This window comes from Cololabis saira, chromosome 18 (genome assembly GCF_033807715.1).
Source record: "Cololabis saira isolate AMF1-May2022 chromosome 18, fColSai1.1, whole genome shotgun sequence".
Classification (NCBI taxonomy): domain Eukaryota; kingdom Metazoa; phylum Chordata; class Actinopteri; order Beloniformes; family Belonidae; genus Cololabis; species Cololabis saira.
In genome coordinates this window covers 22354770-22426858 of record NC_084604.1, presented here as the reverse complement: position 1 = coordinate 22426858, position 72089 = coordinate 22354770, and the positions used below count along the sequence as shown (strand labels likewise).

Genomic DNA, 72089 nt, shown 5'->3' with positions numbered 1-72089 from the left:
CCTCCACCTGTGTTGGCAATACACCATTTTCTTGGTGATGCTGATCTGCATTCCAGATGCATCACTGTCGGCTAAATACAGCTCGAAAGAGCATTAGGCTACATTGGACAGGTCAGAAGAACAATTTCCAATCCCCATGTCTGATGCCATTCTTAATGTAGCTACATACCAAATACCTGTCCCTGGAAATCATCAGTGTGAGTGGAGACGAGGCGCAGCCATGACAAAATGAGACATCTGCAGTGAAAATGTCTAACTTAATATTGTGCATTCAAACCCATTTCTCATCCTGAGTGTAAAGTGGCCCCTAAACCCCATACTTGTCAAGCACGTCACACAGATTCCTTCTGGGAATCCACAAGGATTTATCAAGTCTACAAAACATGTGTACACTTGATTTGCAAACTTCCAGGCCCTTTGATCATTTTCCTACTTAGAAAGAGAGCTGGTGTATGTTTTTTTGGACCTAGGAGGGAACAAATTTAGATGGAAAGGTAGAGATGAAGACTGATTCTTGAAAGTTGACTGGGAAAAAAGTATATATGTTTGAGTTTCAATATTTAAAACATGGAATTATTTTAAAGTTGCAACCAGTATATTAATCACAGGGAGTTTAAGCTACAACCACCATAATTATTTGTGGGTATTAAGTTAACAAGATAAGAAACATTTTAGAGGCTAACAATGAACATAAACAGACTCTGTTGTATCCTGTCTGTTATTCTTTTCTTTTTTTATGTCGGCATAAATATCAATGGTTAGTGCCTTAATTGTCAAAAAGTTTTTTCCTGATATAAGTGCATTTAAATCTTGCAGCAGACAGATAATAACATACTTTATTAGGAGATGAAACCCTGATTTTACCAGAGGACTAAAACCACCGATGTGAAACATGAAAGGACAGGACAGACAAAGAGACTAACCAGTGATGGATACAGTGCAGCATAGTGACTATGTGATATGTTGTGATGCAAGTGAATGTGAGGTGGATTATTATGAAAAAGGGTAGACATGCTACAAGTGACAGAGAGGTACATATAAACGAAGTACATATAAGTACATATATCTTTCTTCATTATACTAAAATTAGTGTGTATGTATGTGTGTGTACACGGGTGCATGAATACACACATGTGTGTGTGTCTGCATATGTGTGTGGTGTACATGCATACAGACATGAACATATTAATGTGTGCCAATATGTATACAAATACAGTATATACTACTATTTCTACTCACTAATATTACTAATTAAAGATAAATAAATAAATCGAGGTCATACATACACATTTACACAGTGTATACATGTGAACATATATAAACATACTTATAGTTATTTACACACATGCATACGGTTTTAACGGATTGGTTATTAGTTGGTTTTAAAAATTGTGTAGTCAACCATAAATCCCCAGCTGTCCCCAGCAAACAAGTTTCAATTTTAATGATATTATCTTTCTTATTTTACCATCCATACAAATCTATGCGTAGATTTATGTATTTAAATCTATTTTATGTGGTTTACATCCAAACATCTATATATTTTTAATCTAAAAACATTAAATCGTAATTATAGCATTGTGACATGCTTCATTTACAAATATTAATGGCATTATTAGTGCATTAACATAAATATAAATACATACACCTACATAGTGCTGGGCGGTATACCGGTCCATACCGAATACCGGTGTTTATTTTTCTTATGATATGAATTTTTCATATACCGTAATACCGGTGAGTAGCGCACACAACGTTGGGAACGCCGCGCAGCGCTACTTTAGGCCGCGCCGCGCGGCGGAACGTAGCGCCGCTGGACAGTGTTTCCCCTACCACTGTATGGGCCGGCCAGGCCAACGAGACCCCCCGCCAGGCCTAAAAAAAAATAAAAAAATCAATGATCATTTACGTTTAGGAGCGCCTCTGCAGCGCTGTTCTGCAACAGGAGTCAACCTGCTTCGTTGCGCTATGGCGTAGGGTACGCGGTGACGTGCACCGTACGGCCGCTCGCTGCGTACCCTACGCCGTAGGCCCTGCGTTGGTGTAACGCGGAACCATAAATCAGCCTTAACGATGCGAGTACCGCTGCTGAGAGCGAGGACATATTATTATACATTATGGAATGTATAGAGTTTGTAGCTAGCCAACTATGGCGCCGGCCAAAAAAAGAAAAAATATCACGGGCGACAGACAACATGATATAAAGAAATCTTTCTGTCAGGTACGTGTGTTTGTGTTTGCATGTGACGCTGCAGGGAAGCATGAAGGAAAACACAGCCCGACCACACCATGCGTCCGCGGGGTCCTAGCGCCGGGCACACGTGAGGCCATGCAAACCTGTATTTATACTAGTGTGGACATTAATGTTTTTCTACAATATTTCCTCCTCATGACAGTAAAATAGGCCATTCTAAGCCAATTTACTGCAGCAATTCCTTTCCAAATCATTAGAAAATGTGGTTAACACCCAGTTGTGCATGAAATAAAAAATACCGTGATATACCGTGAAACCGATATAATTTTGAAAAATACCATGATATACATTTTTGGTCATACCGCCCAGCACTACACCTACACATGAATACACATACAAACATGCATAGACATATATTCAGATATATACATGTAAATTATGGATATTCTCTTCTTTTATATTTATATATGTTTTGCATCTGTAGCCTGTTATTTTTGTCTTGCTGTTCTGAAAGAGCTAAAGCCTTACATCTCTGCTCTGCAGACTTCACTTTTATATTTTGTCCCTTTGGTTTTTTTCTTTCCTTTTTTTCCCAAGGAAACTATTAATTAGATGGGCTAAGACTGAGTTTAGATTTTTTTTTATTTTATATTTTTGTGTCTTGCACATTCTGTATTTGTGTGTTTATCAGTGGGTCCGACAGTAGAGATCAAACAGCATCACTGATAAGCTGGCCCTGCTGAGCAGCCCAACCTTGTCAACTATACTGACAGCACCATCTAGCCTCACAGCCGCCGACATCCCAGGCTCAATTTTGTTTTACAATTCACCAGTCCTTTTTCCTTTTCCTTTTCCCTTTCCATCTCAGCTCTGTTTCTCAAGTGTCACCTTCTGTGCGTGCTCCAATGTTTCTCAATGCAGCTCAGCCTAATTTATACTATGTGTCAAATAAATTGTTATGTGTGGACTCAGATTGCCATTATAGTGAGCATAAATCTGCCATTCATCCAGAAATTATGTATATTTATGCGAAAGTTGCAGTCAGAATTGTTGCATTATAGTGTTAGTCTTATTTCTACCAATGTTATTATAACTATTCTACATTCACCGACAATGTTAGAGGATTCAGAAATATTTGCGATAAACACAAGTGAAACCAATGAATTTGGTTCTAAAATATTTTTGCATTATTTATTCTTACTGAGTAAAATACTAAAATACTAAAAGTTTTCTTGATCTTTGTGCCATTGTTTATTGCGATACTTTTGTCTGCTGAGAGAAGCGACAAAAGAGTTACAATCTGAGGGTCAAGGACATATCCTAGATGAAACAACATAGGGATCTCATTTCCAGCAGGGACCATAAAGAAATAAAATGGAAAAATAATTGAAGGTTTAGTATTACTGCAGGCAGGGCCGCCGCAAGGGGTGTGCGAACCGTGCGACCGCACGGGGCCTCGTACTCCAAGGGGCCTCGCGCTATGGGCCGTTTTTGAAAAAAAAAATAATAATAATTTTGAAAAAAAAATTAAAAAAAATAAAATCCTTTTTTTTTTCTTCCTTTTTTCCCTTATAAATATCAACAGTCACGTTCCATTACAGACCTATATGTGTACTAGTCTGTGCATATCAATAAATATATGTGCAATGATGCGCGTGTCTGTTGTTCAATACAACTGATCAGACCAAGCGCAGACACAAGCTGCTCTGATCCAGATGGGTGGAGTTGGAACAAACTGTCACACAATGTCGAGAGAACGAGACAGATTCAGGAAATTTCCATCAGGGGATGAAAAAAACTAAAGAAAATGGAAGAGTTTAATGCCTCTCTGAAAGGCTCGTTTGATAAATTTGTTAGAAAAATCACCGATCCGACCGGCTCTCAAGCAGCCGTGGGGCCCTGCGTCGAGGCAAGTCAAATGATGATGAGGCAGGGGAAGGTATCCAGTATTTTGCTAATTGGAGAGTTAAAATTGCGCATATAGACACCCGATCCGACCCGAAAAGGGCCCCCCGAAAAGGGCCCCCCCCGGCCGTTTCGCACAGGGCCTCGCAAATCTACCAGACGGCTCTGACTGCAGGTGTCTGTGAAGATGTTCTGTAAAACCCTTTACATACACAATTATAATTATACATGATTTTCATGATTATCTAACTCAAAAGTACCTAATCCCCGGTCCCTTTTGACTATTGTTTGCCTAATTTTGATGATGCATGGTAGTTCATCCACTCTTGCTCATGCTCACCATGACAGTCAGCTTCCTGTGAACCTTGTCTCAGGCCAAGCCCGTCTACAAACCTACAGCTCCACCACTCCGCCTGAAGATCTCTCAATCAGGACAGCCATGTCCTCTGAACTCAATAAACTCTGCCACTTCCAGTTTTCACTTCTGTCCTCTGCATTTTTGGTCCTTTAAACTCCTCAAACCATAACAGTAAATTTTTGCTAACCCCACTCGGGAAAGAAAATATTAAGCACGGGTCATCATTTATTAATTATACTGGTGAGATGGGAAGGCAACTCCCTAAAGCAGCCCTGAGAGTTAAAACTGAGGTTCATAAACTATTTTCAGTGCTGGAAGTACTGCAGCATGCGAAACATCCTGAGTAAAACCGGTGCTTCTCCTCTCTGGACTGGTGGTTGCAGAAACATGACCTCCTCAAGCAGACCACTGCAATGTGGGAAGTTATCCTTTAAGAGTCTATTTGCTGCTGAGTTATAGGATATGAACTTAATATATCAGTTTAAAAAGCTCGCCTGACAGTGATATGATGTGCGCTCAAAGCAGGTAAGCCTTTTTTCACTCCGGAAACATGATTATCCATACTTTCTGGGAAGTGGTTTGGCTGTGAGCTCACAGAGGTCTCTTCCGATTAACTTTAATCTTACAAGTTGAGAGAGTCGCTCAGTATGATGAGGATTACAGCAATACAGAACTTCAGAAAAACCCACAAATCCAGCCATTTTGGCAACTAACCAAAACGCTAACAATCAAGCAATGAAGACTTTTACGATGTAATTAAGAAGTTGTGTGCTTTCTAAAGTCAGATGTTAAAGCAAACAAGCATTGCTTGTTTCCCTGTTCCTGGTCAAGACCGGTTTCTACTCTCTGTTGATGAGATATAGACAAAATGGGGATCAGATGTGGTGTGAATCAGCATCAGGAAAACACAGAGCCAAATCGATGTGTGGGTAAGGGCCAGCCTGCATAGCCAAACACATTGGTCAGCCACGACCCGCCTGCCTTTTCTCTTATTTTCAGTGGCAACATGCTATATGAATGCAATCTCTGGTGCAACGCTGTGCCACTTCTGTTTGGTGTGCATGAATGAGCAAAGGTGGTCAATAGGAACATAATCAGGTCATCATCTTTGCAAAATCTCTGCGTGAAGACAGCTACCAGGAGACGCTGATGCCATGAGAGGCAGTTATAAGCTACTGAAAATGATTGAAACAGGCTTTGAAATGCTTGTCCCCACCGTAACAAAGATCAAATCTTTAGCCTCATTAATGTGTCTTTATGATGTCTATTAGATGAGAAATCATGAGGAGAATAAACAGCCAACTCCTTGGACATGTAGATCTTGGAAGTGCAGTTTGGAAAACATGCAGATTCATAAAGGGTTACCAAGATCGACCTTCACTAAAAAAATCCTTTTAAATTGAAAGATATAACAAACCTATCAGCGGTGGTGATCTGGAAAAAGGTGCATGCAGCATTAACAACAAACTATTTACCTCGCTGAATGATTGTGCTTGGTTACTGTGAGTTTTCTAAACCACTCGACTTTTGGAAAACAAAAAACCTACAAAATAAAACCTTGTTCAGGCTGACATTTTCAGCAGGCACTCCTAAACAGATCTTGTTTAAAAATGCATGGCAGCCTGCCTTTGTACTGGGCGGTGCAGGCCGACGCTGAATAGAGCATGAACAACCAAAGCGTACATATGTAGATGAAGGGTGGGGATGAATTAGCATTTCTAATGATTTGCATATTAAATGAATCAAGGTTGTATAGTTTAATTTAAAACCACTTCAGACATGAAACAAGTATTTCATCAGAATAAATATTTAAATAAATATCTAACTTTGATGGGCACGCTAGAAATTAATCAGAGCAGAAGAGGTAACACATTTTTTTCTGAGACAAGAAAATAAAAAGTCCCTTTTGTGCTCTACGAGCAGCTTTTAAATTACTTTTGTTAAATGGGCACCAAAATGTTAAGAACACAACATCCTGAAAATGCCATGAAAAAGAAATGAGATTCAGACATCAGAGTTACATAATCCCAAGACTCCCATTAAAAAGTCAGATAAACTGTAGAGCTAGCTGGAAGCTAGTGCTCATATTCATTATGCTTGTATAATTCCTCCCCAGCATGATTCAAAATTTTCATTTTTCACCTTTTTTGTACACCAAACACACATTCCTTTTATAAACATTCATACTTAATATATGGTTGCTATTTCTGCAGGCCGCGTGCACACGCGCAGGACTCTCTGTTCCCTGCAGTAGTTATGTGGAACTTGTGAGGGGGAAGCCCTGGTGTTCTGCAGCTAAAAGCTCCAACGTGCAATGAATAATGAATACAGATTCCCCATCCAGTCTATCCGCATATACTAGTTCAAAAGGCATCTTGCTAGTCCATGCATAAAGTAACAAGACCCACAACTCTATGCTAATGGCCCTCAACTCCAAGGGCTGGACCGAACTTACTGAGCCATGCAAACGTTCCAGGGATAAGGATGATGATAACGGTGGGGAGGATGTGAGCATGAACTGCTAGAACATTTGCAGTGGTCAAGGGAACAGTACTCTTGGGCACCAGTGGCACGCAGCAATCCCACGACAAGCCACACAACAATACAGTAAGCTGAAGAAGCTACTGGGAGCATAAATAGTTCCAAGCGAAGACTGAACATTTCATTGATGCTGAGTGGAGACAATGACCTCTCTGAGCACAGCAGGACTGAGATGCGAGGACTGGGTGAGATTGTCAGAGGATATCATTGCAGATACAGAGCTCAGGATTAATATACTCCACCATTAAAAGATTCTGACACATTTCTCCCTCTGTCTACTTGTATTTCAGGCATTTCTCCCCCACGTATCAAAAACTGTTTCTGAGGGACTGTGCATGCGTGTGTTTTTCTGTGCACGTGTTTGACTGTCTGAGTATGTGCACTCATTTAGTCATTTTCCTGATTAGACTGAAAACAAAAGAAGTGGTAATCAGTAAAGGAAGCAGCACTCTGCTTGTGAGCCCAACAAAGGGAGCATGTTTTTCACTGCAAAAGCAAGCAGTTCAGAGAGAAAAAAGAAAAGAGTCAGAGCGCCTTTGGGAAGAACGTGTTTGAGGTGTTTTCTCTTTTGTTTTTAATGTCTAGTTTTCTGACTTTACCCTAAATTCTCATTTGCTTCTGCATATTTTCTCGAGCACTTGACTCTAATCAGCTTATTAGCCTTATTATTATTATAATAATTTTATGAACCATATTTCCCCCCTCTGCTTGTTTATGCTGTACGTCTCTTCACATTTCAGTTCATCATAACACGGGTTCCTGTGTCACGGGAGCTTAATGGCTTTTGACTTGGAAAATTCCCACAATCTCACAGGAACCAGGGTGAAAAGAAGCGGCCCAACAGGCTTCAGATGGGCTCAGGGGAGTACACAGAAGTAGGTTGTTGCTCAGAATAATGTAATTTACTGGAATTAAATTGAAACTGTAAAAGACTTCCCATCCACTGAACTTTTCTGAAGCTAGACTCTTCGGTCTGACTGAAGGGCTGTTTAGGATTCCAGCTTTCTCACTTGGGCGGCAGAGCGTGAAGTACCTAAGTTAATTACAAAAGTGTTAAGTGCGGGTGGAGGGCTCAAGCCTCTCGCAATCTGACAGTCCACGAGCAGACAAAGGAGGAGGATTAACGCATCCTTGGCAGGACATCAGCCGCTTGGAAGAGCCAGTCAGACTTTTGAACCTGAATAGCAATGAGGCGACGTGATTCGTTAAAGGCTGTATTGGCAGGACGCGTGAGAAATGTCTGCATAGGATTTACACATGTGATACAATTTTTTCACACAGTCAGAAGCATCTTTGAATTGCCATGAGGACATGTTTATCCTGGAACTGTGATTTTGGTGGATTCTTCTGCTCATATAATGTACACAGACCTAATGCATCCCAGTGACAGAAAAGGAAGATGTAAAATGAAGGATTATATTCATTTGGATAAATATATTCAGATATAGCTGCGTGTAAGAAAATACAATACTTTTTTAAGACATCAAGTCCTCAATTCACAGCAATAGAGCTGTGAAATGCTTCTAAAAGTTTGTAGGACTGTAAAACTGAAATAGATTCCAAGGACACAATGAGCTAAATCCTTCATTATGTCTACCAGTTATCGGCTTTTCACCCCATTTCATTGACCAAACTTGCAACCCGTGAAATAAGCATATTGTTATCTGATCATTACAGAGCAGTCGTTGCTTTGACAGAAGAGATAAAGACACTGACCTCATTAAAGTGGGCCACCTCCTCACAGTTCTCTGCTACACGGCTGTAGAAGGGCAGACCTGGAGGAAAAGGAGGTTAAAAGACAGTTTGAGGAGGTATGAATGACCTGGGGGATTTCTCCATGATGATAAAGAGAAATATGTCACAGGGTTTTAGCTGCTTGGATTTAGACACAACTGGGTTTAGTCCCAAAAACCGAAAAAAGTAAATAAGAGTTCAATTTTCACAGAGTTAACATAGCAGGCTAAAGGGGGGAACTTCACAATGCAACTTCTAAATGCATTTTTAAATATGCAAATTATTTAATGAACAGAAATAGGAATGTTCCATAAAGATATGTTCAAAGTTGTGCTGATATGCAAGAGAAAACATCCTTTTACCACCCTACAAATCCGAACAGCCCCTGAAAATCTGTTCTTTTCAATAAATCTGACTATGAATGAAACAAAAACCAGGTTTGGTGCAGGTTCCTGCTTTAGAAGTGAGGGTTTCTGCCTCTGACTGCGTTTAAGCAGTCAGAGGCAGAAACCCTCTGACTGCTTAGAGACCAAATAAAAGAAAGAAATTGAGAAAACAGATTTTAGATTGGTAATGAAGTGTTATTGGCTTTCAGATGGTGACAATTATCATGGAACTTCCATAGCTGATTATGTGGATTAAAGCATTTTTCAGAGTGGTTGGAGGAGTGTCTGGAGTTATACGTATAAGTTAGAAAGATAAAGCAAGACTAAAAGGAAAGGTTTACAGGACGTCAGTATGACCAGCCCTTCTCACGGCTTGGAGACAACAGCACTGACTGAGAGACAGGAAGCAGAGCTGGAAGCGGGAGACATCAACATGTTAAGAATTCCTTTGGGAGTGACAAAGATGGATAGGATCAATAACAAGAACATCAAAGGAAGAGCCAAGTTTGGAGATCTTTGACACAAAATAAAAGAAGCTAGATTTAGGTGGTGTGGACACATAAAGTGAAGAGATAATGAATAAACTGCGTGACATATAAATTATCTGCAGTGGCAAATCTTAAAGGGAAAGCCCAAAAGAAGAGGAATATATGTTTTCAAAAGTTGCATATTTGCAGATAATGGCACCACGCAAAGCGTTCTACTAATTTTCCACATTTATGACCGGCCTCTAAGTAAACTAGTTTTGAAAAATGTTAGCAATGGCACAGTCTACAATTCATTCTACTTCTTAACCTTTGGTCAGGTTTTTGCTGTAGCTTGTCCAACAGTTTTGAGAAAACCCATGCAAAAGCTACTGTTTACTAAATCTTAAAGCTCACATGTAAATTAAGGAGAAATTTCAACTGATTTCCGCATTGCCAAGAAAGGGATAAGTGCAACAAATGAAAATAAACATTAGTTTTCAGCAAGTGCTCCTGCATTCTTCACCAACCTTTAATTGGTTACAAGGTTTTGGTCTTTATTGCCGCTTTTGCACTAGTATCACCTTAGCTCGGTTCTACCCGTTTTGCGTTTTTCCATTAGGGCTGAGACGGGTAGAGCCGCTCCAAGCCGATACTTTTTTCTGTAACCATTTCAGTGAGGTTCTATAGCGGGCTGAGCCGGGACTATTTCTGAGGTCACCACCCTCCACGCCTCTGATTGGTCGGGGGCGGGGCCGGCAAACATTTGAATCAGGAAGCGGGAGTCAGCGCGAGAGGACTCGCGGCTCGCGGCGATTTTATTATACAGCAAAAACGTCTGTTTGGTGATCCAACTCTGAGGTGCAGATGTTCATAAACCTGGTGACTGCCGAGAAAAAATTAAAAAAGCGATGTAGACGGGCAGTTTTTTTCTCAGCCGCTCCCGGCTCCAGCTGATTTCTCATCAGCACCGACACAAACAAAGGTGCTGCGCAATCGAGTACATCACAGCCGCTTCACCCAAACCCCCCCACTTCTCACCTGGCAGTGCGAAAACACACGTGTGGAGCCGTGTAAAGCCGCGCCGAGCCGAGTCGGGCCAAGTAAGTCCTAGTGCAAAAGTGCCATATCAGACAATCTTTGTTTTCTGTCCTTGATTATACTAAATTACAGTTCAAATTCAGGTTTATTTGTATCAGAAATACTTTTAGAATGAGTATGCAGCATACAAAATACACTCAAAATGAAAGAGCATTAAATTAAAATATGTTTTTGTTCTATCCACAATTCCTCATCTTGCAAAATGTATGGACAAAACATTGGAAACTTGTTTAATTTTTTACCATCCGGTGTAAATTCAATCCAAACTTGATGTTTTTGAAAAAGAAACAGAGACGTTTCGTAAACTGCAATAACTTTTGTAGAAAACCCATTACACACACGTGTGTAGAGATACATCAGTGCATTGGGTCATCAGTGCATTGGGTCATCAGTGCATTGGGTCAGATTCAACACATTTTCAAAAAAGGCTTGATAGGACTCATGTTCACATGTTAAAGCACTGGCGGAGTTTGATAGGCTCCTCGCCTGGCCTGCATCTGTTTCCCTGAGCCTGCTTTCTCCAGACTGTAGATGTGTGCATCCCTTCCCTCAGTCATTGCAGAGGCAGGAATCACATACACACATGCAGGACATACTGTATCACCCAATAGCGTGCATTGCTGCACACAAAATCTGGGAAAGTGTTTAGTTTCTTTTTTTAGAATACATGGATTGGTGGGCATAGTTCTGTAAAAACATATATTAGACTGTGTTCTTGTTTCCTTCATCTTCCAGGATTTGTGTATGGACTTCTATTTTTTTCTTTCATTTCTATTTACTTTCTTTTAAATAACTTCTCGTTTTATTTTGGAGAGTGTAATTTTGATCTTGTTTAAAGTTTAGGACTTCCCACAGTATTGGGCCATTTTTAAAACTGAGTACTTCATACTGTACACACAGTGAGTATACGGTATCTACTGCATATTGGTACGTGCTCGTCTTTGGTACATAGTACCACCATAAACACGGTTGGGCTGTGGCATAACCAGAAGCTGGCCATATGACTGTGTGAGGTATTTGCACTCTGGAAATCTTTCAGAAATGAGGACACCGTCTGGGTATTCTTGCATATTGCAGATTGTGCAGTTGTGCAGGATGTGGCTCCTGCATGCTATGATTAAGAAACTATCCATAGTATCCGTAGTATATACATATAAATAGCCTTATTTATCTCTGTTTTGTGCCAGATCATTGTCTAAAACATCTTCTTCAGCATCTTCTTTTTCCTTTTTCCCCTTCTGTTGCATTGAAATCACACAAACTTTAATCAGTATTTTAAAGCTTTTACATTGTGTTGCAATACCCTTCATTCTTGTAAATATTTTTGTGTGATACCATTTGATGTCATTAATTTATACATTTGATTCAAAGCTGTATCAGGCAATATATTAATATATCAAATATGTTCAATATTGGTGATTAGGCTCCTGGTTTGAATGCCAGCAGAGTTTGCATGTTCTCTCTGTGTTTGTGTGAGTTTTATTTGAACCCTCCCACTTCCTCCCACAGTCTAAAAACCCGTATGTCTGGTTAATGAGTGGTTCTAAATCGCCCACAAAGGTGATTGTTTGGCTTTCTTTTAGACGTATGTTAGAATGTTTTGTTTTTATGAGTAATGATTTATCTATTTACTATATATCTTTAATGTACGTACGAGGTAAGTTTTTATGCAATGTGCTGAGTTTTGTTGTGTCTGCATATTAACGATAAAATTATCTTTAATTTTGCATCAAATCTTTTTTCTTCAGTGTAAATTCCTGTTCGATGTTTCTCCCAACTTTGAGTTGTTGGATTTTTTACATTTATTTCTTTATTTTACAGTGGGACTTTGTATTTGTTAAATACAGTTTTTATGCACCTGCCTTCCACTTGCTAGTATCTGGGTCCTTGCTTTACACCCTACGCATGTTTCTGAAAACAAACAGTATTTATGGAACATTTAAAAAAAAAAAGGAGCATATGTTTGAAATTCTGTGTCATCCATTCTCATCAGATCCATATTAGGAAAATTACAAGGAAATTAGCTCACTCATATTCTCAGTTGTTGCAGTCCAAGTGTTTTTGTTTTTTTTTGGCAGCTCAGGTTCATCCAGATGTTTCTTGTGACCTTTAAAAGTGCCATTCTCCACTGAACTTCTGAAATGAAGGACTAAACTGCTCACAGAATAATAAACACCAACCCTGAATTCACACCGAAAGCGTCATGAGCGTCACGAGCGGCCGGCTGCCATTCAATTTCAACGATCGCTTGCTACAAAGGGCGCCAGGAGCGTCGGTAGCAGCCAGCGACGCAATGTCAGCGACCAGAGCATCAATTTGAAGTTGAGAGAATCTCAACTTTAGGCAAATGAGCAGCGGCGATGCCAAAGTAGCTTCCAATCACAGACTGAGATTCCCAAAGCAAGAAGCCTCAATGCACATTGTACTTAAGTGCACACACAAACATACACCCATTCACATGCATACATTAGCATAGCTGTGCACACACAAACTTATTTTTATCATGAATTAATCTATTTAATCTAGCAAACTAACATTTTAGGTGATTTGACTGCCCTTTTTATCTGAACTCTGCTCATGTGAAAAACATAACTGATAGTTGAGGAGCTGTATGGTCTGAACAATTTTATTTTATGTACATCAATGCAACGCAAAATCGTTAAAAACTGTGCTTATATCTCCCAGAATATGCCTATTAGGGTACAGAAGCCAAATACACAATAAAACAAGCGGACAATTCTCTGTAATCATGGCAGGGACTACAACGGCTGCCAGGACGATACTGAAACTGTGGAAAACACCCAAACCCCCTGAACTGAAAGAGTGGATAAACATCATGATAAAGACGGCTGCGTATGAACTCATGCTCAACAGGTTGAACAATACAGACAAGACCAAGGCACCAGACTGGGACTCGTTCTGGGCTCACATCGCATTACCTGATGAGTCTACAGTATGAATACCTCCCTCCGATTGTACCATATCCAGCACTATAATCCAGTGTATGGATCTGTTCTCCAGCTATGGATCCATCAATATCCTCTCTTTACGAACAGTAATGCTCACTCTGCATCTTTAGTTTATTTTGGTTTTGCTCTGACACTGATATGACATGTAATGTATATAATAAGAAATGTATCACAATGTGAAGTTTTGTACTGTCAAACACCAAAGAATAAGAAATAAAAACTTGAATTACAAAAAAAAAAAACTGTGCTTATTAATCACAAGATAAAATAATATGACCAAATTCGGTTCTACCCAATGTATCTGTCAGTGGCTGGTGCTCAACGCAGACAAGATTACCGGGGACCAACCTTGTTAAGGAGAGCTTCAAACTCACTTTTATCTATGTGGAAATAACACCGAAACCAAGCATCGTCAAAATGGAGCTCCTATATCAGACGTTGAAATTTCCGGTGGAGTTGCAGGTTTCGCAGCACTTTGTTGACCCAGATGGACCGACGGCCTTGCCCTTCCTCAGCAAATGCACTGCTGAAATATAAAGAAGGCTTCTCAAAGTGCAATCCATTGTGAAAGAGGAAACCCGAAGATTTGCACTATACATACACATATATATATATATATATATATATATATATATATATATATATATATATATATATATACTGCAAGCGTCTGCTAGCGATGCTAGCGACGGCAAGCGGCACGATGCAAGCGACCTCAGTGACCACAGATTTTAAAACTTTCGGTGTGAATCCACGGTAACTCTACCTCATATATGCATTCCATCTTCTTCTCTTATCCAGGGTTGGATCGCGGGGGCAGTAGCTTATGCAGTGAATGGCAGACTTCCCTTTCCTGGGTCACCTCATCAAGCTCATCTGGGAGCATACCAACACGTTCCCATGACAACTGAGAGACATAATTCTTCCAGAGTATCCTGGGGTCTCCTGGGGTCTCCTGGGGTCTCCTCGCAGTGGACCATGCCAAGAAAACCTCACCAGGGAGTTGTCCTGAATGCACCCTAACCAGATACCCAAACCAATTTATCTGGCTCCTCTCAATGCCGAGGAGCAGCAGCTCTTCTCTGAGTCTCCCTAGATGACTGAACTTCTCATCCTATCTCTAAGGGAGACCCCGGAAAACTAATTTCAGCCGTATATTTCCGCAATGTAACTCTTTTGGTCACTACCCACAGTTTGTGGGTAGTGGGAACGTAGACTCTTCTCCCTCTTCAGTACGGTGGACGGATGCAGCGTCTCTATTACCGCGGACGGTGCGCCAATCTGCCTGTCAATCTCCCACTCCATTCTTCCCTGAATCATGAATAAGGACTTAAGTTACTTGAACTCCTCCACTTGGGGCAGGATTTGAGCCCCAACACAATGAGAGCACTCCACCTTACTATGGCCTCGGATTTGAAGGAGCTGATTCTCATCTCAACCGCTTCACATTCGGTTGGGAACTGCTCCTGTGAGAGCTGGGGATCTTGATCTGAAGAAGCCAACAGAAACACATGGACTGCAAAAAAGCAGAGACCAAATTTTGAACTCAAAGGATTAGACCCTCTCCACTCTCCGGCCGCCCCCAGAAATTCTGTCCATAAAAGTCATGAAAAGAATCGATGACAAAGGGCAAGCCCCACTTAGAGCTGGCAATCTGGACCAAGCAGAGACCGGACAGCCCGTATAATGGAATCTATCTCAATTAACTAAAGCTCAAACTACAGTTTGATTGTTTAAACATATTAAAATCTACATATGAGAAAACATAAGTAAAATGTACATTTCAAGTATATCTTGCTTATATTCCTTTTATGTCGTTTTCCTGTTTTATTACAGGTCTCTAGGTGTACCGTATGGCTTTCTCCCAAAGAGAGTTGAGATAGACTGCTGCAGACCCCCCTGGCCCTGAATACGGATAAGATAATGGATGTATGGATGGATGGATGGATAGATAAAGGTTTCATGCATGAATTGTTAACTAAAGTTTGGGCACATCTCTTACAATGAAATAATAATTAATTACTTAAAGACCTAAAATAACAGGTAAAAAGAACAGCTGTGAAGCCCCAAGAGATTGGAGGGAAATGCAGACAATTAAAGCACAGTTGTATGAGTCACTGTGAAGCAGAACAGAATGACAAATACTGCAGCAAACTTTAAAGACTGTGTGTCTGAATTTGAGTTGTTCTTTTTTTTTTCTTTACAGATGAAAAAGTTGAAAATGTATTCTCATTAAACAATAATGTGTTGCAGAAATTGTCATGTGACCATACCTGACCTGACTTGCTGATGCGTGCGACAGCTTGTGCTCACCTGGTTGTTCTGCAAGATGAATGAATGATTCCAGCCTCCGGTGTGTATTCTGCTTTGTTGCATGTGTTTGCTTTATGTATCTGGGGCTTTATGCAAGTCAGTGTGAACACATTAACTCTATGTAAACAAGAGCAAGCCAATAAAGTTAATAAAGCCCTTGTCAGTTTGATTTAAATAATAATAACTAAGTAGGAACACAAGGATTCTGCTTGACTAATTACACTTTTGACATTATGAGCTGAAAGTAATTTTTGTCACTCATGAAGCCAACAACTTCTGAGTGTCTGAAATGGAAAATGATGCCAACAAACATGGAATAGTAGGAGAAAAAAAAAAGCAAAATGATGCCAACATACATGGAATCAGTTTTGACTCTACAAATGTAAATATCTTTGTCACATCACTCCTACCCTCCAGCCTTATGAAACCCACATCCTTTTTAAAGCAATTCTTAGCTAAGTCACCATCGTTTCAGTGTCGGGGAGAAAAAGAGACAACATTCTTCCTACATTATTGATAGCAGTGGCAGTGCTGTCGTGTTCGTGTTGTCAACCAACTAGAGCTGTGGGTTTAGAAATGTTTTTTTTTTTTTTTTTAAGTACATCACACGAGGCTTATGCAAGGTGCTTCAGACAAAAAAAAACAACACATTTTCCTATCAGCTTGGCTTTTATCCTTGATGAAATAATGACAAATAAAGAGGCAGAAAGAAGCACCAGAAAGTAAAACCTTCCCAAGAAGAAATTAACTCAACAGTTAATATTTTTTATTTTAAGCAGATGAATAGAAAAGTAAGAAGAGGCAGAGGAGGATGGAGAACACCGTCGATCACCAACACCAGCACAAATGACAAGAGCATAGAGATGCTCCAGCTTTCTTTAGTTTTACATGTATTATTAAGGAGAAATAACTAAAACTCTTTAAATAATTTGTTTAACTCGCCATGCTATCATTCTCAATCATTCTCCCTGCAGGCTTGTGTCTCATCTTTGTTCCTCAGCACCTTGATTACATTTTTTGCCTTAGCCTATGCCTTTATTCATTTAGGATTGAACTTTAATGGTTTCCATCCAAAGTAAGTGCTGGAAAGTGAAATGAAACACAAGTTCTGTAAGCTCAACACAGAGAGAAAGAAATTATGTTTGCAAAGCTCTGTTTCAGACTACTTTTATAACTATGAAACTGTTCATGCAGGAAAGTAAACGTTTGGATGTGAAAATGGGGTTTTATTTTTAAGTAGTGAAGCACAAGAATTGAGTTAAGGCTTATTTACTTTTTCTTTATACTGAGTGTAGCACATTATCTGAGCTTGTAGTCCTGCAGGTAAAGAAAGAGCTGCAAGAACCATGCCGTGCTTTGATAAAACCAAGAGCTGCAGATAACAGCGAGAATTCATCAAAGCCTGTAAATGAATTAATTTTCGGCACTTCATCTTTAAAGCAACCATGCTTCATTGATTATCCCTGCTTTCAAAAAATAACGGACCAGTTTATATAACATTTTTATTGTATATCCATTTCACTGAGAGGAGCATTCGTCTTCAGAAAATGGAATTTGGAGTTTGTGGCAGATTAGTCGGTTGGGCAAATTATGATCATTCTTGCATGCACTCTATCAGCAGTGTAGCACGTGTGCCTTCTACTTCATGCAGAAAAGGGTCGTTGTGCAAAATTTAAGACATGCTTTTTCTGGCTTTACATAATGGCGCACTAAATTGAGTGAATTGTGAATGCATTGCTCATTAAATACGTGTGATTCTTTTAAACAATTGCCTACCTGAATGAAAACATGTCTTTTGTTTTAGGTGCTAATGTTGTATCCTTGAAATGTTGACCACTATATTTGAACACCAAAAGAGAGCTTGATAGAGATGCAAACCCCTCTTAATATGTCCCTTTATCTTTTACTGTTAAACATAACCCGTCCACTCAGCTTTACACATACTGCCAAGTAAAGTGAGAAATATGTTGAATTTAAACAAGTCTACTTAAAACATGGTAAAATCTTAGAATGGCAGGGCACAACCCAGAACAAGGATGGTTTCAGTGTAGATGGTGAAAGTATGTGAATCACCCAGCTTTTGGTCTAAACCAAAGAAATAAGAATAAAATCAATGAAACAAGACTGGGTTAATTAAATTCAGTTCATTTCATCTTATTTATATAGTACCAAATCGTGACAAATGTTATCTCAAGGCGCTTCAATAATACAGTTAAACGCATTTCAAATTAGTCCAATTAATACAAAACCAATAAAATATCAATAACTATACCGCCCATTGTTATTGTTTTGCTAAGAAAACCAACAAGTTCATCAAAACGTTTATTCTATCCCCCACTCCTGAGCAAGCACCAGGTGATTGTGGAAAGAAAAACCTGTTTAACAGGAAGAAACCTCTGGCAGAACCAGACTCAGGAAGGGCGACCAATGCCTCAAGCAGCTGTAAAAACAATAAAATGTTTTTAATTTTCTGTTCACAAGAATCATCTGCTGCAAAAAAATAAACAAAAACAGTTGTATAATGGCCTACAGTATGAGTTTATAAAGAAAAGGATTATGGAATAATAATTAAGAGATTGTGTCCAACTAATCAGGGTTATGCAAAATCACCTATCAATGGAGGTGATGTGGCCTTAAACGGAGTGCCAGGTAAGGGTGTAACAGTACATTCATACCGAACCGTTTCGGTACAGGGCTCTCGGTACGGTGCAGACGTACACCGATCCGAATACGGTCCAATGTTTAGCAGTAGCTGATTAACAGGCTTGTTTTGCGCGCAGAGCATACTTCAAATCCGAGTTCCCACACAGACATCTTAACTGGCGGAGTGGAAGTTTGTAGTCAGCACCCCCACGTGAGTTTTTTTCGTATCCGCTAGCAGACGTCTTTGTTGATGCAAACAAGAAGCCGGAGCCTGAAGACCCTCCCGTATCTTTATGGTCTCGTGTTTGGGAATACTTCGGTTTCCCGGTGAAAAACTACAACGGTCAAAGACAAGTAGATAAGGCGAGACCAGTGTGCCAACATTATTCAACAGCAAAACTTGAACAAGCAAACCTCATAATGCATTTGAAACGGCACCACGCGAAGGTGAATATCGCTGCAGCGAGGAAAGAAAACAGGCACCGGATCAACGCAGGTACCTTTGGCATCTAAACAGGCTTTTTCCAGTAATTCAGATCGGGCTGAAGCCATAACTAATGCCATTGTTGTTTTTATAGCGACCATACTGAAAACACAGGTTTTAAACACACGTTTTATATTTTGTTTTATTTGGGAATATTATATCTATTGGAGGGCTTGGTAATAGATTTAAGCAGTATTCTATTTTTTAAGAGACTAAGGTACTCAGAATAACTGTAAAATTTGAAAGGAAAACGAAACATGACTTATTAGACAGTAATAAATAGCAGTGACGCTCAATCAGAGTTCACACCTTATGTGATGCGGAATGACCTCAAGGGGATCATTCATGTCCTAATGTGACTGAGGTAGAGAGCACACTCATTTGACGTTATTACTGCCAATTTTGTTAGCAATTTGTTTAACGGGTAATTAAATCCCATAGTTTATGATGAACGTGTTAAATAAAGACACAACAGTGTCAATAGCGCGTTATCGGCTTAAGCACATTACACTCGTCAGGTTTCGGGCTTTGATCAGCCCGTGTTTTTCACTTAAATTCCAAAACACAATAACAACTCTCACCAGCATCGTGGGTAAGGGAGGGCTTGGTTTTCCTGGCAAACTTCTTCCTCTCCAGACAGGAAGTTTTTAGAGTTGAAAGCACTCAGGAAACTCAGGGGAAAAAAGAACACGAAAAACTCGAAGAAGTGGGCGATACAGACAGACAGACACACACACACACACACACACACACACACACACACACACACACACACACACACACACACACACACACACACACACACACACACTAAATAGATACCAGTTCTATTATAGGAAAGCAACAGAAACAATTAATGGAGGTATTAACTTATATCTAATTGGGAAAAGAAATATAGAGGACATGTGGATACGGGTGGAGAAGGAATGGATGTCAGAATGGCAATGTCTCCCATTGGAAAAGACCTCTTGAAATGCTGCAAAGTGATTGCTAATAAATTTCATAAAATTCCATGGTAACTCATTGTACGTTAATAGTTAACCGCTACACTTGCTCCGGTTTCTGTGAGCCTCTTCTCTTTATTATTTCATCTTCAAATAGTTTCACTATAATAATGCTTAATAAAACTTCACGAAACACGAAAGATCATCAACCACTGAGACAAAGCATTTTCAAGATAAATGGGAAAAGTATTTATGAGAATGTGTGTACATGTGAAAGAGAGAATAATGAAGAGTGACCCAAAACAATAATCAAAACTCCTTACTAAAATGTTTTCATGTCAACTTAAAAAGTAAGTGATAACATGTCGGCGTTGTGGGCACTTGTGTCTGCTGCCTTTGTGTGGTAAAATCCACTCATGGATGATGTAACTTTGTATCCTGCAACCCCTCAAACATTTAGAGCTGGTGCTGTCAGCTGGGCTATTTTTACAAACAGAATAATTTTATTAGTTGAGTGTTCACAACACCATGAAGCCCATTGCTCGGCAAAAATGGATAACATAGGGAGCAGCAGATGAAAGGATCAAACACAGGTCTTTCCCCTGGAAGGCTGGAATTTCTATACCGTGAGACAAGTTTAATTTGGACTTAAACAGATCCCTGTTGATCCTTTTGCTATTTCAGTTTAGCAAGATTTTGGCAACAAAACCAATTAGGTTTCAGAAAATATCATGGCTGATGTAGACCTTTTGAAAAGATGCATGGCTTTGCATGGCTGCACTTTGCGGTCATGTAAATAGTAAGCTTGTTAACATCAGTGGGGGTAGAGATGCAAAAAATATGGTCCATTTAACATCAACCTCGCCTGTGTGATGCACACCTGACCATAGAGAGCTTACTAGCATACAATGGATGCAAACAGCCATTTTTATCACTGGGTGCATGATTGCATAATTTCATCTGTAATCATGCTCAATTTTGATGGCGACAGAGAAACATTACTGTCAACATTGCTGAGTATTAAGAAGGTGTCAAAGATTTAAGCTGCCTCAAAAGTGTCTGCAACCCTTCGCAGTAGGGTTTAATAAGTTATTAACATGTGTTACATGTTATCTCATTATCACATTGCAAAAAGCATACAGCTTTTTTAGAATTATAAGAATTGGTGAATGTCTCATTCTGTCTGTGGTGCAGATGTTGTGTGTGTAGACTTTTTCAAATGTTTTTCTTTAAACATTTGTGATTAAATATGATAAAAGCTTAGCTGGGATTATGGCAGAACAATAGAAAATGCATTTTCTGCCTAAGTCAAGGATCTCCCTGTGTCACTGACTCAAGTGTAACAAGATTTTACACATTGACTGTATTGTTACACCTTTATCAATGTTCAGCATGAATGTATGTTTTCAAAAGCTGCATGAAAAACAGTGAAATAACTTAATCCTGATTTTAACCAGGTCTAAAGACAAAACACTTTCATTACCCTCATGCATGTAAGGACTTGAGGAATACTTGCACTCACACACATGCACGACATTGCATGAGTTATTTAAAATTATAAAGACATTAACTGCAGCTACTGTGCAGCTGTACCATGGAAGAAGCGCATCTAATTTCTGACTTGAATTACACACTTTATGTAATACCGAGACCTTGGTGAAATCACTGCAGCACAGGCTTCAACAATGAAAGCCATACAGTGTGTCCATACACACGAGCCCTCCCACAGAGCAGAGGAGAGAGGAAGAAGGTGGAGGTGCCTCCGGTAACAGCTTCCACAATTAGGATGATGACAGTGGGATTCAAAATCACTGAACACCTGCGGGATCACTGATCGCTGTCCAAAGTGCTGAAACATGTATGCCGTTCTTTTCTTGTATCTGTCTCCCAATATCTCTCACACACACACACAATGAAGCATGAATGTATCCGCTGGAAATGTGTTTCATACCCCTTCTTTGAAGTTCAAAGCAGACCAAAATCTATGACAAGCACACTGTCTGTGTAAAGGGGGGGATACCAAAGAGACAGTAAAACCCTTAAAGACAAAGATGATCCCCTGAACCAAATTCAATGGCACCAACATACATTGGCTTACATAAATTAAAATGATTTAAATTAAGTGGAAATTAACAATGACACATAATCCAATTGTCATTTCATTTCCAGGAAGATATATAGAAGATTTTTTTTATTCTCTTATTCTTATTCTTATTCTATTCTTAAGAAGAATCCATGTCCTGCAGACTGGATGACATACTGCTGCCAGTACAGCACATTTAATGTCTTGTACTGGCAGCAGTATGAATGAGGTGTATTTGTGTGCCACTTAACATGATGTTTGAAGTTTAAAACACTTTAAATTTAATATAATTAAGAAGACTTTGTATATGTAACGTCACAAAAAAGATGACAATTCATAAGGGCTTGCAGTTTAGCTGAAAATAAGTGTCGATATCATTCTTACAGACTTATAATTCGGATTTTGCGTGACTGGATTTCCAGCTTCTTTTATTTGGAGGACATTAGACCAGTTTTGTTTGTCGGACGAAAAGCGCATTGGTGCGACCGATCCAAACTTTTTTTTGTGCAGGAAGAACAGCTCATTACGCCTCATCACATTGTGTCCAGCCAGGCCACATCACTCCGTCAACACACACACACGCTGCAGGTAAAGACTTCCTACCTCTGAATGTAACTTTGGCGATCTTATCACCTTTCCCCCGAAGGTGAGCCACCGTCTTCAGGTGAACCACTAGAGCCATCATTAGTCCTCTCGGGTCGGAGGGGGGGGAGTAATTCTACTCCACGCAGATCAAACTTGAAGCGGTTTGGTGCAATCAGTGCTTTGTTTAGGTGAGCCTCTGCTTGGAACTGGATTCCTTATATCCCCAAAGCGTTTTCCTTGTGGGCAGCATTGATAATTGAAATGAGTTATCTGAAGACGGAGGGGAAAAAAAAAACCTGAATTAATTATTGACTCCTGTTAACATTTCCTCCTACTCCGTGTTCAGCGGCTGCTGTGTCGCTCAACCTCGAACTGTCTCTCGTTTTTACTCCGCTCGCTCTGCAGGAAGGTGGGGGTCGGGCTTCAGATACAGCTAGAGAATGCTGGATGCTCTAATTGCAAAGGATGAGTCCAAACCACCTTCCATCCCCCCAAAACACAAATATACACTTATCCACGCTTGTTTTTCTGCTTTGTGAGTACATTTAGTAATATTCTTTATTGTGACTGGCTTCCAAAATGGCCAGATACACTACATTCAGAAGATTACCTCTCATTTCTTTAATATCAAAGACTGTACCATGTCATTTTTTTTCTCAGTAGGATACAATAAGGAGTTATAATCTTTTACTGACCCTCTCCCCACCACCTTCCCACTGTTTGCTTTAATAAAACCAACGAAGATATATTTTACCCTGACCTTAAATTATACAGTACAAGGATTACATCTTATTCCTTAAGTAAGTAAAGTACCGTTGCCAGGCAACTCTACCTAGTTTGGCTGTAAGTGAGTTTGTTGAATACCAGGGGTCACATGAACATTGCCTTTGTCCATTTTATGGGCCGCTTTGGGCTCGCTCTAAGATGACGACTGAACATCATAGAGTATACGATACTTATGTGCCAAAGGGACGATGAGGCAGATTAATGTACCGATAAGAAGCTGAAGAATAAGCAAATTATTCATAAGATGCTGAAATAAACATGGAAGACCAACTCTGCATGAGCGAGATACATTTTTATTTGTTTTTGTAGTATACCTGTACCCTGCACCCTGAATTTAAGATGCAGTAGTTTCTGGAGAAATATTATTTCTGTGTAGATCAAAGATGCAAGAACCCCCTGTGGCACCTCGGCCGTGTTTTTTACCCTCAAAATTCTTGAAGTATGTAGGGCAGGGCAGCTGCAGTTTACACTTAATGGAGACCAAAGAAGCAGGAAAATGATGTTCACAAAGGCAGTGAACGATCATCATTCCATTATCATTCACAGCTGAGCTGCTCATGAGCAAGACACCCAATTCAGCAGCTGCTCACCATTGTTCTGGGGTTGTGTTCACCTTGTCTAGTCTGTTCATGGCTTACATGTGGGTTGGATAGAGTAATCGAATCATGCCGGCAAATAATGAACTTCTTTTGTACTTCAGCATCCAAGCAGACAGAGTGACATACTTTGGATATCACTAAGGTTGAGTGTCCTACACAGAACAGGACAAAACTAAAACAACAAACTCAGACGGCAAATAAAGGTACGAGAGTTCCAGAAATGAATATATTGTTTAATAATCTGGCAAAACTGTTACAATATATAAAGTGTATCTATAGTTCGTTAAAATTAGAGATTAATTAATAATTTTAAAAGAGCGTATGAGAATGAGCTTACCCTCCATGCTTAACATTTTGTGTAATTTCTGTATTTTTGCTCAACTGTAAAAAAAAAAAAAAACGATATAAATGTGCTTTCTCCCTAAACACTATGCACAAAACCCCAGGAGAAATGTATGACAAACAGCAGGGCCAAAGAATTGGTCTACTACTTCATCATCTCTGCAAGAAGAAGCAACAAATACCTTAAGGAGAAGCATCCCAGACAAACCAACATTTTAATTGTATTGTAAAAAAAAAGAAAAGGAGAAAAATAATGCCTTCCTTACAAGGTTAGATGTAAACCAGTGAGAAACAAACAACCAGAAGCGACTAAACAAAAGATGGGAAAGAAACTGGAGCACTCAGTTTTCCTTAACACCTATTTGTATTTATCCTTCTGGACAGCGAGTCTCTCTTGATAGAGTAAATCAGTGACATGGATTATTGTATCAGTCTTTAGTGTCCTCACTTGAGCGAATCAGCAGAATCTGTCATACACAACCTGAGGGATGAGTTTAACAAGATACAGCACCTCATATTCAATATGCCAAGCTGGCTGAAGAGCACCGGAGGAGCAATCTAACCCTTTCTCTCTGGCTGTCAGTGTAAGTGTGTGTGCGCGTATGTGTGTGAATTGGTGTCAGAGTTAGTGCACTTTTGCTGGTTTGCACAGCGAGACAACCATCTGCTTCAACAACAGTTTTCAGTTTAAAAAAGCTTTATTGTGCTGACTACCACACTATTTCAGCGTGCTGCACCAATGTGTGAGTGTGTGAGCGTGAGTGTCTGTACAGTGGCTATGAACAAAAACATTATCATCATAATTACTAAAAAGGTTTCGAGAAATGAGAATTCCTTCCATGTTACTTCATACGTTGGTTTCTTTCCAACAGCAGTAAAACAATTATATGCATCATATAGCACCATAACTCTATGTACACATTTATTTCCTTTGGGATTTTTTTTCCTGAATTTTAAAACTACTATTATTATAATGATCATCATTTTAGGTATTTTTATATGACTTAGCGGCTGACCAGCAATTTGAAATTGAAGAGTGAAAACTATACATTTGTAGTTCAGAATTAGACACGGCTGCTATTGGCATCAACAAAGAAAACAGTTACAGTACCGGTAGTTCATTTTATGGTTTATCACAGTTTTATCTTATTTTATTGGTTTAAGACACACATAACACACACAATTCAATTCAGTTTTACTTCCATAGCGTCTATTACAATACAAGTTGTCTCTAGGCCCCTTCCAGAGACCCAGACCATGACCTCCCAAGAAATTATTACATAAACAATAGCATATAAAAACTCCCCAACCTTAAGCCAAACAGTGGCAAGGAAATGCTCTAGCAGGACGTGGCTCATAAGGGGGGACCCTCCTGCCAAAGGCCAGAGGGGGTAGAACAGGAAAAAGGAGATAGGAAAGGGATGATGCAGAACATAGAGAGGAGGGACGCAGACACACTGTAAAAGGTACAAAAGACAAGATATTAGTATCAACTATCCATGAGCAGGAGAACTGAGAGTTCTATGTTATTAATGATACATGAGTGTATTAACCGGTGTAGAAAGCAGACGCTGAGATGCTCACAGGGTGGGACTACAGGTCAGCATGCTGCTCTGGAAGCTCTGGCCTGCAAACATGTGAAGAAGAGAAAAAGAGGGGGCAGACCAGCACAGCAAACTATACAAAGGAGCGTAATTATGCTAATGAGATACTTCTAATTAATAATTGTGGATTGAGCTTAAGAAAGGAAATAGAGGAAGAGGATAGAAGAAGGGTGATGGGCACCGCTCAGTGGATCATGTTGGTGCCCCCCTGCAGCGTAGGTCTATAGCAGCATATCTATGACGAAGCTATGTTTAAGACCAGCTGCTCTAGTCTTGTCCTGTAGCTGTAGCTATGACTCCTGGCCCTAACACACTAACGTTTATGGTACACTAACTAGAGGTTTACTAAACACTAGAGGTTTACTAAACACTAACTATAGGCTTTACTAAACAGAAACGTTTTAAGTTTGGTTTTAAAGGTGGAGGTGGTGCCAGCCTCTTTAACCCAGATTGGAAGTTGGTTCCATAGTAACGTTGCCTGATAGCAGAAGGCCCGCACTCCAAATCTACATTTGGATACTCTGGAACTACAAGTAAACCTGTACTCTGAGAATTAATTGGATTGTAAATATTACAGGGAGACAAAGGAGGGAGGCTAATGCAGGAGAGACGTGGTCTCTCGCATTGATTCCTGTCAGCACTCCCTGCATTTTGGATCAGCTGGAGCCTATTCAGAGAATTACTTGGACATCCTGCTAATATTACATTACAGTATTCTTGCCTGGAAGATACGAACGCGTGAATTAGTCTTTCAGCATCACTCCGGGAGAGTTCAGGCTATAGGAGCATTCATGCTTTTCTAATTAATATACTTGACCATGACATACAATGTGACTAAAGTACAAGTATCACCGTCTGTGGCTGCAAATAGTAGATAGTCTTGAACTCAAATTTACCTTCTCCATATTTTTCTTTGATCAAAACGGTTGACTGTTAGACTTTCTTTGGAGACAGTTTGCGTTTGTTTATGGTGAAAGAGTTCAATTTTCACAAATGAAAACGTACAACAACAACAGTTCTTCAGCAAACCCATTTTTTAAAAACACAGGTCCCTACGGATCTGATTATTACATCGAGTCAGGAGACTTTTGGAAAAGTGGCCTGTTGTAAGAAACAGAAATCAGAAGAACTTGTAGCAGTAAAAATAATGACAAATGAAGATATCAAAGCAGGGAAAAAAGAAGCTGAGGAGCTACAAAAAGTCAGACAGTTTGAGCCTGACAATAACACGGAACATTTCATGTACAGTATATAGCCATTTCTGTTCAGTCTAAGAAATGTTGCATTTAAGTATTTTTGATTTCATGAGAAACAAATATTTGTCTCCTGCACATTTGTGAAATTCCAGCCATTGCTCAGCAGATGCTGCTAGCTCTGACAGCCCTGAAAGCATAATTCTGGTTCACGCTGACATCCAACCAGACAACAAATCTTGTAAACCATCAGTCACAGCTTTTTGAGGTGAAACTGATAGACATTGGTCTTTGTACAGAGGCACCCCAATTTGTGGAAGAAAGGGATTTTGTTTGTAGGGCTCCAGAAGTCCTACTGCACCGTCTTGCCTTGGATGAAGGAGTTGATATGTGGATCCTCGGCCGTGTCCTGGCATTCATGTACTTTGGACATCCCTTGTATCTGATAGCCAGTGAATACAAGGCCATGAGAAAGATTTTTCAACTGAATGGTAAACTGGATAATCATTTTCTGGATGTTGCATTCAATACTGATGTCTTTTTTAATCTGGTCCTTTGAAAAATACTCAGTAGAAGGAGGAAAGGAGTTAATTTATTCCCATTTTATTTCTCTGGATGACCTGCTGATGCTGCAGCCATGAAAATTGTTTCCTTCTGATTGTCAAGACACGAAAGCATTGTTAGCAGTAAATCCTGGAAAACGGATTACACCAACTGCAGCTGTAGGACAGGATTTCAGAACTATGTGATCTTAGTAAAGATAATTATGACTGTGTGCCACTTTGTTGAGGGGAAATGTATTTCTAATGAACGTGAAGATGAAAACACCAGAACGTTTTGAAGCTACGGCTGTTGTGATCACAAACAAACAACAGCAGCCAGCCTGAGCTGTAAAACCACCAATGACATGATTAATAGGAAAGAACATCAGCAAGAAGAGTTGTAAAAAAAAAAAAAAAAAAAGACCAGCCAAGCACCTTTAGAAGAAAACTGACTATGAAGTCATTACCTGTGAAAAGTCATTTACTGTGAAGAGGAAATAACATCAACACTGACACATTTTGACAAAAGACCAGCAGGGGGAACCAGTGATGCAGCAGCTCACTATTTCACTGTAGTTGAAGTTAAACCCTTCAAGAAAGGTTTTAAGAGGATTTGTAAATACTTCTCTTGGCAGGTCAAGTCCCTGACAGAAAAAAAGTCAAGGTGGTACAATGGTGTGGTGGTCAGCATCGTCATCTCTCAGCAGGAGGAATCCCAGCTCCGTTTTATCCTGGTCTACACTATTGGTGGATTCTAAATTCTTTGTTCAAGTTCAAGTTCAAGTTTATTTGAGATACATCATTGCATAACAATATGAATAATGATGTTTCTTACACTTTGACACAAGAGGACCGCTCTATTGAGAAAAAAAATAAAAATAAATATCAACTGTAAGACCATGCTAAAAAAGTTCATTTTACTTCTGATAAAGCTTGTACGCTCTCGGGAGGAACGACATCTGGTGCCTTTTTGTGTGACTCATAGGTTGTGTGAGTGTCCTCCCATTGCGTAGTGTGTAGCGACTTGTATTTGCAGACAGGCTGTGGATCAATGGGCTGGTCCCTTCTTTCAGTAGCCGATGGAATTCCCTTAAGGAGGCCTCCTCTCTCCTCACCTCCAGAGTGGGGAAGGAGTTAGTCGGTATCCCTATGATGCGGCAGCACCTTCTCTGCAGACATTCCAGTTCCTGGATCAAGTGCTTTGGGAGGCCGGCCCAGACAGGTGAGGCATATTCCAGCACTGGTCTGATGAAGGTCGTATATACCTGGGTCAACACATCTGGGGGGAGCTGTGCTCGTTTGGCCACACTCAGATAATGAACCCTAGGCTGAGCCTTCTTCAACATGAACTGGACTTGTGCGTCCCATTTCAGGTCAGAAGACAGCTGTATTCCAAGGAGCTTGAATGTGTCCACCCTCTCTACATCCTGGTTGTTCAAAACGATAGGAGGGGGTACCGGACGGTTATGAGGATCCCTGAGGCTAATAACCCTGTCCTTAGTCTTCACAGCATTGGCCGCAAGACAGTAGGTCTGATCCCAGGCTGTAGTGTTCACTGAGAGTCAAATCATCTGCATATTTTATTTGCTCGACACTAGTTGGTACAAATGATCAAGAGAGTTCATGCAGAGAACAAACAGGAGAGGGGATAAAACCCTTTGTGGGACACCAGCTAAAACTGCCTGCGGCTTAGAAAGATGGTTTCCCCATTTGACTGTCTGCTTTCTATCCTCCAGATAGCTGCTCACTGTTAGCCAGATGTTCTTCGATACTCCAAGTAGTGAGTGAAATGGTAAATGGTAAATGGCTTACACTTATATAGCGCTTTCCAGCTGTACTCCTACAGCCCCAAAGCACTTTACACTGTAGACATTCACCCACGCACGCACACACACACTGCCATACACAACGGCGCTGGCCTGACAACCGGGAGCAACCAGGGGATTCAGTGTCTTGCCCAAGGACACTTTGGTGGACACAGGCGGAACTAGGGTTCGAACCACTGGCCTTCAGGTTCATGGGCGAACGCTCTACCAACTGAGCCACCTTCCCCACAGTGGGAAAGAGATGATCATGGTTGATTGTGTCAAAAGCACGAGTGAAGTCAATGTATGTGACATGCACGTCAAATTTAGATTTTGCGTCGACAACATCATGCCAGCTTTGCAAAATATGCAATAAGGCTGACACAGTAGATCTATTCTTCATAAACCCATGCTGTGAATTAAGTATAGCCTTTTCAGTTTCCTGCAGAAGTTGGTCCTTCAGGATTCCCTCGAACACTTTGCCAACACAGCTCAGAATAGAGATCTGTCGATAGTCCTGTGGGAGCCGTGGTTTACTGCACTTGGGAACTGCACAGACTAAGGAGTCTTTCCACTGGGTAGGGAAATGTCCTTCTTTCAGACAAGCATTAAACAGATGAGTCAGCACTGGGGCAAGCTCTTCATTAAAGGTTTTAAGAATCCAGGCAGGAATGCCATCCTTCCCAGCTGCCTTTTTTCCCATCAACTTTGCGAAGAAGCGTCTTCACCTGCCCAATGCTGTAAGTGACATTAGTTGTTATATTGGGTAGGTCACTGCCATCATCGTTCAGCAGGGGGGGAGGTGTTGTATTTTCCCACACAGAGGAGAAGTGGAGACTCAGAGTTTCACATTCCTCTTCAGTCTTTATGTGTTCAACCTGGGGTTCTGCAGCTCCCATCAACTTTTTGATGGACTTGAACCAGTTGCCACTGTCATTGTCCCTGAGATGAGAGACTTCGTCCTCATAGTACCTCTTCTTTGCATTCTTGATCAGATAGGATACTTTGGAGCGTAGCCTGTTGAACTCAGTTCTGTCCTCATATTTGAAGGCTCTCTGTCTGTCAACTATAAGCTGCTTTATTTGGGGTGTCATCCATGGTTTATCCACTGATGTAATTTTACTCCTTTTAATAGGCAGCACTGTATTAAGGATAGGGTTGAAAATATCATAGAAGTTGTCCACCTTTTTTTGAGCCAGAGGAGCTTCATAGACTGCACTGTAATCAGTTGTGTTCAAGTGAAGGCCTAGCAGCCTCTTGCTTTCTACTGTGCAGCGCCTACGAAAAACTGGGCTTACTGGTACATGCGGCCATTGTCCAGATGTCAGGAGTATAGTTTGGTGGTCAGAACCACACACTGGGGGTAAATGAACTGAGTCTGAGTACAGGCCTTTGATGTTAGTAATGATGGAGTCAAGTTGATTGGAGCCTCTTGTTGGTTTGGACACTATTTGTTTCAGATTGAACTGGGAACATAGTGGGCCAAGTTTCAAGGTGTTTGTGTCCCCTAGGATCACAATGCCTGGGAGACTGTATTTATTCTGAATAGTGCCTAAACAGTTCTTGAGATACTCCAGAACCTGAGCATCAGATTGAGCCTCTGTAGCACGGCGTGTGCCACGGGCCCGACCGACAGGATGGAGAGACACGGAGCTTAGTGCAGAACCCTTTTTATTTAGCCGTTTCACCAACACACAGTGCACAAGCACCTCACGCCAGCAGCAGCTCCTCCGACCCCTTTGCTGCTGTCCAGCTCTGCCTTATAAGGCAGGCAGGGTGGAGTGCGGCAGCCACTCAGGTGGATGGGACACAGGTGCGCGTGTCCCATCAACCTCTCCACCCTGCCACACACCCCCAACGCAAATCTCGAGCCGGGGTCCGTCCGGCCGAGCCTACTCCCCCCCCCGCCCCCTCGGAGCGGGAGAGGAAGCCCGGAAATCCCCGGGCCTTCCTGGTCGGGGGGTCGTCCCTGGCGTCGGCCTGACCTGCGTGGAAGACGCTCTCGGGGCCGGGCCCATGGTGGCCTCGGGCCAAACGGTGCATCCAGGACCACCCCCTCCTTCGTGACGCGGCCCCGTGCCAGCTGCTGGTCCGACTCCAGGTCCGCCTCTTCCACCACACACTGCTCTGGCCGCTGGTCCGGCCCCGTCTCCGCGGGACCCGCCGTCGCTTTTTATTTAGCCGTTTCACCAACACACAGTGCACAAGCACCTCACGCCAGCAGCAGCTCCTCCGACCCCTTTGCTGCTGTCCAGCTCTGCCTTATAAGGCAGGCAGGGTGGAGAGCGGCAGCCACTCAGGGGGATGGGACACAGATGCGCGTGTCCCATCAACCTCTCCACCCTGCCACAGCCTCCTTGGAAGATTTTGGAGGATTATAAAGAACAGCAGTCACTAAACAATTAATGCCACGTGGCAGCCGGGCTGGCCTCATCCACATCCATAGACATTCAAAGTGATCATCCTCAAGGTCCAGTAGCCGTTGGTGTTAAATATTGTGCTTTATATACATGGCTACACCTCCAGCATGAGTAACCCTGTCATTTCTGTGCAGACTATACCCCTGAAGACTGACTATTGAGTCTGGGACAGTCTCCTTTAACCAGGGTTCAGTCACAGCTACAATTGAAACTTCATTAACTTGAGTCACAGTCTGCAGTTCGTCAACTTTATGTTTAAGCGATCTAATGTTAAACAATAGGTAGTTAGGAAGCACATTCTTTGCTGATTTAACAGCACTAGTGCTGTACACCTCCATCGTTCGGTCAGGGTAGACCTGGAGACATTTAATCAAATACATTTCAATCAGTTTTGCGAAAGTTTTAGCGGATATGTATATTTTCAAAATATAATTTCCATAATGACCTACAAAAGTTTAAAAATATTTAAAAAATGTGTGTTTATGTGTTTTGCATGTTAAGACAATCAAGATTTGTGGAAAAAAACTGCCATTATAATGATAATATGGTAAATGTGATGCATTTATTGTCAGCGTGAACAATTTAAAAAAAATGCAGAAATGCATCAAGCTTTGGTGACACAGAAAAGGAAAAATTAAAGACAAGATAAGGATAAGTGATTCTTGACATAGTCTTGTGGGAGTTGTAGTATTCCCTATGATTGTCAAGCAGTCTCTTCATTTATTGATTACATTTCGTAATTTTTTCAGTAATGACAGTAGTCATCCATGAGACAAAGTGGTGATTTATTACTTTACTTTAGCCAACAGAGGGAGATGTTGGACAAGAGTAAAAAAAAAGAAAAAGGAAAAATAAAGAAAGGAACGTTCATTTATTGTATCATGCAGACCGAGTATCCTCTGCTTGTGAAACAGTGTGAAAACATCCAGTTTGTCAAGTGGCTGCAGGTCTAGTGGGACATCTGCAGTTACAACAAGAGGTCAGTGGGTTCTCCTGCAGAACCCGGAGGGTGTCTGAAGTCACATGAAAAAAAAACTGCCTGAGAAATTCAGGGAGAAAAACCTTTGATTTTGGAGTTATTGCCAGCTGGAGGACTACAGGCAACAGCTTTTTTGAATTGTACTGTTTAGTTAATTATATCGAATAAAAAATGAATGCACTTCGGCTGTTATACAGACATGTTATTATTTTTTATCGGTGACATCTCATTCAATAGAGACTAAACTATCTCTCTATGTATATGTCCTGCACATAGGCTACAACACTTACAGTGTCTACAGTAAACAGCGCTCGTTAAAACGTGGTTTGTAGCACCATCTCGTGGTGAAACTACTTTTCTCGACTCAATTTATTCTCGTTTTTGTTCTTTGATACCCGATTCAGTGATGGTGTCATGGAAAGATTTCATGAAGTGGAAAAATAGCTGGGGTAGTGGTGGCTGACAAAAGAAAAACATTATTAGAATTATATATATATATATATATATATATATATATATATATATATATATATATATATATATATATATATATATATATATATATATATATATATATATATATACGTGGACTGTGTAAAAAAAAAAGAAAGAAAAAAAGAAAAAAAAACCCTTCCTTCCTCGTGATCAAATCTGCAGATGTTATCAGAATCTGGCTCTGATCGCTGTGTCTTTGCAGTTTTCACTTCTCCACCTGCCACAGACTGACATTTCTGAGTAAAATAAGTGCTTTCCTGAGGAGGCACACATTTTACCCAACACTTCTTTTAAATTTTATTGAAGAATAAAGGACATATTTTACCAGCTGTCCGGGCGTTAAAGAGTTATATGGGACCTATCCATACTTTTTTTTTATTTTTTATTTTTTATCCCCGATTTTTTTCCCATTATATCACCCAGTGCTCCTACCTAAGTGACAGTCCTGGGCATGGGCATTGCCTATCCATACTTGAATATGCAATATATATATATATATATATATATATATATATATATATATATATATATATATATATATATATATATATATATATATATATATATATATATATATGCTTGTCATAGATAAACATGATTCACTAACATATTTTCAGCATAAAATGCGATATAAAATCACCTCCTTTAAATCACGAGCCGCTTCGTGGATTTAAGTCGTGAGAGGGTAATTGATATAACAAAGCGGCTGTGAGGATGAACAGCATGATTCCCATCTGCGGAGAGGAGGGAGGGCCGGTGCGTCCCAGCCCTCTGCATCCAGCTGTTGCGCCGCTCCGCTGCAGCAGTGCGCCACATTCACTATGGCTTTAGGCGCAAGCGGGACGCTCTTGGCGCTATTCGTGACGTTTTGCGCACCAGAATGTGGATGGACAGGTAAACAAATATTTGATTATTCCGCAGCAGGTGCAGGTTTTTTGACCCAGGTGTTAGCCAGTCTGCCGGCAGCCTGCTTTTATTACTGAAAGAGTTCGTTCGGTTTATGATTTGAACCAGGGCATCACTGCAGTCTGTGCATGTGCATGCAAAAAAGAACTACTGATAGAGCAAATATCAACTATTTCGTCTTCTTTTTTAAATTACACACAGACTAGTGTGATAGTGTGTGTTGGGAATTATGTCAGTCTCAAACTGTTAATATCTGTAGTTAATTAGACGATTTAATGTGGAGTGTGCTGTTCCATTCATTTGAAGATGGAACGCCCATGTTGATTGATTTATGGGCTTTGACTTCATTTTCATAGTTGGCACTTTATTAGAGAAAATATGATGCAAGATTGAGCTGTTCTCACACATATGCTGGAGTAACTGTAATCCTCTACAAGGGTTACAGGATAATGACAAATTACAGCATAGAAATAATGTGGGGGTAGAAAAAGAAAAGTTTTTTGGGGGTGGTTTTTGCCAGACTGGTGATTAATCTAGCTGAAAGTGATGATAAATGACCTGTCTGGGAAGTTCATTAGGAAGCAGTGGCTTTGGTCTCTCAGACTTTATTGTTTCTTCTACTTATCTGTCACCCCCAGCCTCAGCATTGCCCATATTATTCTGGAGCAGGACAACATTTGATTACCAAACAGATGATTGATTTGAATCATAAGGATATGATAAGTAAGACTGAAAGAGTCTCACCAGCAAATCCTCCATATCAGGAAAGGGATTTTTCTGATTTATTTGCAGCACATTTTTGACAAATGACTGGAGAGCACATCAGCACACATGTTTTCATAGTTCCCGAAGTGCTGATTGTAAAATCCTTTTTTAGTGAATGTATCACACACAGAGATTAAAAATAGCCACACAAAAAAAGCCATAAAGTTTGATCAAACTCAAGGATTCTTGGAAAGAAGGAGTCAAATCCTTTTGGTTTAGTTTAATGGCCACAGCCAGACTCTCCTTTCTCCCCCTTCTTTATATCAAGCATGGTTATTGTGCTGGTTAATCTCTAAATTTCTATTTTCCTCCATCTCAACTGTGAGCAATTAGTGCATGAGGTCATGCTTTCACTGAATATGGTCAGCTGCTCTTTGCTGTGGCCTTTTCCCCAAGTTGTTTTCTTTTCTGTTTGGGAAGTTTTTTCAGACCTCTCACATACTTTTTCTACTTCTGTACATTCACACCTGGAAATGTACTGCTGCTGACCCCTAAACGGCATAATGAAGCGGTTAGGAATTAAGCACGCTAGTCTCGAGCATTTTGAAGGCGATTGTTAAATGTGAGAGGAGTGGTTCTCATTAACTTTCTCCATTCACATGTCATCACTTGTTATTCCAAAAGTCGTTGCAACAGTAGATGAAAGTGGGCACTTGGGAATATGTGGACATGTTGGTGGGAAGGCTACCAGTGGAGGGAATAGAAGCATAGTGTGCTTGAGTAGTAAATAATGTCAGCTTCTTCTATACAAGCTCAGTCTGTCAGCTCCAGGAAAGATTGTGGAGGGTAAGCAGGAGCGAGAGTGAGGGGAAAGAGGGAATCATGTCCTTGCAGGCCAGTGGAATTTAATTTCTCTGTTCTGGTTTCTGTGCTGGTTTTCTGCAGATGGCATGGCATAGCTCAATCAAAGGTTATAGAAAGAAGAATTACTGTCATTCAGGGAGCAGCCAGGGCAAAAATGTCAGCAGTCCTAATATTTTCCACTGCATCAGGTATGTTTGATCATGGGCATACTTTCACCCTGAAACCCCACCCACCTGCAGCTTGGCTGCCTATCAAAATTGCCAACAAAAGCATTGGTGTTTCTCGTTATGATGTCATCTCTGGGCACCAGTCCAGTAGTTCCAACAAGCACCATCTGGACTATGCACACACCTGTCACCGCACAGAAGAGGTCAACATACTTTAAATGTTGCAAGTAATAAGTAAGTAATAGAATAAACTAACACCGTAAGGTGTCAACCTACATCACTATATGAATATCAAAGTAATTCAAAAGGGCTTCTGTGAAAATAAAAATAAAAATAAAAGACTAGGGACTGCCAACACTGAAATTAAAAGCATGTTTTAGACTATGATTTTACTGTCAAGCTTCTGTTTGTAGATGTCATAAATATATTGTATAAATAAACATCTAATCCTCCAAAGCTAAACAGTTACTCATCTTAGGTTGAAGATTTCTCAGACACGATTTAATGTGAATTTATGCTTATTTCTGAATGATGAATTGCCACCATGAAAACGTATGATTTGTTGTTTGACGTGAGGAGTATTGAAATTGATAGAGGGGAAAAAATATGGATTAAATTATAAATTATCGCAGATGTGGTTCTCCTTTTTTTTTTTAAGAGTAAATGCCAAAGAAAAAAAAGTAATTGTTTGCATTGTTGGTGGCACATTTTTAAATGTGAAGTTGTAAAACTGATATCAAAATCTCTAATTAAAATGTTAAAATATATTTGAAGGTGCGCGACTGAGTTACGTTGTCTCTGTCGCATCATTGTTGCAAATTTCTCTGCAAAGAGCAGGTCAAGGCTGCAGGCAGGTCAGTTCAGAGTGCGGTTTTGCATTGCCTTGTTGGAAAATGCTTCCACATCCATAGAAAAAGGTGTCACGTGAAAGGTAATGTAGGCTACTGTAAAATCATATTTCTATGCATTAATGCTGGCATCACAGAAACATAGATGGCCTTCGGACATATTGGTGATAACAGGCTGGACGGTTTTCCTTTTCATATTTGGTTTGGTACACATGGTGCGCATTTCTTCCATAAAATACCTGAAGTACGTATTTGTCTGACTATCCAACACTCCTGCTGTGTGATGGTCCATCTTGGATGCTTGTGAACTCAGAGACGGTGGCATCGCTTCTGGACAAAGTTAAGAGAGCAGGTTTTTTTGCATAGACTTATAATTAAGTGGCATTTGTTAATGGAAGTGAAACTTGGCTAGAGCTTGACAAATAGTAATTCCAACAGTAATTCCTTGTCCATGTCCATGTCCATGTCCTCTATTGATGAATAATGGTCCTGCCGATGGGGGTGGAGATCACGGGTGTCCAGCTTAGACTTGTCCCCTTGCCCTTCACCCAACAAATCATTTAGCAATATTTTCCACTGGAGAGGGTGAAATACTCAAATCTGTTCTCATCCTTCTTTGAGTAACAGGGTTTTCGAGGATTTTTCTGATGGATTTTTAATAAACCTGGAATTCCACTGCCCATTGTTGCACCAGTTTGAAACTACATCATCATCAATATCATTGCACATGCAGGATTATATGTGCTTGAGCTCTGAGCTGAGACTCTTTTTCCTCTGATTTAATATTAATGTTCATAAAGATGCATTCAGTCATACAGCTCTGTTTTTTTCAGATATTAACCACACCCATCTACCTCCCCAGTGATTTCAATCTATGAATACAGAGAAAAGATAAAAGATACAGATACAGTTGTGTCAACAAACCCGAGTCTCTCAACGTACTTATGACTGAAATACTCTTAAAAAGAGGTATTTTATTTTTGTGGAATGCTGACCTTAACCATGCCCCTGATGAGTTTCAGAATTAATGACCATGCTGTTCATTTAAATAACCGAAAGAAATGTTTTGACTTAATTTGGATTCTGGCCAACAGTTTGTATTTTTTGCCCCATTTTCAGATATTTGTTATATATCTGATATATGTTTAATAATCATATTATAATTACACAAAACAGGAGCTTCTCGGAATCAGTGTCCCGTTTGCTGTGGATAAAAAACAGAGGGTGCTGTCAACACATGATGGTTTAAATGAAAACAGCATGTTCTGTTGATTATCTATAGTTGTGTGGACAGTGTCTCCAGTGAAAGAAACTGCTGATTTTTGTTAAGCAAGTTTTGGGTTTTATAAAATTGTGTTTTGACAGTTGCATGGGCTTCAGCCACAGAGACCCTGAATAGGAGCATACAGATACAGAAATGTAACTGAATTTTATCCACACAAAGATCACTTTGAACTTTTACTCCTCAAAGACTGAAAAATATCTCTGAAACTGCAGAGAGAAATCTCTGTCACTTGCATCTGGATTCTCCTTGAAAAATAACCTTAGTGAGTCACGGAGTGCATGCTTTATTTGTTGTCATGGCAGTAGATGACTTTAGTCTTTAAACATCTGCTGTTATGTATAAGTTGGATCATTTTTCTCAAAAAAAAAAGAAAAGAAGATGCACACGCTGATTCACAAGAGACCCCTCTTTACTGATGGAAGTTTGTTGAGGAAGACAGTTATTGGGAGATGATAGTAAACTCTTTAAGGAAGTGTCATGAACTGTCAGTGTCAGTGAATTTGTGGTGAATTGAGAGGATTTTTCTTGTAAAACTGAGTACATTGCAGGTGCATGAACACAAATATTTTACAAAGCACTTTTACAGCTGAAATTGGACCCCAGGGCTTGCCATTTGGATCAAACCAAGCCTGCACATGCATGAGTGCAATCGCCTATCTGTCACTTAGGTAACTGGGTGTGCATTCGTCTTCTGACTTTCTTACTGACACTCTTAATTTTATTAAAAAATAATGGCTGTGACATAATGACCCTAAGGCCCTCATTCTTCACATACTTAATTCTTTCCACTTTCAAACCGGATCCCTCTCTATTAGTCTTTCCAGTTCCCATTTACAAACCCTGTACAGAAAACTTTATAGTGTTGCTCCAGTCTCTCATGGCAACGCCCTGAAACCAAACGACCCTTTCTAAGTTCGTAATGTTACAATCACTCAGTTGCTGATCTACTTCCCAAACTGTTTGTTCTTGGATGGCGAACGTGCAACTGATGTGTTTGAAGGAGTCTTGATTTAATCAGAAATATCTGGTCCTGGATCACAAATTTCCAGAGAGACCAAAACAGAGAGTGATGTCTGGACAGAGAAGTAGATCCTTTCCTATGTAATAACGCGGCCTTATTGGAAACAGGGTGCAAGTGATTGAAGTGTATCCAGATTTTTGTAAGTGGAGACTGCTTCAGACAGCTGATAAAAGTACTTCAACCGTATGCCTGTGCTAATGAAGAAATAATTATGAGAATGTTTTTGGTTTTCTAACTAGAATAATAGTCCAAGACTCTTTAAAGTACTCATGTCCAACGTCAGGGATTGTCACTAGAATGGTCCAGCAAACACGATGATGAGACAATACCTCAACATGTATTTAATCTTGAAGGAGCTGTGATCATCTGTTAACTAGAGCTCGGGAGATTTTTTGCATTTTGCAGACGACCCTGCATCTCTGCTTCACTCTCAGTGCTTTCGTCAGCGTTGTTTCCAGCAGCAGGAACAGGCAGCTTATTTCACTCTAAAATCCCAATGCGTTCCACCTGCGCCGGATCAAACGGCAGACAGATGAAGTCAGCAATGAGCTCGTGGACATAGTGGAAATTTTAAAGCTATGTTTTCCATATGGATCTGGTGGAAAGAACAGCAGTGGTAGCGTATTACAGGATACCAGCAAAGAAACAAGCACTGCAGTATGTGTCATGTATGGATGAATTTCTAGTGTATAAGGTCTTTGTTGAGGACTTTCTGAGAAGATTTCCCTTTTTCTTTAGAATTCACGGGTAAATTTAACATTTATTTTAAATTTATGAGGAAAAACCTTTTTCATAAGTGAAATATTTTTTAAAAGAAGACCAAAAAATGTATCTCTGCTTTAATTATCATTTTGGCAATGGCATCTGAATTCTCCATTGTTAAAGACCATATGTGATCATAACTGTCTTGTTTTGGTCAATAAAATATGCCAATATTAAAAGTTCAGTGTGCATTTTTTTTAAATCGTTTTTTGCAGATGATCGCTTCCCAATAGTGTCATTAGGATATGACTTCAATCTCAGACAATAATAAAAAGTGTATGTGGTAATGAGGGGTTTTATGTATTAAGAGTGCAAGAATCCAGAACATTTCTGCAGGTTTCAAACATGTAATACAGGTCATTTTATTTATTGAGTTTAAAACATCCATGCAAGCTCTCAGGCATGAAACCAGCATTTTTAGCCTGATGAATCACATCAACGTTTATGAAAATGTTAATAAAATGTCTATTGTTTTCTGGTATTTCGGTCCTCTCTGGGACCCTTTGGGAGATTTTTCTTCCACACAAGTTGAATTCACAACATTTTACTGGAGAAAACGTGCCATTTGCTTCCCATAGCAAGAATAGCCAGAGAACAAAGATTGCTTGTTGAGCTCAGTCAAGTCCTTATTTATTTATTTAACAGTCAGATTGCTTTGTTTTTTGTCAAGGCCACCTACTTCAGTTTATCCCTCATGAAAAGTAGGGCCTGAAGAGAACTCCAGGGTTAAGAATGGTAGATATCTTGGAAATTGTTCTCTTGGTATTGAAATAGAGGCGATACAGTATGTGAACATGAAGCTGGATTAGATAAGATCAATACATCTTCACACTTAGAAAACAGGGACAATGTAAGATGAAACATCTTTAGACAAACTTTATACAGTTGAAATGAATCTGACGTCATTTGTTTTGCAGCAGAGAAACTCCTGCGGCCACAAAATGGGAAACAGACGTCTGTGGACGAACCCCTGAGGGAGAGCTGGGAGCCGTCTATCCATCTGGATGGAAGACCTGTGGACCGTTTCTTCATAAGCCCCAACAAGCCCACCAGGTCTCACCGCTTTACTAAAGTGAGCAAGGACAGTCGCTCTCATCCGTTGGAGGATTTAGGTAAGACAGAAGCTGAGAAAAAAAGTCCAAAAGAGAAAGAGATGAGATGTAAAGATACAGCGATTGTGAAGGCCTGATTATGCTTACAAGAGTTTAAGTTAACAAAGTCAGAACAAATGGGAAAGTAAGTGCCAGTAGAACTGACAGAAAAATAAGTAACTGAGCAGATATCAGACAAGCGATTCACTACATGAAAGTAAGGTCTGGCTTAAACTTGGGAAGAGTTTTCAGAACTCCGAGCCCTGCAGTTTCTCACGTTGTGTGCTAAGAGTGATGAGAGGATGAGCAAAGCTGTGCACGAAGTAAACACAAGTAAGTGAGGAGTGTGCAAACACATAGGCGTGATTCATTTCTTATCAGTAGATTAGTTCAAAATTGGATGAGCTGTTGTCAAAACATGCCAGAAAGAAAGGCAGAGCCAGACAGGCCAGTTGCATTTGCGTGACCTGTATTTATTGGCAAAGCAGATGCTCGATATCTCAGGGTTTAGATGACATTATATTTAGGTCTTTGTAGTGTTCCTAACAATTCCTAATCCGAGCTTGTGTAGGATCATGTGAGTTTTTATGTCAGTACACATGGTCTGCATAGTTGAGACAATCTAGCCTGCTTTTGTCATTATTCCATTTTCCTCTGTCCTTGGCTCCTCAGAGCCATACTTCATCAGCGACTAGAAGTCTGTAAGCCTTTTCCAAACCCAGCCCTGCTCTTATAATCCAATCTTCTGTGTTGTGGTCACTCATTATGAGCGCATGTATGCAGAGTTTATGTCAGTGTAGTGGAGGATGTGGTGCAGGCCAGGGTGTTGCAGGGCGATGAAGTCATGCATTGTCATGTATTGTGTCTCAGTGAGTTCAAAGAAGCGTCTATAGATGCCTCTCGGCTTGTGTGTGCTGCTCAGAGCGCACTCCAAGCAGCCCTTGCGGTCTCTCCAGCTTCGGCGATGTGCGCCATAAATCTCTGGCAACTGAGCTCAGACTCAGTGTTGCCCTTCCAAAAATTCCAGAAAGCATGAGAGCTGTATCAGTCCACATAAATAACACCATAATACCTCCAAATCATGAGAGTGTCTGGCCAGCTGCTGTTGGAGCATTAGAATCAAAAAGTTGATAACTTATGAGCGGCAGGGATGGGGGTGGGGTAATGAAAGGAAGCTATTTAAAAAAGGAATCGCACATTTCTCAACGTCTGTTCCAGAAAATAAGAAAATCTATGTAGGTCATAAAATGTGATGAATATTTGTGACAACCTGTTTATTTAATTATCTTCTGTCCGTGTGTGTTTTCTTTTAGACCCTGAATGGGTTAACCTGGACGGATTTGCTGTGTTGGGCAACGGACCTGTCAGCAACTCGTCAGCAGGTAAAACCTCCTTCAAGGTGTCATCGCCAACATCAGCCAGGAGTGATGGATCTCATTTAACAGCATTTTTTTAAATTAAATGTCCAAATTCTTTAAAAGCATGGCTGTAAAAGCGCAAAAAGAAATCTGTTTTGCTGTGATCATCATTCTGTTTGATGGAGGTGTTGTTCATCATCTTCTACCGCTTCTACGCGATTGGTATGGAAAACACTACCTTTGCCTGACTCGTAGGTTTCCATTTATTTACTTTGTTGTGTTTTCCTTCAAATTTTAGGCTTGTATAAGCTGTATTTACAAGCCAGAGGAATATCCTCTTTCTTGGACTACGACACAGGTCATGCTGGTTTTACACAATCTGTGAGCAAAACTGAACACTATCATGAACAGACATGTTCGTGCGGTTGCTGTGGACAGTATGCCTCTCCAAACCACTTGCCACTTAAGTGTTTGGCACTGCAGTAGGGATCATGGAGAAACCCCATTAATGTTCTCCTCTGAAAAGATGAGGCCCGGAATTTGAACCCGGAACCAACTGACTTTAAAGCAGCAGCGCCAACCACAAATCACCAAACCGTTCTGCAGTTTCAGTTTGCTTGAAGCAGAGCTGTTTGTGACTAAAGCCAAACAACCACTGAGCTACTGGTTAAGTAAATTAAATAAACTAAAATGAAAAGGGGAAAGATTATGTTTTAAGTTATAGGAGTACGAGTATACTAGTTGCAGGAAAAAAAGAAAACAAAAATAAGTCACAAGCCTTCCAGTTGATAAGTCATTTTGTTTTATTTCATTTTAGTATAACACAGAGGTAAGTAAGTAGAGAAGAAAGCGATGAACACTCTTAAAATACTGGTAAGGAAGTGCATTGCATAGAGAACTCCAGGGATTTAGTGATGACGTGGCTTTATAAGCTCATAAGGTTGGAGAACATGAACATGCTGGCATGGTCATCCAAGAGTTATTCTTCTCCCTGGCCTTTTTCAGTTAGTGCCTCAATTTTAGATATTTGCTTTCTATTTTGATTCACATGATCTAATGGCATGCACCACTGAGAGCTTTTGTATGAATAAGCATTAGACAACAACGAAGAAATGTATTTCCTCATTTCTTATTTAATCTAATTTATCAAGCCAACAGTTCAAACAAGCAGCCAACTAACTGGCACAAACTCTGCAGTCTGAATACTATTTAATAGATATTTGTTAATCGATCATTCCTTTTGACATTTCAAATTACTCATTACTATTACTGAGAAACAGGATAGATTCTTGTCATTTGACAATGATTATGAGAAATGGAAAAGAGAAAAATAGAGAGAGGAGAGGAAATGGACACAGTTACAAGAGCTGGAGTGTCAGAAGGATTTCAAGTTTTTATCTGTAATTTTAAGTATCCTGTTGTTAGCCAGATGATGGAGAATGTATGACTGTTAATGTTTTTAGAGGTTTTTTAGAGGTTGGCCAGTTACTATTGTACTGGAAAGGACGCCAGAGTTTGGAGCAGGAGAAAGCAGGCACATTGCAGCTTTACTGCATTTCCCGTTTGTGATAACTGGCTGTGATTGATGCGTGAGTGTGATATCTAAATAAGTCAAATTATGGGCGAATGTGTCTTGAAGGAAGCAATTATCTGCAAACACATGCTATGATGTAGCTGAAGTTGCAATAAAGCCTTAAAGCGAATCTAGTTTGGAGCGCATAAGACGAATTCATTGTGAGGTCAAAAGGCAAGACGAACTTGAGTGCACCCTGACTTTCACCATTTATTGTTTTTTTCACCAACAGGTTCAGTCAGGTCCTCACAGACTGCAGTCAGAAATCACTCCACTGCAGAACGAACAACCAGGGTAGAGAAGACAGCTCACCCCAGGGGTGCGAGCTTTACTCGGACACACAGGAGAGCCCCACAGTCCTCCTCGGGTCCCGGGCAGCCTGAGCGACCTTTGTCGAGAACCCCGGTGCTGAAACAAAGACGCCAACACAGCACCAAGCCTCAGGCTGACCAGAGAAATCACCACAAACCAAAACTAAGTAAGAGGACCTACATCTTATAACTCTAATCATATTATATGGGCAAAGTAATGTAATGCCCAAGCAGGGTTGCATGCGTGTAAATAGATTTTAACTTGGCAACTGCTGGGTAGAGCCAGATACATTTGGTTTGAATGCATTACTGAAACAAACCAGTAGGATCTAGATGATTTTGTTGCTGTTCTCATGTTTGTTTCCTTTTGTCTGTATTTTGAAATGAATTTAGATAAGTGAATACAATTTGTTTGGACTATCTTTAGTGTCCACAGTGTAAACCTTGGCCGTGCCTGGTATCCCTTTCTATTCATAGCGTCTGAGTCCGTTCATGTGGTGTCACTGCAGGCACAGAAGGCCCAGGGCCAGAGCGCACCACCCAACAGAGCAGTCGCAGCCAAAACAACAACACCAGGTACCAAGCCCAAATTCAGAGGAAAATAGAGGCTAACCTATATCAAATGCAATGTCCATTAATCTATTTTTTTTTTTAAATGGGTTTATGTGTGTTATCCAGAGCCACCTGAATATGAGGCCCAGGACATCAACGTCAGGGTCATGTCTGCTAAGTCAGTCCTTATCTCCTGGGTTGACCCTGCTGTAGAAATGGGGAAAGTTGCCCCTGGGGTATCCAGGTGAGCTTTTCTAAAGTGAATGCATGTGTTGGCGCATGTAAGTGTTAACATGACAGCAAGAAAATTTAAGACCGAGTGAAAATAATTAAAAAAGAGAGAGCTTACCATTTAGATAATACATTCTCGTCCATTCTGCACTCAGATCATATACAGTGAAGTTCAGAGAGAAGGGTGAGTCAGCGCGCTGGGAGTACAGGACCAGCGCCCAGAGGAGACTGATGATCGACACCCTGTATGCTGACAGCATGTATGAGTTCTCTGTAAAGATCTCTCAGGGGGAAAAACACAGCGAGTGGAGTACCTCAGTCTTTCAGAGGACCCCCGAGTCAGGTTTGTAATACCAAGCTGTGCTAATCATTTTCTATTTTCTATGAAGAAAGTAGGAAAGACACTTCATTTTACCTTCAATATAAAATTAGCATTTATTCTTACAGAAAATAATACACTCTTGCATAATCCGTTCTCTTTGGCCTTGATGAATATTTCGTCATACCAGACCCCTCAGGACGTTCACTACCTATAACTTCCATCTGCTTTTTAGTTTGGCTGCAGCTCTGGTATGGTTGCAGCCTTTATACTTTGTCGCAGAAGCTCCTGAGTTGTGGTTCACTGGAATGTCAGTATTTACTGCCTGGCTCACAGTTTAGCTCTCCATCTGCAGCTTCATGCAGGCTTCTAATGACTGGTTCCTGTCAGTGTATGGCAGCTGCATAGCTGCATTCTCTCTGTTTTTACATGCTTTAAGAAGCAAATTTTTTACTTTGTGCTGCCTGTGATAGCGCCATCTGGGCCACCTGAGAACTTTGAAGTCAAGCCACTCCGAGGAAAAGGAACCGCGGTTATCGCAACATGGGAGGAACCTGAAGAACCCAATGGAAGGATCAGAGGTGAGGCTAGCAAGATTAAGACAAAACTTGAATCAAATCAGTCTTTATTTACAAAAAATAAGTAGACACCATACTTTCACTTTACTGTCATTCAAAAAAAAGAAAGTCAAGCAATATCAATTTGTATGAAGAGACCAGTGCTTTCAGTCTTTTCAATTAAAAAGCTGGAAAAGGGGATCTGTATGCTAATAACTAAATTTAATTGGAATATTCCACAGGTTTGTTGAAACTTTGGCAATAGAGGTTGAACATTCTGTTGGCACTTCTGAATTAAAAAAATATATTAATTTTGAGCTAAATGTTTATGCTCCACTCCTACACAGAGTATATCTTGTCGTATGCCCCTGCAATGAAACCATTTGGAATGAAAACCATGACTTACCGAGGCAGCGCCACCACAACCACCATTGATGGTTTAACACCAGGGGAACGCTACATTTTCAAGATCAGAGCCACCAACAGGAGGGGAATGGGACCACAAAGCAAGACCTTCAGTGTTGCAATGCCACAGTGTAAGCATATTTGACGGTGTGCAGTCTGTGTATGCAAATGAGCTTGAAAGTCACGCATCATAGCTCCATGATCATTATCATTTTTGCTTCCTGCCAGCCAGCAATGCTGCTTCATCATTCACAAAAAACAAGGACAGCCAGCGGACCAGCCAAGCTGCTTCAAAACAGGATACCGACCAGTCAACAGAGTCGCTAGAGGAATCAGCCACAACACCCCAGTCACGCCCATCTGCACCTGATAACAGACGTCAACGTCCGCTAACCCAGACGCGCTCCTATCACAGTATCTTCTCTTCTGTCAGGGGCTCAGTCAGGAATCCAGTGTCCAGGGGCTCAACCAGAAGAAAAGCTAAAGAGGAAAAAGATGAAGACACAATATCGCCAACACCATCTTCAGCTAAACAGACAACCACTACTGAAGTTGTGCCAAAAGAACCAGATAATGATGTTTCTCTTGTATCGGAGGATGAAGTGGGGTATGATGGGCCCATGACCACTGAAGCCCCCAGTCTCAAAATTGTAACACCCTCCCCAACTAAACCTGTGCATATCAGTCCTAACAGGCCAAACAGAAGGCTGATTAAGATCAGGGTCCATCAAAAACCTGGATCAAAGGCTACTTCCTCGTCGTTATCCAAAGATTCATCCTCTTCCACTTCATCCTCTGACACTCCCTCAATTTCATCCACCTCTGTTGATTCCTCCTCATCATCTTCCACCTCATCACTGTCTTCCTCACATAATGAAGAGTCAACAACTAATAGAAAGGACAATGTTGTTCTCACATATCCAGAGACCAAAAATAGCTACAATAAACCCAGTTTAACACAAACTAAACCCGCCACCGCGGTTGTAAAGGAAACCAATTCACAGCAGACAGACAGTACACCGATAAGTAAAGGTTCTTCAGCAAGGCGCAGTGGCAGTACTGGTTTGAGATATGGTTATGGACGAAGACAACCTGGAATTTTATTCAGAGGGAATTCAACCCAAGTGCCAAATGGTTACAAACCTGCCGTCACCTCTCAGTTGAATTTACCAAGCAGAGCTCAAAGCCAAGGTACATTAAGCACACGCAGTTCAGCAAAATCACAGTCCACATTATCACAAAGAACTGGAAGCACATTGGACAGCCATGCAGCATCTGATACATATAATTTTGGCAAATCGCAATTTGCATCAGAGTCTAAGGCTCATGGGTCTCCAGCTTTGGAAAGAATGAATCCATCCACTTCACAGAGTAGTGCAATCCATCCTTCGACCGAAGACACATCAGGTTCTTCTAAAAGAGTGTCACATGCATCTACAACTTCTCATGAAACGCACACTTTGCAGGATGTACATAGATCACGTGATCAAGATACATCAAGGAGAAATGGAAATTCTGGATCTAATTCAGAGGAAACTAAAGTTGAAGAGCCAACTTTAAGCACTAGAACAAATGCTAACATAGAGGAGACACAGGACGAAGAAGAAAATGGTAAAAGGACAAATGTGAAAGCAGGTTCTCATACTAGAATTAGTCCTTCATTTGCAGAAAGATTCCCCTGGCTAGCAAGTCGTTATCCTGGCAGATTTGGTTCTAGTTCAAGGGCAACATCTCCCAGGCAGGATAGCAGGACTCCTATTACCAGGGTGTCATCTTCTGTTGGGGCTGGTAGACCACAATTAAGGGGGGCAACAACCAGGCTCTCAGGGGCTGTAGGTGCTACAGAAGTGTCTTCATTACAGGAGACCGCTGAAGATCTGAGGACTCCATTCACTAATGATGCACTAAAGAATGGAATTGGATCAGACTCATTCAAGCCCTCCATTCGAAACCCAACTACCTCAACATCAACTTCATTAAAATCGGATTCCCATCGTTCCTCAAGTGGACACACAGATTCCAGTGAGGCTGTCCATGAAGAAGCCTCTAATGTAAATAGTAATGATCATAAAGAGGACTATGTCAATAAGAGGCTCGGTGAAAGCAGCAAAAAGATTGCAGACCCTGCAGCCACCCAACATAAGCCCTCTGTAACCTCTGCTGTCCAAGAAAATTCAGAGGACAATGGTAGAAAGGAATCTCCTCTTTCCAGGACCAGGACTGGCACTTCATCTGGAGTCAGTCCAAATTACCGTCGTGTAGGCACGAACGGGAGAGCACGCACTCCTCTTCTGTCTAACAGGCAGTTTGGTGGGTCCAGGCTACCCGTCCGACCACAGCCGGCACAGAACTCTAGGTCTGAAGCCTCAACATTTGATTCGTCGCCCTCATCATCTGATCCCTCTTCCTCGTCAAACCTGCCTCAGCCAGTTTTAACCTCAGATCGTGATGTTGGCAGTAGTGCTACTGTGACAAAGACGGGGGGATTGACTGGTGGTAACTCTCAATCAACATCATCTTCATCTTCATCTAGAGACAATTTAAGGATTAATGGCGGTCGTCCTCGTCATCCCATTGTTAGAGGGAGGCCAAACAGTGGAGGATTCAAACCCAGCAATGGAAATGGTAAAGTTATTTGGTATGTTAATGTGATTTAAATGTGCTGACATTTGCTGTTTTATACATAATGCACAGATATCTCCTGAGCTAAAAGTTGCTTTAAATTATGAAGTGTAACACTACAGCTGTTGAGTATTTTGTAAGACTATGACTCTGATTCAAATCTGTTATTGCTAGGTAAAAATGGGCGACCCAATCTGACAGCAACAAAAGAAAAAGAGGACATATCTTCTCAAGGAACTAGCAAGGCCACTGGTCAAAGGTTTATCACTGGACCTGATGGAACCAAATGGGTAACTAAGTTTAAAGAACAAATCAAACTTGAGATCACCAATATGTTAGCAAAGAAGATAACTTATTACGTTTCTGCATTCTTCTGCAGTTTCAGGCTAAAAATCCACCTCATATTTTGTCCTGGTGTTTTGACAAAATCCATACAAACATACATCAAAACATAGCTTATAGTTTACTTGTACTTTATAATTAATTGTAATTGCTTTGTTCCAAAATCCTTAATGAAATGTAATTTCAGTTTTTCAACTGAAAACAATTGGATTTTGCCAAGTTGAGTAATTCAGTGCCTTTCTATATTTCTTCACAATATCATTTGCAACTCAAGAATCAAACATGTTGAATTTATTTGACTGAAACAGTATTATTTTTTTATTTTTTGTTTTTTACCTTGTCTGCACACATATTACTGTAATGGTTAATACCATGCATACAGATACACATAAAAACCCATTTTTTTTTTGTTTTTTTTTGGGGGGGGGGGCGTGCGGGTTGACATCCGCTGCTAAACCAGGAAGCAAGAACACACATGGAGGCGCATGTCGAGCACTGGAAATCTGCAACAAAAACTAAAAAAAAAAAGAAAACAGAACAGACACGAAACCGACACGGAACCGGCCAAAACACGAGCAGCAACCGCCCCAAGTCTCGAGATCCAATCACAATCTGAGCTAAGCTACCGCGATTAACTAACCCCAAAAACTACAGAGCAAGCATGCAGGTGAACGAGCCGATGTATATGTCTGTGTGTGTGTGTGTGTGTGTGTGTGTGTGTGTGTGTGTGTGTGTGTGTGTGTGTGTGTGTGTGTGTGTGTGTGTGTGTGTGTGTGTGTGTGTATGTATGTGTGGCTATGTGTGTGTATGTGCGTGTGTAAATGTATATGTCTGAGTGGCTGTATGTATGTGTGTGTGTGTGTGTGCGTGTGCGTGCGTGCGTGTATATGTATATGTGGCTATGTATGTGTGTGTGTGTGTGTGTGTGTGTGTGTGTGTGTGCGTGTGTGTGTGTGTGTGCGTGTGCGTGTGCGTGCGTGTATATGTATATGTGGCTATGTGTGTGTGTGTGTGTATATATATCTGTGTGGCTATGTGTATGTATATGTGTGCCTATGTGTGTGTATGTATGTATGTGTGTGTGTGACTGAAACAGTATTATAATACACAAATACAACTTGTTTTTTTTTTTTTTTTGGGAGGAGCTTCTACATTTTGGCAATTTTCACTAAAACTAGAAAAGGGAACTCACCCAAACTTCTCACTATTCAGTGTTACATTCCTGAACTTACTATTTAAACTGGAGTGGTTTTTATTTTGACAGAAATCATAGATTACACACAATTTATTTATGAAAAATAGTTCTGAATTTACACAAGTTTGAAATTTTATTCTGAGTTTGCATCTCTTTTTGCCTGTATGCTCACCAAAGTTGTGCTGTGTGCTTCCTTTGTAGGTATATCTATGCAATCTGACTTTTTCTAATTACAGAAAAATGTATTATTAATCACTTTATCAAAATATGGAATATTAAAACAATAGGGAAGTATATAAAAGTGGGGTTTCAAATCTTGAGAAAAGAAGCAGAACTCTCTGTTCTTAGATCCTGGGACCTGGCCCAGCAGGATGTAGCCTCACACTCAGGATGCTGAGTGACAGATCTCAGACCTTCATAAAGAGCATGGACGTGCAATACCAACATAGTCGAGTTCTTCTAGCGGAATCTAAATATTTATTTTGTTTCCAGCTGGGATCTAAGTTAAGAACAGTGTTATACTGTGCTCCTTGCGCTTTCATGGTCTGAGTATGTCCTGCAAAATTATGTTTTCTCAAGAGAGAAAGGAAGTGAATGAGTATGGATAGATTGTGGCAGCAGTGCATCAGATAATCTCAGTTGTAAAATTACTAAAAAACATATTACTCACACTTACAGTCCTGTAAAAACCACAATACAAGATCTTTAACTTGGCCCTTCAATACACTGCAGTGCCGCGTTTCAATTTCACCCTTCACAAAAGTAATCGAGCCCAGTCAAACATATACACTTTGTGGTATAATGGAGCCATGCAGTTGTAACTCATGCTCAGTAAAAGCTGGCATTGTCATTCTGAAATATGTACGGACCTCCCTGAAAAAGACATTGCTTTTATCCTAGCATATGTCTCCAATATACTTTATGTCTCATCATTAATAGTACCTTTGCACATATGCAAGTCATCCACACCGTAAGCATTGATGTACCCCCATTTCCTCACACATGCTTGCTTTCAGACTAACAGCCCACGTGATCTTTTATGCCCAAAAGCCAGCTAAAACAGGGAGTCACTGCACAGATGACAGAACACAAGTTGAGTGTTTTCTGTCCATCTCAGATAACCTTGTGTTCAGAGAAATTGAGGCATTTTGGTACAGAATTGATAGGTGCCTTCCTCCTTGTCTAAGATATTTTCCAGTGCGATATCTTGATGCACTCTCGTGAATGTCATTTTTTAAGCCATTCTTGAACCTGTGTAGCTATAATGATCATAGCTGCATAGTTCTACATCCAGAAGTAGTTGGCAGTCTTCATCTTGATGTTGTTGGATTTAAACTTCCTGAACATTTTCCATTATACTGTCCTGTATCACAATTTAAGATTCTGTATTATAAACTATTTTTAATAGCATGATAATTCCCAGACAGCCTTTAGCACAGAGTTGTTATCCATGACTCTTCCATGGTTGGAAGGACAGCGCCTCTTCTGGATCCTCCTTCTACTCCCAGTCCTGGCAGCCTGTTGTTTCTGCTGAAAGCAGAATCATTCAGAATGTGGCCACTTGTAAAATTTTCAAAACTTTTCCATCTTTTGTTTCCTTCCTGACAATTTTTCAAGTATTTTTCTGGCATCTTGTTGTGAATTTGCCTAAATTATTTAAATACATAAATTCAGCAAATAAAACGTATTTTCTTTTTCTAGCTGTCTGCTAAATAGAAATTCAAACAACATAACCATTTACAGATTTAGCTTTTTGTTATTTGTTGCAAAATATTTCAACTTTTCTGAAACTATGGTATGCAAAACATATAGATTTTTAACGCTTTGTCCTTCTGAACCGTCTTGGAAACTACAAATCAGATCCACGATTCAAATTGCTTATGAATTGGTATTTACAGAAAAAAAACATGACTTAAATAGATGGCCATATGGCCATATTTTTCTTTCTAGGTGGTTGATTTGGAGCAAGGGGTTCTTCTGAACTCGGATGGGCAAGTTCTTCAGGACTCCCAAGGAAAACCCAAGAGAGTTGTTCTTGGGCAGGATGGACGCACAGTTTTTGGTAATATGCTTTAGTAACGCTTATTTTTCAAAGCTCAGTCATGTGGTAAAATCGTCTTTTACCAAATCTAGACTATAGTTTACTTGCCACCTCATCAATTGATACAGATAGTTAGTTTGCAGTTTTATACTTTTGTAAAAATGTATAAGATTTTCATCATTTTCCATTTAGTTACCATTGATTAAATGTACCTATGTGTCTTCTTCTCCTCGTACGACCCAACCACCTGCCACCAGACCACCTGGGAAGTCCCCTGGTTAGTGAGGAAGGTATTGCTCTGTTTGGTAGTGGCAGAGAAAGTCAGCCGGTGGTCAATCCCAAAGACAAGCTCCTCATGGTTGGAGGCAAACCTGTTGTTGGTTTAGAAAAGGTTCGTCCCAGGATCTCAAGACCCACCACCACCACCACCACCAAGGCTCCCACGACCACACCTGAACCCACAACCAGTGACTGGTCCGCAGAGGAGTTCAACTCTCCACAGGCATACCCTACTTGTCCACCAGGAACCTTCTCCAAATTAGATGAACATGGATATCCTGTTGTGGACCATGAAGGAATTTTGGATTGTTATCCAGAAGGTGAGTCAACACATGACAGTTCATACAAAGAGAGATTAAATAATAAACAAAAGTAATCCCATACAATAGATTTTTAGAGATCAAACTGATTTAGGAACAATATTCGCATGACTGACCATAGACGTATCCTCACTTAATTAGTCACTTGTAATTTAATTATTATCTGAATTATCAGTTAACTTTGTGTTTTTAACTGTGTGTTCTAGTCATTGTGTGTGTGTGTGTGTTAGTACATGTGCATTTCTGTGTGAGATCTTTGGAAGCGTCTGCTTTTGGGAGTTGGCTTTGGTTGGAGTCGTGCTGGTTTAAACACTCCACAAGCTGTCAGCTGTTATTGATGTTACCATAAAACTGACACACATGAATAAACACAAACAAGGACATTGCTGTTATTGCTATTGTTGCCAACACGGATGAAATTTGTTTTTGAGAATGATTAGTTGTATCACTTTAATTAGAATGTGTACAAGTTTCCCTGAGGACAAATATAACACATCTGCCATTATAATAAGAAAAATGTGGCTAATTGTGTTGGATTATAAATTCAAATACATTGTGTCCATGGTCCTGTGACATTGATGCTATAGCTTGTTCTGCTTCTCTGACAGAAGAATCCTCGGGAATGGAAATGGATCACATGCCTGATTCTTTAGCTCTTGAGAAAGGTATTGGCTGAGTATGGCTTCAGACCGACGTACCGCCACAGGGCTGGGGTGGACTAAACTGCACTGTATGCTTATTGTTTGTTTCTCAGTTACACTGCACTGTTTGTTTCCTTTTTCATTTGGTTTGTGGATCTTCTTGCCAACTATCCCCTGCCCTTCCTCACTAACTTGCCTGTGGTCTCAACCTTCTTGTGCATTTGTGCTTGGGTTTGGTTACTTGCTTTGGTTTTTTCCTATTTTCCATCGTAAGCTGTTTTTGATCAATTTTATTCCAACATCCTTGCTGTATTACCAAGCTGAAAAGACTGCCCTGGCTTATTAGTCTATGCAGTGTTTTTGCTTTTTCAGCATTGCTTTGCAATAGATTGAGCTTAGCTTCAGCCAAATGTCAGCTGAAAAATAAGGAAGGATTGCTTGATGCCAGCAGTTGCACTTTGTTGTTTTTTCTAAATGTATTAAAAAGCCCAAAGGAAACATTTATTTTCTGTTTTGGGTTTTGTTAAGAAAGTCACATGAGTGTTAAAATATTTTCTTAACATTTCCCAAACATGGCGTGAGCTGGTTCCATGCTCGTGAACCACGATGTAATGTCACGGTCCACTGGTGCAACGCAGGGGAAAAAAAGTGCTAAATTTGTTACTTTTAGACGCTAGTCAAACGGTTGTTGTCAGACATACTTTAGATACAGGAAGGAGAGTTGAAATTCTGATTTTAATTAAGCCTAACAGTCTATTTTTCAAACTGATAATCATCATTCAATCCCTGAGACCATTAAAAATGTTAATGAAACTCATTAGTTTCATTAATCCTCAAGTTTGCTGTGAATACTGTAAAGCTAATCAAATGCTCATTGATCTCGGGTTTCTAGATGAGTTGTTTGTCCAGCCTGCCTTAAAAACCACAGCGATCCCAGCTCCTGAGCCAAACAGCAGGCCGTCCAACCGAGGTCCTTCATCCGAGCTTGACCTCAGTGGGAAGAAGCGCTTCACAGGTAAAGACTTAAATGTGTGACTACGGTCAAATGTTCTTGTAAAATGGAAAAAAAAACACAATTCACCTGATCATATCACAAGTCTTGGTAGTTCCTATTCATTCTGTGATGAGCTACAGTGTCCTCCAATGCATTTACTACATTAACTTATTTTAATACTTTGGTTTTCACAGTATTGTTTTCAGCTTTCTTAAAGGTAAAAAGGTTTTTCCATGAGACTCCACTCATCAAATGTTATAATTTTTAAAGAAAACAATGACGACGACTGGTTGCTTCTGTAAAGGATTGTGAAGATCAACTGAAAAAACGCTTCAAACATTCGCAGATACGTTGTTGCACACGTTCCAAATATTTCCATCAAAACAAGTCCTTGCCCGACACTACTTCGCCTAGGAATTTTTCCCACCCACCCGGGGTTGTGCTGCATTCAGCCGACCGCAAAAATGGGAAGTTGGGCTTGAAATCACTTTATTTCCGATCCATCCAAGACTGTTTCACTGTTTCATTATTAAAAGCAAACACTTGTTAAAAGTTAAGTGTTTTACGTTACTTAAGAAACAATCACGCTGAAATAGTTCAAAGTTACTTTATCTGATATTTTATGCAGATTTGTATGTATGTGTCTGTTTGTGTAAGTGTGTGTTTTCTACGAGCTAAGTCAGGATGGGTTGCTGTTGTGTTACCAACTAGCAAATCTCACTATTTCAGGCATTTTATTATTGTTTTTTTTTCTTTCAAAACCCCAAGTTCCCAGTTGCCAATGAAAACTGTATCAGCACCACTCAGGATTATAGCGAGAGATTTAAAGAACAATACAAACACATCAAAGCGTTTATCTTGCCGGTCGTGGAATGTCGAGACATTGCAGCCAGACAGCTCTCCAGCGCTGACACAAATCTGTGAGGTCTGGATATGCGAGACTGATGATCTTGGGAGAATATTTCGATGTTAAATAACCAAATATTTGCTTTAGGGGTTAGGATAGACCAAACGATGAGCGGAAATGTTTGTTGAATGGGACTTAGATTTGCTGTGTGGTCAGAAACACAAGATTATGTATAAAAGCAAACAAAAATCAGTGCTCTTTATGGATTCTTTTGCTGCCACAAGCATCCAAAAGAATCTAATATGGTTGGCCTGGTTTAATCTCTTCCAGAGGCTTGCCTCGGTTTCTAAAACCCATATTTCAGGTTTCCATTATGAATAATGGATCTCCATTTAAAAGAAACTTTATGCCACTTCATGAGCGAGAACTCCAACTTCTCTTTTTTTTTAAAGACCTATCCATCTCCCAATGTTGACCGTCTTCCAGATTTAAAAGATTTCTTTTATGAACAGATAAATGCCCCACTAACACATAATAAGTTATACTTTTACCCAATGATAAAAAAATAAATAATAATAATAAAGCGTCCCTAAACCAAAACACTTGCTGCTCCCAGGAAAGTATTTTATATTGCTGCAGTGTTTATTCAAGAATGGACTAAAAGACCTATTCTGCCACGTAGTCTATGGGATGTTTGCATAGCTAAGAAAGGAAAAGAGTTTTATTGACTTTGTAAACACCATTCTTTGTTAGTTTGCGTGTTCATGTGTTTGATGGTGGATTCTCAGTGCTGTAAATACTGGTGAGATAAAAGCTTTGTTTTGTTTTGTAGAGGAGCGATAAATTTGAACCCCCATCTTGGCTTTCTAAGCAATAACCCATAAATATATGACCCTCTCAGACAGAACAGGAAACATTTGCTGAAAAAAGAAAAATAGCTCCTGAGGCTGCACAAACAGAATAAAACACAACTTGAGTCGTTTAACAGCTACAAAAGAGAAAGTCAGAGGTCTCTTTCACCAGGCTTTTTTTTTAAAGGTCAATCTCTTTTGCTATAATAGCAAATACATGCAAATAAAGCAAACATTTTCAGAAAATAATACAGTGAACACATTTCAGACAGAATCAGTGTGGAAGTGTGGAGTTAGTGTGGAGGTAAATGACTAACAGGCTCAGCAGAGTTGGTTGCTGTCCTCAGATAACTAAATAAAGAGAAAACAGTGTTGGTATTTTAAGGGAAGAAAAAAGGAATTTAGCTGATTGCTTTCATTAAATGAAATAACTCGTGGCTGTCAAAGCCATCGTAGTGGAGGAAATACTTTGGCTTATATCGCAAAGTCCAACAACAAAAACAGTAGAAACACTAGAACCTGCGATGCAGTGGGGTCTTTGGTTTGGCACTCCTGTTCAAGCTCCCTCTTTTAAAAATATGTATCCAAGCCAGGATACAACTGTTTTCAGTGGTGCTACTTCCCCAGAGCTTATGAAGGCCTTGAAGAGCCACAAAAGCAGTTGTACAACTGTTTTCATGAGCTGTGTAATACTCCCCAAGGTGAATAAATTGACTTTGACAAGTGTAGTTGCGGGGTACCCCATTAATTTACAATGGTAATGAAGCAGCTCCTTCAGAGCCATGAGGTTATCATCAGGGTCTCACACATTTTTTCCAAACAGATTTGAGGTATATCACTCTAGATGCAGGCGGTCCTTGGTTAGCTTAGCTTTTTCAGAATGTGCTCCTTGAATAATGACTTCTCTTTTAACTTTTGGACAGAATACAAGTAGCTTGTCACTGTCATTTATTTTTTTCTTCATTGGAGAGCCTTTAAATGTTCAAAGTTATAGCTGCTTCTTTATCAGTAATGTGTAAGAGCTATTATCATCTGCTCCAAGAATGAGAACATATTAGGACTCACTGTTCACACCATATATCTTGGTAAACAACTGCTATACTCTGACTACAAATTCCACATAGACATCTGAAAGCTGTTAAGTCTCCTGAGTCAAAAATGGAAATCATGAAAGTTAAGGGCACTGACCTTAGAGGCAGAGGAGTCAGCTGGCTCAATGTGCAGACTTCCTCTCCTCGGTTTTTTTCAGTTTAATTTAGTTTAGGTCTACTTCAGCAGTTTGCCAATCCCGAATCAGGCGTCCAACAGAGGCTTCCCAACCTCATCCGTCCCGGCTGAGTGTTTGAATGAATCTCACAGAAAAAAGGGCAAGTGGGACGAAACACATCAACGACTAATTCTCACTTGTGTGAACGAGATTTCCGGCCACTTCCAGATTGATCGCATTTAGCGCATTAGACGAGAAAATCAGATCCAGGCAGAGCCAGCGTAAAAATAGACCCAAACCACAAAAACTGGATCTTCAACATTTATGAGCCTGCACCGACCCTTGATGCGTAAAGGCTGTACAGAAATGTGCCCTAGACAGATGCATAAATCTGCTGATGCTGACCGTAGAGGACGCATTTTTCAGTGTTTGAGCGCAATGCACAAAGGAGCCACGGCTCCTGCCAGTTATGGTTAAAATCTAAGGGTGTGTTGTGGTGTTTGGCACTCAGAATTTGGCAGCAGACCTTGACAAGTTAAAATAAAATCAACCATCTTTATGTTTGTTCATTTCCTGTATTAAATTGCCAATATCAAGACATGCCTTGCGTTCTTCTATAAAGGCCGACAACTGAAGTATATAACTCATTTCTTGCCTTTAGCTCCTTATGTGAACTACATCCAGAAGGATCCAGGTGCACCTTGCTCTCTAACGGAGGCTCTGGAGTTCCTCCAGGTGGACATCCTAGCAGGCTTGATGGATAAGGACAGCTCGTCAGCCAATCAGAACCAGCCTCCAAAAAACAAGCCCCATAATTTCACAGTAGTCGCCATGGAAGGCTGCCACTCCTTTATCATCCTGGACTGGGCCCGTCCTCTGAAAGATGATATGGTGTCAGGTAAGAAGTGTTTCTTCAGAATTAACAGTGCAAACAGAACTTTGAAGGCACAACTACACAAAATGAGTTTTAAAAACGTGAAATTATCAAGATGCACCAGTGAGCTGCAGGTGTTAAGAACATAAGTAGCAAAAAATATAATCTCTGGTGAGAATCAGTGCCATCGATATATACCAGCATCCATCTGGACTCGCAATTTAAGAACTGCCTCCAGCAGTACATAGAATAATGTAGCTTTTAAGTCAGCTTTTACTATTTCACATGGAAAAAAAACAAAAGTCATGTGACCTAGAACCTGACAAATGGAAAATAGTAATAAAAAGAGGAGATTGAAGAAAATGGCCTACTGAAAAAGCTTTTGTGGACATTCAGGGACAGCAGTCTTGCCATATAGAGAAGCAGCGTGTTTCCTTTGGCAGATAAACACAAGCTCCTGGTCATGCTGTGGATGGGTTCATCCTCTGATGTGTAAAACATATGGGATGCCTTTATGGGAGTTTTCTTCCTCTCTTTCTTTGATTCTTCCTATTTGCATTTGTGTTTCCTCTCCCCATACACAGAATATCCTGACCCTCTTTTCTCTCTTTTTTAAATTAATTTGTCCCCTGATTGTTGAGGATGTACTATACATCTCTTATTGTTCAAACACCAGAATATTACCTGTGTAGGCAAGTCTCACGATAAACTTAGTTAAAGGCGCAATCACACCTCCAAAGCAAATCACACCTCACGGTCACAATCCATGGATAGAAACTGCAGCTGTATCTTGTGCTTGTTGCTGTCTGCAGGACAGCGTACAAATAACAGGATTGCGAAAGCGGCCTGTTAACTGTAAATGGTGTAACCTTGAAACATCTCAGTCACTAACCCCGTCCATGTATTCTCCAGCATCTAAATCTGAATACGCCTATTAATACGACTTAGACTTGTATTTTTAACATCTTTTATTACGTTGTTGTTAAGCATCTATCCAAAACCCACCACTAAACTCTGTCCAACCACACTGCCTAAGATGTTTTATGCAATTGGCTTTTTTCCACCCTAGAAAACTGGTTTCTACAGACTGTTTTTCCTCATTTAAAAAAGTTATGCTTTCAACTCTTATCAGACATATTGCAATCCAGAAGCCAAGTGACTTCTGAACTTTTCTTCACTTCATCTCAAACACAGATCTAGGTTCATGCATGCAGATTAAATCCCAAACTGCTGTTGTAGTTGTAAATGTGAATATGTACAACTATGGTTCACACCAATTCCGGTCCTCGTGGGCCAGTCAGTACGTTTACATGCACCAACAGAAATTCGAATTGTTGCCTTAATCCGACCGATATTTAATTTTTAAAAGCCATGTAACCTATACACCTTAGCCAGGCTGTAGTCGAACCGAACTTAAGCTCTTGAGATCGAGCTATTAGTGCCAGATAATGCAGTCCTAATTCAAGTTATTCCAGCATGTATACGCAACCCATGCTGAACCGAGCTACTGACTGCCCTGGGACTCTCTCCCTTCTGGAAGCGTCACTTCCTGGCTCGTCAAGCCACGGGAGCAGGAATAATAACAGTCACGTTATCACAACAACACAGTAACAGAAGAAGAAGAGGGAGACTTTGTGTGCATCTTACCTGCAACATGACCAGTCTTAGCATTTACAGAGATTTACAGAGCTGTTGCATCATTAGCGTCCACATTTTTGCATGTTGTTGTCCTCTTTCGCGCTTGTTTAATTGTACCAGAAGAATGCCAACGCGAAGTGCGTGTGGTGCCAGTTAGCGTCGCGGAGTCGAACGCAACTCACTTAATAATCGATTGTCTTCTCGAGCATGTATACTTGGGTTTCTCGGAAACTCCAGTTTAATCTTTAGCTAGATTGTTGCCAATGGCTTGATTTAGATGTGCATGTAACCGCACCGACTTTATCACACCTCATTCTAATGAATGGTCGTCATCGGCACGAGTCTGACAACGTGTGCTGAAGCAGAGAAACATCTAAAACGTGCAGGACACCGGTCCACGAGGACCGGAATTGATGACCAGGGGTTTACACCTTGTGGGTTACAGAATTAAAGCAGTAGAAATGGGTCAACTGTCATGACACGCTGCTAACTTAAAAAACAACTTCTGGTTCCAGCCCTTGTTTGAGTAGGAAAGATTTTCCTTCAAGGGTTTGACCAAAATCACTCTCAGGGCATTATATGTGTTGTTTTTGGCTTTAAAACAAATCTCACATTCAGGGAAACATCTGATAAATTTAAATCCAAAGTGAGGAAAAATGCTCCGGGCAGACGGGAATGCTCTAAGAAACCTTAAGTATGTAAAATGGAGAAAGAATGAAAAACCAAAGGAAGAAAAGCAAAGGAGCGAGCTTCTCCCTCCTCTGTTGTGAACAGCCAGCTGTGTTGGTGCGGTTCCAGTAAAAACAGAAAGAAAACTCAAAAGTTCAGTTGAAACAATTGGTAGTGTGATCTGTTGCAGAGCCGTTCCCCGTAGTTTTAAAGTGAATGACTGAGGGCTGTTACTCACTGGAATCTGACATTTCTGTCTGCGTGGCTGAGGAGACGAGGAAAGCAGACAGCGATACAGACAAGCTGCAGGAGACACGGCCTGAGTTGAAGAAAAAGACGTTACTCGCAGTGTTTCTTTCAGACTTAAACGTATGGAAGTAACAACTACAGTCACAAATAAAAAAGGAACACACAATAAATGTCAGTACTTAGTAAATCTTCAGTGAAAACTTTCAATATGTTCTATCGATTATGGTTTTTTTTTAATTCGCTCCATATTTGTACATCTGCTTCAGATCAAATCAGGCTAACTTGCTTTTCAATTATTTGTTCTGAGCCCAGCTAATACACCTCTAAGGGTAGCTTAACATAGATTTTCTCATGTGACTCTTGGCTAAAAAAAATAAAAGTCAATCTTTTGAAATTTGATTATTACTGATGGAGAACATGATTTCCAATGTATTAAACCTAATGAGATTTACCATTGATTTTGCCTTGCAGGTTACATGGTCCACAGTGCCTCATACGATGATGTCATTAACAATCGGTGGTCTTCAAGACTGTCTAATGGGACACACCTTCCTGTGGAGAATCTCAAGCCCAATTCTAGGTAACACATGTCACTCTGTGAGTTTGTGTGTTTGGAGAGAGGTTAACACGCGCAAATCACTACACATGTAAATGCAAGCGATTTAAAATATCTTTCCACACACGGGAGGTATACAAAGCCAGAACCAGACTTTCCAGAGATATGCTTGAATCCAAGACCCCTTACCCCGACCTCTGTCTGACAGGATATGGATGTGTTCTGTATGTTTGTGTGCGATTTAACAACATGCATATCAAACCAGGCTCACACTGATCAGAACTGATTGCAAGTTGGATGATAGTAAATCAGTTTGGCCAAACTGGGGCAGGCAAAGAAAAAGGTTTGAGTCTTTTGTGACATGCTGTGAAACTCTGCTAGGGGCCCTGGAAAATACTGTGGAATATAAATGCGGGACATATCATCTGACAGTTATTCACAGATACGACTGTTTTACTATGTTTCAGTTATTAGAGTTTCCACAACCGTGTCCTCGGAGACACGGGTCAAGGTGCGTTCAGTCGTACATTCATGGAAACCTGAACCCATGAGAGGAGGGGTGATGGTGGTGGGGGTGTTGGGGCTTGAATTCATTTTCATTCACCTGTGTTTTTAAACTTTCTACCTAGATATTTAAAGAAACTATAAAAGCTTCTGCAAAATAGCAGCTACATACGGAGCCCCTAAAGGGACACAGATTTTTTTTTTTTTTATAATGAGTTTTAAGCGTGCGCGTGAAACCTTTACGCGCGTGCGTAAAACCTTTAAGTGAGCACGTAAAGTTGTTTACTTGCAAGCAAAGTAGTATTGTCCTTATAATGGAGTCCCAGGTTAAAATATAGCTCAGCTAAATCCTGTAATGTCATTTCCATTCATAAACAGAGCAGGGCGTAACTGGAGGGTCTCCTGTTCCAGCAAAACTCCCATGTACTTGTTTTTACGCGCTCACTTATTAGTTTTGCGAGAGCGCGTGAAACTTTTTAGTGAGTGCATAAACGTTTTACGTGCTCACGTAAACAACTTTACGTGCTCACTTAAATGTTTTAAGCGCGCGCGTAAAGGTTTCACGCGCGCGCTTAAAACTCATTATAAAAAAAAATAAAAATCCGTGTCCCTTTAGGGGCTCCGTAGCTACACAATTCGTATTTTCAGTTTTTTTGATTATTTATATACCGTATTTATTATTTAATATTTTTATTTTATATTAAGGGCAGCACGGTGGCTTAGTGGTTAGCACTGTTGCCTCACAGCGAGAAGGTTCCTGGTTCAACTCCCTGGCCCGGCGGGAGTCTTTCTGTGTGGAGTTTGCATGTTCTCCCCGTGCTTGCGTGGGTTCCCTCCGGGTACTCTGGCTTCCTCCCACAGTCCAAAAACATGCATACTAGGTTATTTGGTGATTCTAAATTGCCCATAGGTGTGAGTGTGTGTGTCTGGTTGTCTGTCTGTATATGTGGCCCTGCGATGGACTGGTGACCTGTCCAGGTTGGACCCCGGCCTTTCACCTGTAATGAGCTGGGATAGGCTCCAGCAGACCCCTGTGACTCTGCACAATGTACAATGGGAGTCTATTTGTTTACTGGTCATTTATAACAAGATGCCACCAGATGCAACTTTCTAATTTGTTTTCTATAATTAAAAGCATTAATTTCTTTTCACTGGAAAGAGAATTTAAAAAGATGCAAAGATGAAACTATTTGAAAGAGACGGCTCAGAGGAAGAATATTACAGTCCTTACTGAATAAAATGCTTAAAGGAGCTTGAGGCTCCCTCTTAAGAAATGAGACTCTCTAGCGCCACCCTTCACCACGACGGCCGTTGGGGGTACTGCAGCCAACAGTGAAGCCGGCACGGGAGAACGGGGAGAACGCACATGCAGCGTCATGTGACGTCACATCCGCAGCCCAGCGCGGGAAATTCGGGACCGAATTGCAGCACATTTTGCAGCACACAGCCTGTTCAAGGCAAAGGAGAGATATACTAGAGGGCTCATTCTTTTGGGTTTGGAACGCTTCATCTGACATTATTACTAGAAAACTTAAAACGTATACGGATTTTTTTCATAAATCCTGCCACAATCCGGCCTCAAGCTCCTTTAAATAATTACTGTGCTCTGAGAAAGATGAGGTGAAGTAACAGTGGATAGTGTACAGTCAGGATTAGACGAATGACATCTGGAGGTATCCTGTAGTAGTGTTGCTGTGGCGATAGTCTATCAGATCCATTTGATTGGTATCTGGGGATTTTAAGGCCTGGTGAACGCCCCAGACTCTTTGCTGTGTTATTGGAGCCCTACCTAAGCAGTGTTTAAGCCATCTTTTATTTGCTGTCCTGCGGGGTGAGGCTGTTACTGTAAGGGAACTCTGTTGCCATGTGGGAGGTGTGATTGGTCTGTAAAAATGTCTAAGTAGGTGACACATGTCATTGGGAAATCACTGAGAGCTAGGACAATTTTTTTTCCAACAGAACGTCGACACTCCCCTCACCACTTAGGAATTTGTTTTGTTATTTTGTTCGTCTCCTTTTGGTTGGGGCAGCTGTTATAGAAAAATGCATAAACATGCTGAGATTGAACTAAATTACAAACGGTCTATTCGCGTTTATTCCCTGCAACGAAAGGACATAGTGTAACAGAATGAATCAGTGAACAGTCTGCCACTGAACAAGAGCAAATGACAATCAAGGCTTTAAAAAAAAGTAAGTCAGAGGAAAATCAGACGTAACATAGCCAAAAGGCCTTTCTCCCTGGCAAGCTGGAACTGGTCTACGTAAAGGAAAACAACATTCGACACTGAGCAGCGCAGGTCTTCGTAATGCAGATTAAACAATCAGAGGGCCTAAACGAAGTCTGAAAAAAATATTAAAAAGATAAAAAATCTCCAGCGCTATCCCATAAAAGTGTTTTTTTTTCAAGCAGTATAAACATTTTCCACAAATAAATCACGACTAATGACAGATAGTGATTTATCAGGAACAGGAGTTTTTGTCGAGTGGAAGCATGACGTTAGTTTAATGTTGTGATTGGTGTCTCATCAAGAACTGCAGGATACCAATCATTTGCTGCCAAACTTTATAACTGCACCCAAGCGGTTTCCAGCATTCCACAGGCGAGGGGTGATTGGTGGGGACATTTCTCATGCTGCAGGTCTCCTCTGGTTGCCCCGAACTACCTAAACATTCCTCCCTTCCAACCTTTGTGTTCACAAGGAGTTTTCTTCGTATCCACATGTGTCTCTCTCACATAAACTGATAGACCCTACAAGTAGACATCCACATGCTTGTCGCAGGAGGCTATATCCACCTCACTCGCCGGCGATGGCAAGTGAGAAGACGACTGGTCACGTTACTTGGCCGTTAATTTTGATGTTGAACACAGCAACTCATTGGATTGCCTACTGTCCCTGACGTGCGTTAGCGTTGGAGAGGCTAGCAACTTGCATGCCTAGGCTGATCACCCATTGCATTCGACACATTTGCATTTATTGCAAGAAGTGGGCAGCTATTGTGACATGCCAACAACGGCCTACAGAATCGACAATAAAAAAGAATAAAAACTCATTCTTAAACTTTAGTGTTTCTTGCACTTACAAACAGCAGAAAAACCAGAGCTAACAAGTTTTTTTTCAGTCTCTGGCAGTGTAGTGGATAAATGTCCTCAATATTGAATTATATTCATTTCGATTCTACTTTACATTTTATTCAAGACTAAGACTAATAATATTAATGTCCAATAATAATGTCCTTTTGACGACACCTACAACACATAACATTAATAGATCATTTTAGAAATTCACCCATTAGACAATATTCAGTGTCTAATGGAGGGCTTCAGAGAGGGCTGACTGTGTAAACAAAAAGGTAGTGAGAGCATGTGACATGTGTGTATGTTTGATTTTGCGTATGTGTGTCACTGCCAGGTTGTGCAAAACTCTTAATTTTGGCCCGATACTGCTCCTTCCTGTTTATTGACCAATAGTAGAGGAGCTGGACCAAGAAGGGCATCCCTCCTCATTTGCATAATGAGGCAGAAATGTTAGGTAACTAAAACGAGGAAACAAGGAGATGTAAAAACAACAAATACATGTGTGTACATATATATATATATATATATATATATATATATATATATATATATATATATATATATATATATATATATATATATATATAATTATGTCAGTTTTGGTCCTCCATAGCAATTACAGAGCTTATAATATGCAAAAGCTGAATAACAATCCCAAATCAGATGTTTGTGAGATATAGAAAGTACAAACTGAAAGAAAAAAGAGAAAGCAGTGATATTCATCATTTAGATTCAGATTGAATCAAAATGCTTAAATCCAAACTGAAATGCAATTTCTACATACTATAAGTAAATAAACAAACATTTGACATCACATTACTTTTTTTGAGGACCTCAGCGTCAAGAACATGTCTGGAAGGTACCCACATCCCATGGCTGAAAAACTAGTCCAAATCATGACCCTCCCACCACTGAGGCATGTGTGCTCGTCTCAATATCTGTGTTGACTTTTTACCAAAAGTGACAACGTGCATTATAGCCAGTTATCTCCACTTATGTGTCGTATTTTCAATAGACCTCTGGTTTGTTTAGATATCCGTTAGAAAAAGTAGCCATGCTCCTTTGTTCTTTTTTTAGAGGCGATCTTCTGGAAAACCCTTCCATACTTGCTAAGTGTTTTTCTTGTAATTGTGCAGTCATGCTGACTGAGGACTGTAGGTTCTGAAATGTAGATATTTTTTCTTCTTTTGTAATGTCTTTGAGCATTGCACAGTCTTGGGGTGAACATTGGGAAAGCCACCCCTGGGAAGATTTGGAGCTGTCTTTAATTATTTCCGCTTGTAAATAATCACCCTGTCTGTTGAATGGCAGACTCTACATTTTTTAGAAATAGCCATATAACCCTTTCCAGAATGGTAGGAAACAATAATAGCTTATCTAACATCCTTGCTGATGTCTTCCCTCCTTTTCATTCTGTTTAAGTGCTACATAGTGCTCCGGACTAGCAAAGTGCCAAATCTGCTGCTTTATTAGTAACAGTCACTTTTTATGATCGGTAAATCACCAGGAATATATATTTATATTTCTAAACTAGATAATTAAATTATAAAGCTTTTTGTTGTTCATTCTAAGACTTAGTTTTTTAGTTTTTAGTTTTTAATGCCCTGATATCAAACCTTAGAAATGAAGGAGGGTGCATCTTATTTTTCTCATGGCTGTACAGTATACACATGTAATGACTTTGTCTGAATGAAGCTCTAACATTTGTATTAACTATGTTTCAACTGGTTCAGTTTTGATGCTACATTTTGATGCCTGTTTTTACACCCTTCCTCATATTAAATACATTACTACTGACTGTAGTTTCACCCTTAGCGATGACTTTCATTACATCATCCTGCTGCAGCTGCATTGCTTTTCTCTCTCTCTCTGTCTCTCTCTCTCTCTCTCTCTCTCTCTCTCTCTCTCTCCCTCTCTCTTTTTCTGGCATATTTTGGTCAACGTTGTCACGTGGCTGTGGTGATTAGATCCAGGCTTTGTGGTCGCATGTGATGAAAATTTCGGGGTAGAAAGCGATGGAGCATGAACTTACTCTATGTGACCTTGCAGAGCGGAAAAAAACGTGTGCATACATCAGTCATCTGCACTGGAAAAATTTGCTCTTTCTTCAACTTTCTGGAAGTTGCCACTCGTGCTATTTTCAATCTGATAGCACTTCCTGAACCATCTAGAAATAAGCTGCATGGCTTCGATTTGCCCTTTTGGCAAAGAAGCTTTTTTTTTTGTTTTGTAGGATCTCACCCTTTTACTCACCCATGTTGATATTTATTCCTTCATTTCTGTTTGTCACATTTTCCCTCTCTGTCCCTTTTACCATCATTTGCACTTATTCTCTGATCTTATGTGTTAAACTTCTACTCTGCTTGTGTTTTGGTTTTACCCTCAGTTACCTTTTTCTCCACTTCTCCTCATTCCTACTCCCTTCAGCACAAAGCCATTTCAGTGTGCTACGAGCACTTTGGGTAAAAACCGGACTCTTGCATCAGGCTGACTGAAGCATGCCAAGTCATCTGCTGTGCTCATTATCTTTTCCAGTCACAACAAATCTGGGAGACTAACACTTAAATGAATACATTTTCCATTAGCTCTTGACATTGTGGGCTCTTTTTTTTCATGCAGGTACTACTTCAAAGTGCAAGCCAAGAATGTGTTTGGTTTGGGGCCATTCAGCGAAACACTCACCTATGTCACTGAATCAGGTGTGACCACAAATATGTTACGGCTACGTTCATTTTCAAGTTTTATGTGGTATTCAGATGACCAGATGAACACTGAATGTTGTGTCGTTTTGTTTCCATTATCACATGAATGCATTAAACATGCTAGCTTTTTCACTCTGATTAAAATGTTCACATTCCTTCTTTCAGACGACCCTCTCCTCATTGATAGGCCACCTGGTAAGTCTAAACACTGAAAGCACATCAACTGTATTATAAGCAGCACTGTAAGACTGGAGTTACACTAAAGATGGAGAAGGTGTGTGGAAAATGTACAAGTATTGACAGGTATTTTTTAAGGATAAAACTTAAAATGCCTCTTTCAGTCTCTTTCTTTCAACTTTCATTCAAATACACACCCCCAGAAAGCATGGATGTGTAGTTCTCCACTTTACATGGATGATATAGTCTTTCGCAACTTTACTGAGTTGATTGCATTGTTTCCCTCTGATCATTGTCTGTATCAATAGATAAATATGCTCTTCTTCACCACAATCTAGTCTACGCTAGTGTATAACATAGGCAGATAAATTAAATGCATGCAAGGAATGAACAGCATTTGTCTCTTAATTTTTTTACTGAGTGAAAAAGCCAGAAATATGGCCAACTATTCTACAACCCCTTTTGTTTCATCAGTTGAAATCAATGAGGAAATGTGTTATATTTCTTGCAGCATCCGGTTGTTTTTTTTTGGCTGTCTTGAATACAAACATTCCTTTTTGAGCTCAAAAACACACACTGCTATCAAAACAATTCTACCCAAAAAACAAAACTTACTTCTTGACACAATTACCTGAACAGAAAGCCATCATTTTCTTCAACAACTTAACAGATGATAGTTGGGTACAATTCTTTTCGAACCAAGTTAAAGTTATCCTGTTGAAAACTAAGATTGTTTGCAGTGTCAGACTTAAAGAGGCTATATTATGCATTTTAAACATTTTCACCATATACTTTACTGTTTGTGCATATAAATTATATTAAAAAAATTCACACCAAACAAAACAAGTTATTTGCTTGAGAGCCTTCATTTGCTATCCAGGCCTTTTCTACCTTTACTCAGCTGCATCCCCCTGTAATATATTTGATTAGTATAATGGCTAGTTCCACAGAACTCACCCAAAGAATGAGAAACTAATTTTAATGTACATTTTTATCAGACTAATGAGAGCAGATGAAGTCTTTCATGAAGATGAATGAGCTAAAACAAATAGTTGCAGTTGTGATTTACGGTTTCTGCTGCACACCTTTTTGATCATTATAGCATGTATGCTGCTAGTATTCCACTAATTTAACATTTTTAACCTGTACATTGTACAGTTAGTGGGGCATTTTGTAATAATGAATAAGTGATCATAAAAACCTGTGCAGACAACAATAGAAATATGCAAATTTACAGCAATTGCACTGACAGACGATAGATCCATCTTTTATACTGAGTCTTAGCATGAAACATAATAACATATGAAGAAAATGTTTAGATAAAAAATAGTCCAACTTGATATCTTGAACATTTTTTAAATGTTTAACTTGAAGAAAGATTATAAGAGGGAATATCCTTAAAAAGGCTTGGTGGTTGTATGCTCCTCCTCGTTCATATTTCTGTCCTCTCTGCTCCTCCCGCTCCTCAGGTGGAGAACCAATCTGGGTCCCCTTCTCCTTCAAGTATAACTCAGCCCACAGCACCTGCAAGGGCAGCCAGTACGTCAAACGGACATGGTATAAAAAGTTTGTGGGTGTGGTTCTATGTAATTCCCTACGATACAAGATCTTCATGGGGGACGGTCTAAGAGGTAAGGGTCACATCAGTGCTATTTTTAGATCTCTCTCCATCCCAAAATGATGCTTTTGTGGATATAACTACCATCATTGGAAATTATTTGGTGATATTCCCCCCTTTCAGAGCCTTTTTACAGTGTAGGAGACACAGCTGGGCAGGGGGAGGACCATTGCCAGTTTGTGGACTCCCACAGGGACGGAAGAACAGGCCCGGCCTACCTGTCAAATAATCTCCCCACAGCACAAGGTAAACAAAGCAGACTCAGCTCTGGCACAGCAGATTTCAGACATATTTTATCCAAAGTAACCTATGTTATTATTCTTTTACGAAGTCCTGCTCTAAATAGCTCTGTGGTCAGCCAGCTGAAGTTATTGTTTTAACCATGCACTGAAGACACATGCTCAGTAATGTTTAAATGATTACTTCTTGTTGTTTCAGACCAAATGGCACATGCTTTTTATTACCGCACCATTCCAAAACCTTTTTTTAATCATGCTACAAATAATTAGATTAAAGCTTTCTGACAGTTATTGGTCCCCGGTTATATTAGTACATGATGGGAATTTCTCAAACTTATTCCACATTTAAAATACAAATAATAACAACAACAACTATGATTATTATTATTATTATTATTATTATTATTATTATTATTATTATTATTATTATTATTATTATTATTATTATTATTATTATTATTATTATTATTATTATTATCTAAAAAAAACACTCACTTAATTTATTTAAAATGGGAGGAACTAGGTTTTTTTTATCAACAAATGTAAGACATGACAAAGATCAGCTGCTTGAATCAACATTTGAATGTATGCTTCACTTTTGTTTTATTGTTATTCATATTTATCATTTATCATCTTCTTTTTGAAATTGGTGTAAAATCAATTGAGATTGGGATTACTAACTGTTCAAATCCTATGATTCAACAAACTTAGACTGAGACACATTCATTTTGTCTTTTGCTGTTTTGACTGTAAACGTTCTTGTTGATGAGATCTTGACTCTAAAGCACTATGTTATGTTTTATTGCCTGTGTTTCAGGATTTTACCGTTCATACAGGCAGGAACCAGTTGCTTTTGGAGTTATTGGCCGACGTACGCCCCATCCGTTCGTTGGCTGGTATGAATGTGGGGTGCCTATCCCCGGGAAGTGGTAACACGGGAAGAAGAGGAGGCACCAAGGGCGACAGCTCTGCATCCTGCTGCAGGCTCCGACCTTTGTGGTCTTGCCCTTGAAAACAGACTTTTACCAGCAAGCACAAAAGACACCACTACAAATTTTTTTACAGCTTCATTAAAAAAAAAAGAGAATATAGTACTTTTAAACAACTCAATGTATATCATTACGATGCACTTTTTTCTATAAAGCAGTCTGTATATGAGGGGAAAAGAAGCATGTTTGCTCTGGCTTAACCTTACTTTAGAGTCCTTGTCTACTTGTATTATTTCCAACTATCCCAGAGACAGGTCCTTAAAAAGTATTATTTATCTCTTTACCAATGGATACACCACCAACATTGGACCAAACAACAACTTTTATAGAAAACTGTATAAATGGGAACTTTTTAATTTTTGTTTTTTTCAAAAGTTGGCACCGTTTTCTGTTTTTATTGAAATGTCTGTGACATTCTTTGTTCAAAATTTCAAAGAAATGTGGTAACAGAGCTCACCCTTCAACCATGATTTTACATGACTGTTCATATCAGCCGATCTAGGGGTTGTACTCTACTTCCCCCAAAGCTTTCTGGGGGTCTGCCTCTTTTGGGATCAGTGATTTTGCTTTGCGCTTCTGTGGCAATGTAAATGTTGACTCAAGTTAAACTCAATAATCCTTGAAGCATGTTACGCTGTATGAGACATCATACAGTACCTAGCCTGAGATCTCACATTACCGCATACAGCAGTCTGAGCTTACACAACCACACACCGATGGAAAAATACTTGACTGACAACTTCTTTCTTAAGAAATAAATTTCCCTGGTCTGTAGTTCGACAAACTTCTGTTTCTGCTCATTCCCTCTTTTAGGTACACTGTCACGAGTAAAAATAAAGGTTAAAAATAATTTTTAACCTTTCAGTAATGGCAAGTTTGCTTGTATAGGCTATACCTTTTGATGCTGCATTTAGCTACAAATTAATTTTTTTAATTATTTTTTTTTATTCTGACTAAAAAAGTCAAAGAAATGCCAACAAGTTATTAAAAACACTGATAAGGAATTTCAGCATTTCTGGTCAGGTAGTAAGCTAC

General features: G+C 40.1%; 2 protein-coding genes across 10 annotated transcripts in view; one reads left to right on the top strand and one right to left on the bottom strand.

Moving 5' to 3' along the window:
* Window positions 1-23043, bottom strand: part of otofa (otoferlin a) — a 102107-nt gene extending 79064 nt beyond the window's left edge. For all 8 annotated transcript variants that reach the window (XM_061707497.1, XM_061707499.1, XM_061707502.1 and 5 more), the window contains exons 1-2: window positions 22723-23043; window positions 8715-8773 (exon numbers count right to left, since the gene is read on the bottom strand). In XM_061707497.1, the coding sequence (XP_061563481.1) occupies window positions 8715-8773; window positions 22723-22804 (141 nt within the window). In that variant the 5' untranslated portion in view covers window positions 22805-23043. The remainder of the gene's footprint in view (window positions 1-8714; window positions 8774-22722) is intronic.
* An 11246-nt stretch (window positions 23044-34289) lies between these two features.
* fndc1 (fibronectin type III domain containing 1) lies at window positions 34290-71828 on the top strand. Of its 2 annotated transcripts, XM_061746698.1 has the most exons (22): window positions 34290-34363; window positions 40945-41139; window positions 42432-42500; window positions 44282-44527; window positions 44838-44936; window positions 45039-45156; window positions 45299-45486; window positions 45936-46043; window positions 46367-46555; window positions 46653-49049; window positions 49221-49336; window positions 52534-52645; window positions 52882-53223; window positions 53832-53888; window positions 54757-54879; window positions 58425-58661; window positions 61665-61773; window positions 67949-68028; window positions 68197-68226; window positions 69678-69839; window positions 69950-70072; window positions 70883-71828. In XM_061746698.1, exons 1-22 carry the CDS (start codon window positions 34291-34293, stop codon window positions 70996-70998), a joined length of 5289 nt encoding a protein of 1762 aa, XP_061602682.1. In that variant the 5' UTR covers window position 34290; the 3' UTR covers window positions 70999-71828. The 2 variants fall into 2 exon arrangements, with proteins under 2 accessions (XP_061602682.1, XP_061602683.1); XM_061746699.1 differs by lacking the exons at window positions 34290-34363; window positions 40945-41139; window positions 42432-42500 and having other exon boundaries at window positions 44421-44527; window positions 44870-44936.
* The last annotated feature ends 261 nt before the right edge of the window (window positions 71829-72089 follow it).

Bases quoted from the DNA above. Each gene is read 5' to 3' on its own strand.
- fndc1 (XM_061746698.1), top strand. From the start codon at position 34,291: ATGGCTTTAGGCGCAAGCGGGACGCTCTTGGCGCTATTCGTGACGTTT. The intron at 45,157-45,298 runs GTGAGCTTTTCT...TTCTGCACTCAG, and splicing joins GTTGCCCCTGGGGTATCCAG to ATCATATACAGTGAAGTTCA. The intron at 54,880-58,424 runs GTAAAGACTTAA...TCTTGCCTTTAG, and splicing joins TGGGAAGAAGCGCTTCACAG to CTCCTTATGTGAACTACATC.